This window comes from Pelophylax lessonae, assembly GCF_965119305.1.
Source record: "Pelophylax lessonae genome assembly, chromosome: 13".
NCBI classification, from domain to species: Eukaryota; Metazoa; Chordata; class Amphibia; order Anura; family Ranidae; genus Pelophylax; species Pelophylax lessonae.
The window spans coordinates 47,337,797-47,404,666 of record NC_138780.1 but is presented as its reverse complement, the minus strand read 5'-3'; the positions used below and the strand labels follow the sequence as shown (position 1 = coordinate 47,404,666).

Below are 66,870 nucleotides of genomic sequence, written 5' to 3'. Positions count from 1 at the left end.
GGGTACACCACTGATAACCTTAGACAATTCAGATAAGATAAAACATTTGGAGAGAAATCTCACTTAGACAATTTAGAGTAAGAATCATTAACCACTACTCTCTAAATTCCATCTTTTAGACAGTTTTCTATCCATTTACAAACTGATCTTTCTAAGCCCGTAGACTTTACCTTACACATTAGTCGTGTGTGGGGAACTGTGTCATATGTAAGTGTAATATGTCCAAAGCCACCCCTCTGTCTAAAGTTCTACTTAAAAAGAAATTAGGTTTGTTTGACAATTCTGTCTTTCAGGAATCCATGCTGTCTGTTGCTTAAAATATTTTTATTCCAGCAAGATCTCATTTATATGAATAAATTCTCCAGTATCTTCCCAACCATAGAAGGTAAATTAACAGCTCTAAAGTTTCTTGGTAAAGTCTTTGAACTCTTTTTAAATATAGGCACCACATTGGCCTTACGCCAATCCAGTGGCACTTTTCCAATCATTAAAGAGTCCCTTAAAATTGGAAACAATAGTTTTGAAATGGCAGAGCTCAATTCTTTTAGGATCCATGGGGGTATGCCATCTGCTCCAGGTGCTTTATTCACCTTTATCCTGTCTAAATCATTCTGGACCATATACATTTTGAGGTATTTTGGATCATTTGGGGCTTTTCTTCTAAAATGTTGTTTGCAGCATGCCACTGAATCATTTGAAAGAAAGAAAAAAAAATATGTACAAGAACTTAGTGCACTTGAATCCCCCTGATTATATTGCTCACATGCAATGTACCCCCCATTTGCATAAATAAAATAAAAGTTAGGTATAAATTGGTGAGGCCTATTAACCCTGATTAAAACTGTACTGCTGCTGGCCAAATTTGCACTGCTGTATCATCTAAGGATGCTACTATATTATTTGCAGTCGCTTAATTCTTTTAGAAAAACTCCTGCCTGTACTTTTTGTCTGTTAATTTTTGGCATATTCTCCCCACTCTACAGCTGCTGGTCAGTTATACACTGCTGTATCATCTAAGATAATAGTTTAGTAGAAATTGACCAGTGGCAGGACAGTTTTGCATTGAGAACAGTAGCAGTCTCAGTGAACTACTGGCCAATATCTATCTTCCAGTCAAAGAAGAGCTATTACAGCTTAATAATAATGATAAAAAACAACAACATATGTTGCTGCTAAAACTACCTGAAAATGCCTTTTGTTCAAACTGAAATTAATCAGACTGGAATGCTATTATGTATGTAAGATAATTGTAAAATAAATAAATGAATTTCACAGCTAAATATGCACTGCCTACATTTTTACAGCTCTTACTGTGAAGAAACCTTTTCGTATTTGTAGATGAAATCTGTTTTCCTCTAGACGTAATGAGTGCCCCCTTGTTCTCTGTGATGACCTTAAAGTGAATAGCTCAACACCAAGTTCGCTATATGGACCCCTTATGTATTTATACATGTTGATCATATCCCCCCTTAATCTCCTCTTCTCAAGAGAAAATAAATTCAGTTCCTCTAATCTTTTCTCATAGCTGAGCTCCTCCATGCCTCTTATCAGTTTGGCCCTTTTTCTATTGGAAATTTCCACATGATGTCTTTGGTTTTACTTGGGAGATAACTATTCTTAATTAAAAACTCTCTTTGTGGACATTTTGGCTATCTTTGAAAAATTTCACTTTGTTTGCTTTACATGTATTTGTGCACATTTTATATATCATAGTTTATGCCCATTTGCACTTTATATTTAACTGATTTTAAAATATTTGATTAAGTGCTGCACATTTTTTGTGTGTTATTTGCATCTTGAGGCTTGTCATCCTTTGTGCTAGCTGCTCTCAACTTTCCAGCACTCACTATTGTGCACAATCCTGATCCTAAGTGACTGGAGGAAAATAAAGGAATGCCAGTCCATGGTGGAAGTGGGTTTTTATTAGTTATGGTCCTGGTTAGTGCAGAGGTGGACGTGATCCGAAAGACACCTTGCAGATTGTGGAGAAGCTTTTATCCATCATCTAGATAGGTCAAAAGACCATAATATGACCAGCTCCAGCAGTATACATATGATCACAATTGACACTAAAGCATACTGAAGGATACTAACTATACAGAGCATCCCCTAACTATGTAGTCATTGTAGGTAGGGACAAAATGTTTAAAAGCAAACAAACAGGCGTGTTTAACATGATAGTATAGATTTGGCTATAAACATTTGAAGACAAGGGACAGTGCTTATTTTGTATATTGTCGTTTTAGTAGACAAACTTAGACTTATAAATTAGACCATAAAAAATCTCAAGATAATAAAATTTTTTAGCACAAAAATTCAGTAATAAATATTAAAAGGATAGTTTTAATAGGATGAAAAGTTAGGGCATGATATTAATGCAAAATATAACATTTATTATTAATGGTACATATGATATTAAATATATATGTACATATATATATATATATGTACATATATATATATATATATATATATATATATATATATATACAGTATATTCAAAATCAGGTGTGGCAAACACCACATCGGCCTTGTTTCAGTGCAAAGTCAATCAGGCCATCCTGCTGACCATATATAGAAAGAAGTCCAAAGGGGTGGCTGCACATAAAATGTATTTGGAAAAATCCATATGATACATGTATATGTATATCATAAGTATTCCAGAAGACAGTTTCGGGCTAACTTGATAACGCCCTTCTTCAGATAAGAAGGGTGTTATCATGTTAGCCCGAAACAGCCATCTCAAATGCTTCTGATTATAAATATATATATATATATATACACACACACAATATACATATATGGTTATTTTTTATCAAATAATAAAATGGAAAGTAAATGGCCAGATGAAAAATCCAAATCAAATCAGTATTTGTATACATCTTTCTAGGTACACTTGCACACAGCTTTTGAAGGAACTCAGCAGTTCCAAACATCTTGGAGAACTAACCACAGATCTTCTATGGATGTAGGCTGCCTCAAATCCTTATGTCTTTTTATGTAATTTCAGACAGACTCCATTATGTTGAGATCAGGGCTCTGTGGGAGCCAAGCCTACACTTCCAGGACTCCTTGTTCTTCTTTACGCTGAAGATAGTTCCTAATGACATTGGCTGTAGGTTTGGAGTGATTGTCCTGCAGCAGAATACATTTTGGGCCACTCACACGCCTCCCTGATAGTATGGCATGATGGATAAGTATCTCTCTGTATTTCTCAGCATATCTCCAACTCCATTTGCAGAAATACAGCCCCAAACTTGCAAGGAACCTCCACCATGCTTCACTGTTGCCTGCAGACACTCAATAATGTACTGCTTTCCAGTCTTCCCCAACCTGGCAAACAAACTGCTTATTGCTACAGCCAAATATTTCAAGTTTTGACTCATCAGTCCAGAGCACTTACTGCCATTTTTCTCCACCCCGGTTCCTGTGTTTTTGTGCATAGTTGAATTGCTTATCCTTGCTTCCATGTGGGAGGCATGGCTTATTGGCCCCTATTCTTCCATAAAGACCACTTCTGGGCAGACTTCTTCGGAGAGTAGATGAGTGTACCTGGATCCCGCTGGTTTCTGCCAGTTCTGTGCTGATGGGACAGCTGGATATCTTCTGATGTCGAAGGGAACTAAGCATAATGTGTCTCATATGCTGCATTAAGTTTCCTTACCTGACCACTGCGTCTACGATTCTGTATGTTGCTCAGTCAATGCTGGGAAAAACAGGCAGATACTTATCAATCATGCCATAGGCGTGTGATTGGCCCCAAATTTATTCTGCAGCAGGACAACATGCGGTCAATGTCATTAAGAACTATCTTTAGAATAAAGAAGAGCAAGGAGTCCTGGAAGTAATGGTTTTGCCCCCACAGAGCCCTAATCTCAACACCATGAAGTTTATCTGGGATTACATTTGATGGATTTGAGGCAGCCTACAACCACAGATGATCTGGGGTTAGTTCTTTAATATGTTTGGAACAATCTACCTGCCGAGTTCCTTAAAAAACTGTGTGCAAGTGTACCTAGAAGAATTAATGCTGGTTTGAAGCCAAAGGGTGGTCAAACTAAATATTGATTTGAATTTGATTTTTCTTCTGTTCACTCACTTTGCAATTGATAAAAAAATAAACAATTAAAATATATACTTCTGAAAGCATTCTTACTTAACAGCAGTTCTTAGCACCTGCCAAAAACGTTTGAACAGTATTGCACTTCTGCCTGTATTGCTGTTGGAGAGGGCCTGTCATGGAGACAACTTTTTACCAGATAGGAAGTCAAAGTGGAGTTCCCCCCAAAAGTGGAAGCTCCACTTATCTGTCTCCTTCTCCCCTCTGGTGCCACTTTGGGGGGAGGGTGGTGGAATTGGGAGAGGGGGTACCTGTTTTTGACAGGTACCCATCCCCACTTCCAGGAAACCTGGCCACGGCGAGATCACTCAGAAGTTCGGCCCCCTCCTCCTGCCCCCTCTGCCGAGCCATTCATAAAGCACAGAGCGCTTAGCACATGCGCAGCAGGGAGCTAGCTGTGAAGCCGCAAGGCTTCACTGCCAGTTACCCTTACATGCAAAGGCAGCAGCAGCACTCAAGCGCCAATAGAAACATTGGCTGGGGTGCTGACATTGCTGGATTCCAGGACAGGTAAGTGTCCTAATAATAAAAGTCAGCAGCTACAGTATGTGTAGCTGCTGACTTTTAATTTTTTTCATGGGGGGGCTCCTCTTTAAGGAATCTCTCTAGTGGAGTCTCTGACAGCAGGCAGTAAAACCTTAACCGCTTGCCGACTGCCGCAAGTACATATACTGCGGCGGTCAGCCCCGTGCAGGCAAAGCGACGTACCAGTACGTCACTCGCCTGTGAGCCAATAGCGGGCAAGCGCACGCCGCCGGGGGCACGCTCCTGCCCCCGCTCATTAAGGGACACCTCCGCGCGAGTGACCAGCGGACCCAATGTCCACCGGTCACTCGCAATCGTCAGTTACAGAGGGAGAAAGGCAGGCGGCAAATATAAACAAAGCCGCCTGTCATTCTAGCTTGTGTAACAGCAGAGATCATACGGTCCTGCTATGTAGGATCGTAGATCTCTGCTGTTACATGAAAAGCCACATCCCTGCACAGTTAGAAACACGCCCCAAGGGACACACTTAACCCCTCCTTCTCCAATAAAGTTAACCCCTTCCCTGCCAGTGTCATTTTTATAGTAACAGTGCACATGTATAGCACTGATTACTGTAGTAATGTCACTGGTACCCCCAAAAGTGTCAGTCAATGGTCCAATCTGTCCTCCGCAATGTCGCAGTCTCGCAAAAAAAATCGCAGGTCGCCGCCATTACTCATTATAAAAAAACAACAAAAATGAAATAAAATCTTTCCCATAGTTAGTAAACGCAATAACTTTTGCGCACACTAATCTAAATACGCTTATTGTGATTTTTTTTTTTACCAAACATATGTAGCAGAAAACAAATTGGCCAAAAATGTTAAAAAATTTAGATTTTTACATTTTTTGGGGGGGAATTTCATATAAAAAAATTTGAAAAATTGTTATTTTTTCAAAATTTACGCTCTTTTTTTGTTTATAGCGCATGATCAAAAATCTCACAGGTGATCAAATACCACCAAAAGAAAGCTCTGTTTGTGGGAAAAAAAGGATGTCAAATTCGTTTAGGTACAGCGTTGCACAACCGCGCAATTGTCCGTTAAATTCACGCAGTGCCGAATCGCAAAATAGGGCCTGGACGTAAGACAACAAAATCCTCCGGTGGTAAAGTGGTTAAGGATTCTCTCTAGTGGAGTCTCAGTAAAACCTTAACCGGTTGCCGACCGCCGCACGACTATATACTGCGGCGGTCAGCCCCGGCCAGGCAGAGTGACGTATCGGTACGTCACTCGCCTGTCACTGACTTGTGAGCCTATCGCGGGCGGGCGCGCGCCCGCCGAGGCGCGCGCCCGCCGCGGCTCGTTCACAGGCAAGTCAGTGCGTGTGACCGGCGGACTCGATGTCCGCCAGTCACACTGCGATCGCTCCTGTGAAGGGAGAAAGACAGAGCAGCTTGTGTAAACAAGCTGCCTGTCAGTTCTCCCTGTGTAAAAGTAAAGATCTGACCGTTCTACTATGTAGAACGGTTGATCTTTGCTTTTACACCAATAGGAATGTCCCTACACAGTAGAAAGCACGCCCCTAGGACACACTTAACCCCTCCCTGTCCAATAAAGTTAACCCCTTCCCTGCCAGTGTCATTTTTGCAGTAACAGTGCATATGTATAGCACTGATTACTGCAGTAATGTCACTGGTAACCCCAAAAGTGTCAAAAATGTCAGTCAAGGGTCCGATCTGTCCGCTGCAATGTCGCAGTACCGAAAAAAAATCGCAGATCGCCGCCATTACGCGTTAAAAAAAAAAACACCAAAAATGACAAAAATCTTTCTCTTTGTTAGTAAACGCGATAACTTTTGCGCAAACCAATCAAAATACGCTTTTTGCGATTTTTTTTACCAAACATAGGTAGCATAAAACAAATTGGCCGAAAAATGTTAAAAAATTTTGATTTTTACTTTTTTTTTTGGGGAATTTCATATAAAAAAATGTGAAAAATATTGTTATTTTTGCAAAATTTACGCTCTTTTTTTGTTTATAGCGCATGATCAAAAAATCGCATGGGTGATCAAATACCACCAAAAGAAAGCTCTGTTTGTGGGAAAAAAAGGACGTCAAATTCGTTTAGGTACAGCGTCGCACGACCGCGCAATTGTCCGTTAAAGTCACGCAGTAAAAAATCGCAAAAAAACCCCTGGTCCTTTAGCAGCCAAATCCTCCGGGGCTTAAGTGGTTAAAGGAGCTCTAATCCTTCACTACTCTATTCCCCCAAAAATTGTTACTGTTAAATGGTCAGTTATAGAACATACATTCATTTGTAGGTGCATCAGAATTTTAAACTTTTTGCAAATTTTTTCATCGCTTTCTTCATGTCTTTGTTTCTCAGGGTGTATATGATTGGGTTTAGCGCTGGGGTTATTACAGTAAAAAGAACAGCAGCAGCTCGATCTTGTTCCAAAGAATCTTGTGTCGAAGGTCGTATGTATGTAAATATAGCTGTTCCATACAGGAGGATTACGACAATAAGATGAGCACTGCAGGTGGAGAAGGCACGTTTTCTACCCTCTGTTGTTTTTATTTTTAGGAGGAATTTGCTTATGAAGAGATAAGATAGAAGAGTTAAAAGCAGAGTGATGGTGGCCAGTGTCCCGGTAACCCTTGTGAGAAGCTTCACGTTAAGAGATGTGTCAGCAGAAGCCAACTTCAACACGGGCTTAATGTCACAGAAAAAGTGATTCACAAGGTTTGGTCCACAAAATGGAAGCTTTGCAGTCATCACTGTATGCAGGAGTGAGTGGAAATACCCTGTCATCCAAGAACCCAGAGCCAGATGTCGACAAAGCTTAGCATTCATAATGTGGGAATATCTCAAAGGATTTCCTATAGCCACATATCGGTCATAGGACATTGCTGTAAGCAGTACAACTTCTGTACTACCAAGGAAATGGAAGAAATGGATCTGTGAGATGCAGCCAGCAAAAGAGATGACCTTATAATTTGAAAAGAAATCAACCAGCATCTTGGGAACTGTTACTGATGAATAGAAAATGTCAAGTAATGACAAGTTCCACAAAAAAGAGTACATAGGAGTGTGCAAGCTTGGTTCTTTAACAGTGACAGCCATGATAGATAGGTTTCCTATGATGTTTATCAAGTAAAAAAACAGGAAAAATGCAAACAAGATCTCTTGAAGCCTCGCTATGTCAGTCAAACCAAGGAACACAAAATACGTAATTGATGTACAATTTTCCCAACTCATTTGACTTTTGTTAGTTGCAGTAAATACTAAAGCTAACACATTCAGACATTAACATGAATATAATGATGGAATATCCTTGCAAGAATTTCCCTTTCTTCTGTTTGACTTTTAGTTTGGAAAACAAATAAAAAAGGTAAAATGCGGAAAAAACATGTTATAACCTTTTAGTTGTTGTAGAGATAGGATGGCTTGAGGGTTCATTCACACTAGGTGCAGTGGAACTGCACTGGGCGGCTATTCCAGCACAGTCCTACCACAAGTTATAAAGATACCTGTGAAATTTGTGGCCATCATCCACAATTTTATATGTGTAAAAAGAAAAAGAAATGTCGGACTGTATAGACCAAACAGAAGGATTTTCATAATTCAATAAAATCAATGTTTTAATTAGGGATGATCAAACTTTTGAAAAGTTTGGTTCGACCAGAACACCCGAACTTCCCGAAAGTTCGGCCCGGATTTCAGAACCCCATTGAAATCAATGGGACCCGAACTTTTGTAATCAAAAAACACCATTTTGAAGCCCTAAAACCCAATAAATGCCCATAAAAAGTGCCTAGGGTTCTGGGTCATGCCCCAGGGACTATTAATCACACAAAAAAAAAGTTCTTAAAAATTGTCATTTTTGATAGAGAGCCAATTATTGAATAAATTATTGAAAAAAAAATGAGATTTCTTTGGATTTAGTGTCTGGGGGGTCTAAAAAGTGTACCTGTGAAGTTTCAGCTCTGTAGCATAGCCAGAGCCAGAAAAAAAAGTTTGTTTGTATTAGAATTGCAGTAGAGCAGGATAGTGGCTTCGCTATTTTCACACCCGGCTTTTTGTTGCAGGCATTTATAGGGCTTTTTTGTGGGCGTGTTTGGAGGCAGGCATGACATCTGAACTTCTGTGTAGGGGTATATATACACACACACATGTATGTATATATACACATACACATATATAGGTGTGAAAGTAGCAGAACCCTATGGCTGCGCTAATGAAATTATTAACAGCCATAGGACTTCGCTCCTTTCACACCTATATGTGTGTATGTGTATAAATACATATAAGTGTGTGTGTATATATACCCCTATACACAAGTTCAGATGTTATGCCTGCCTCCAAAGACGCCCAAAAAATGCCCCAAAAAAACGCCTGCAACAACACACCTGGGCGTTTTTGTAGCAGGCGTTTTTTTGGGCATTTTTTGGGCGTCTTTGGAGGCAGGCACAACATCTGAACTTCTGTGTAGGGGTATATATACACACACACATGTATGTATATATACACATACACATATATAGGTGTGAAAGTAGCAGAACCCTATGACTGCGCTAATGAAATTATTAACAGGCATAGGACTTCGCTCCTATCACACCTATATGCGTGTATGTGTGTAAATACATATAAGTGTGTGTGTATATATACCCCTATACACAAGTTCAGATGTTATGCCTGCCTCCAAAGACACCCAAAAAATGCCCAAAAAAACGCCTGCTACAAAAATGCCCAGGTGTGTTGTTGCAGGCATTTTTTTTGGGCATTTTTTGGGCGTCTTTGGAGGCAGGCATAACATCTGAACTTGTGTATAGGGGTATATATACACACACACTTATATGTATTTATACACATACACACATTTAGGTGTGATAGGAGCGAAGTCCTATGGCTGTTAATAATTCCATTAGCGCAGCCATAGGGTTCTGCTACTTTCACACCTATATATGTGTATGTGTATATATACATATATGTGTGTGTGTATATATACCCCTACACGGAAGTTCAGATGTCATGCCTGCCTCCAAACACGTCCACAAAAAAGCCCAATAAAACACCTGCAACAAAACGGCCAGGTGTGAAAGGAGCGAAGCCACTATCCTGCTTGAATGCCATTCTAATAGAAACAATCTTTTTTCTATGGCGGTCACCCTGAAATGGAAGGGTTTGGTCACCCTGCCATAGCAGTCAGAGTCAGTTAACCCTACACTACATTACAGTCACCCTGACACTTTCCCTACAGAAACTAGATTATTAAATCTAACTATAGTGGAAAATAGTACCCTAACTACACTAGATATCCCTTTCCTCACACTAATAATTGCTAAATGACACTTTGAAGCAGGAGTAACAGAACTGCTTCAGCTCTCTTCCACAGCGTATTCACTACTGATTGGCCTCTGGACCCCCTAGTCACTCCAATCACATTCCTAGCATCCTCCTGCCCCCTCTATTGGCTTTTACTGATGGTTCTGGTCCAATCACAGGCTTTTAAAGCCCAGTTCCTGTCCCATTGCATTTTGGTCGGTTCTGGTTGCCGAATTCTGATTTTTTTAGCAAAAAGTTCTAAATTCGGCCGAATTTCGAACAGTCAATGTTCGGGTTGAACCGATGGTCGACCCGAACCGTTCGATCATCCCTAGTTTTAATTATATTAAAATGCCTTGTCTCTGCTGTGACTGGTTCTCACCACTACATTGTGGTGTTGTGCTGATGCTGTGCAGTAAAAAAAAAAGTATTCTATGCAGTAATTTTTTCCATCACAGTGCGGGTCACCGCCTACCATCCGCATCCGATAGAACTGTCACTGAGTAAAATTTCAATAAAAAAATTCCAATAAGTGTATATTGATTTGTTTGAGCAAATGTTATAGCGTCCAAAAAGTATGGGATATACGTATGGAATTTTCATTCATTTATTTCTTTATTTATTTTACTAGTAATGGTGGCTATCAGAGACTCATAGCAGGACTGCGATATTGTGGTGGACAAATCGGACACTAACTGACGTTTTTTTGGGGGTTAACATCTAGGATAATAAAATGTGTGGCCAACATGTTTTACTGTGTATTGTGTGAGGTGCTTTTACTGAGCAATGTGCTTTGCAGGAAGAAAGGAAACAGCACATTTCTGCTCTCAGAAGAGAGACCAGTGTTTGTTTACCTACACAAAGCTCTCTTCTGTTATTTCCACAGCTGATTGTTTGCACCTGCTGATTGGTTCGTGCTTCAGCCAATCGCAGCACAGCCGGAGTGGCGGGGGTGTGTGGGGGGAGCTAAGTACTTGGTACATGATCCTGCGCAGGAGAGCTGCCTTGATGCTGCTGTATATGCCAGCAAGCAGTTAAAGCGGTTGTAAACCTGAAAAAACCTGCAAGACAAAGGCATAATGAGCTAGTATGCATCGCATACTAGCTCATTATGTATTACTTACCTTAGAACGAAGCCCCGACACGGACCCCTGGACACCGCTGTGAGAGCTGACATGATCCCTCTGCGTCTCTTCCAGGTTCGGCGGCTCCGGCGCTGTGATTGGCCGGAGCCGCGATGACTTCACTCCCGTGCATGTGCGCGGGAGTCATTTTCTGGCAAGCTCCCGGCATGGAAAGCTGAAGGTCCACCTTCAGAGCGCATGCGCCGCTCGCGTGAGCGGCTGCATGCAGTGCAAATATCTCCTAAACCATGCCGGTTTTGGAGATATTAATTGTACCTACAGGTAAGCCTTATTATAGGCTTACCTGTAGTTAAAAGTGGAAAAAAGCGGTATACTACCGCTTTAAGTCAAACACAGCCATTCAAATCAATAGGAACGTGCTGCAATTGTGAACAAAAACTCTTGGTTTGCAGTTGCGGCACATTATTCCCATTATAAAATGCTGTACTCTAAAAAGCAACCCACCGTGGATTGCTTTTCAGAGCATTGGTTAGTTTGAACCTAGCCTAATAACAGTCATTGTAAAGCCTCTCCTATTGCTGTCTTTTTAACATGGTGACACAGTAAGCTTACACCTACAGTATGCTGCACAGGTCTAAGGTTACTTTAACCCTGTTAAAACCAAAGTAATATAGGTGGCATTACAATGACTTTTATTAAAAGGGGGGGACCACCAGCTTCTAATTTACTACTTCCTAGCCACCCACCACAGTTTTACTGCGGCAGGCAGCCCCTCCTGCGCAAACCGACGTCGGTATACGTCGGTCGCGTACCTGCAGCTAGGGGGCGAGCGCGCCCCCCCAGACAGCGGACTCCCGTCCCAACTCGGCAGCGGGGACTCCGATGCACGGGGCAGGTGGCCCCAATTGCCACCTGCCACCTGGGATCGCTGCCAACTGAGAGAGAAGGACGTTCAGCTGTAAACACAGCTGACTGTTCTTCTTCCTGGAATGATCACAAAGTGTCTGTGATCCTTCTATATAGGAGCACAGGTCTCTGAGATCATTTCAAAAGCCCAACCCCCCACAGTTAGGATCACTCCCCTAGGCTCACATTTAACCCCTTGATCACCCACTGTGTTAACCACTTCCCTGCCAGTGTCATTATTACAGTAACAGTGTATATTTAGTAATGTCACTGGTTCCCCCCCCCCCCTAAAGTGTCAAAAATGTCAGTTAGGGGTCCGATCTGTCCGCCGCAATGTCGCAGTCCCGCTAAAAATCACAGATTGCCACCATTACTAGTAAAAAACAAATATTAAAAATGACATAAATCTTTACTTGTAGTTAGTAGATGCAATACCTTTTGCGCAAACCAATCAAAATACGCTTATTGCAATTGTTTTACCAAAAATATGTAGCAGAAAACAAATTGGCCTAAAATGTTAAGAAATTTTGATTTTTAATTTCTTTTTTTTTGGGAAATGTTATATAGCAGAATGTGAAAAATATTGTTTTTTTTTTTCAGAATTGTCGCTCAATTTTTGTTTATAGCGCAAAAAAATAAAAATCGCACAGGTGATCAAATATCAAGAAAAGAAAGCTCTTTTTGTGGAAAAAAAAGGACATCAATTTTATTTATGTACAGCGTGACACGAGCGCGCAATTGTCCGTTAAAAAAACGCAGTGCCGAATCGCAAAATAGGGCCTGGTCATTGAGGGGGCAAATCCTTCCAGACTTAAAGTGGTTAACATGGTGAAACAGTAAGCTTACACTTGCAGTATGCTGCACAAGTCTAAGGTTACTTTAACCTGGTTGAACCAGATGGCAGTGGTGTATTTAGGTTTTGTGCTGCCCTAGGCCGGACTAAACTTGGGCACCCCCTAATTTAAATATGACCCATCCCTTCCGGCAAAGGCCACACCCCTTCATGTTTATGATCCGCCCTGTTATCTGTAAACCACAGACTACAACCAGTTTTTCAGTGCCCATAAGTGCAGCCTCATCAGTTTCCATAAGTTCAGCTTTATCTGTGCAGCCTCATTACTGGCCATCAGTGCAGCCTATAAGTGTGGCCTCATCAGTGGCCATCAGTACAGCCCCATCAGTGGCCATTAGTGCAGCCTATCAGTGCATCATATCAGTGCTGCCTAATCAGTGGCCATCAGTGCAGCCTCATCAGTGGCAGTCATTGCAGCCTCATCAGTGGCCATCAGTGCAGCCCATTAGTGCAGAATATTAATGCAGCCCCATCAGTGAAGCTTATCAGTGCCCACTTTTTTGCTGCCCCCCTGCAAAGTGCCGGCCTAGGCCTGGGCCTTGTTGGCCTAGGCCAAGATACAGCACTGCCAGATGGACTTGTGTCTTTTTTTAACCTGACTAACTATGTAATTACGTAACCCTGTTAAAACGACAGTAATATAGGTGGCATTACAATGACTTTTATTTAAAGGGGGGGGGGGACAACCAGCTTCAAATTAATTACTGTTTGGGCAAAACACTCTTTCGCCTGCTTCTCCTTTACCTCAATCACTGCTGCAGTTTGCAGAGCTGATCCATCTCACACCAACACAGAAAGTCCTCGGCATAACTTGTGCACAGTGATGGACAGCGCATCCTGTGTACCTATTGGTTGAGAAGATAATGGGAGGCGGTGCAGCCCACCTCCTGCTGCCTCCTCAGCCAATGGGTAGCTGAAGCCCTCTTCTCTCTGAAGTCCTTTCCTCTTGACATCACCTGGGATCTCCCGAGGCTCAGCCCAGCGGGCTAGCTTAATTTGAAGACAGGCAGGGATGACACCTATTATAAAATATTATATTTATATATATATATATATATAATCTCATATTAAAAAAGGGTAGTGGCAACCCTTATGTACAGCCCCCCTGCAGCTCCCTCCTGCAGACCTTATGGGACACGGGCTCAGGCAGGAGGGAGGGAGCTGATGGCTTTAAGGGGGGGGGCGAACCTGAAATTTGGGGGGGGGGAGGCAGTCCACCCCTGCACTCCCCTAGATCTGACCATGGGTGGTTTTTGGGGTGCAGTGCAGTTTATTAAATTTTTGAGGTTAATGCTTCCTGCTTTCAACTATCCCAATTATCCAGTCCTTTGATTAGCCTTATTAGGTTAGGGTTTTTCACAGAAAGAAAACACACCAGCAGAAAAAAAAGGTAGGAATTATAAGAGCCCATTCAGACTAGCGCGACTTGTCAGGCGACATGTCAGCCTGACAAGTCGCGGTCGGTCGCGGTCCATTGAGTAGAACAGGACCCGTTCTAATAGGAGCGACACAAGTCGCTCCGACTTAGAAAAAGGGTCCTGTACTACTTTGGGGCAACCTAGGAGCGACTTGCATAGACTTCCATTATGTGAAGTCCATGCAAGTCGCGCCGAAGTCGCAGTGCACAGCGGTGCACGCGACTTCACAGGTTGCCCCCCAAAGTCGGATCGCCTCAATGTGAACCGGCTCTAAAGCGACTAACTAACACACAAATGAAAAAAAAAACAAATACAAAAACATAAAATAAAATACATTACACCAAATGCACTTCTAAAAATGTAATGTTTAAATAAAACAGCTTAATAGGCTAAATTAGGAGTTGCTGTTTTGCCACAATTTCTTCAATGACATTTTTGCAAAATCAATTTCTAAAAAAACAATTTGCTCCAATCATCCCTTTTCTTGACAAAAATTAAGAGTCTTAAAAAAAAAAATACACGGAGACACCGTAACTGCATTTCAATATGTCCCTTTAAATGTATTTACCTTGTATGAAGCCTCATAATAATAATTTTACATCAATATTATCTGTATTTTGCAGTTGAAAATTTGTTCATACCTTGCAATGTCAAACACTTCCACTGATTGCTTCACATCACAAACCCTTTTTTGTAATCTTTTTCGAATATAATTAAATAAACTCAGTGTGTTTTCAATTTTTTTTGCAGTTTTGTATTTTTGAAGGATACCCTGGAACACATTCATACAGGGTAGACCAATGAATATTATCTACAGGTCTTTTACCTGTTTAAATAATATCACTTTTCTCGTAGGAATGATACAACTTCCTCATAGGAATGGTACACATGATACCTACCATAAATGTAATTATACACCTAGGCAATTACTGGGGCTGAGACTGTTTAAATGTTTTAGTTTCAATAACATGTTATTATTAACCGCTTTTTATTTAGCTCCTGACCACTGCCAGTTGGTGGCCTATTTTTTACATGAATATCAACATGTCCCATAGCAAACCAAGCTATTTTTAGAGCAACAAGCACTTTTTGACATAAAGTCAAAACTTCCCTTTTTTTCTTGTAGTTTAATAAAACATATATAACTACTGACAGTCAGGGTTTTTTTTCAGCTGGAACTTGGTGGAATTCAGTTCCACCACCTCTGGCTCAGGCCCTCTGCTCCCTGCTCACCACTATCACTTGTAAACACTGAGATCTGGCTTCCTGTGTTTTCCAAGTGCAGTATGGGGGACAAAGGAGATGCCGGTGCCTGGGGTGCAGTGTGAATGCTGACACCTCCACTGGATGATCTCCCTGCAAGTGAGAGAGGCAAAGCCATCTACAGTGTGAGGGGAGGTACTAGAGAAGAAGAAGAGTAAAAGTGAGATGTGGATGCGGAGCTAAGCAGCTATGGAAGAAGGCTTAACCCTGCACTCTGTGTGTAGCGCACCCCTGTACCCTGCACTGTATACTTAGCACACTCCTGAACCCTGCACATAGCACACCCCTGAACTCTGCACTCTGTGTGTATCCCAACTGAACTCTGCACTCTGTACATATTGCATTCCTGGTATTTTATGCTCCTTTAAGACCCTCTCACTGTTGGTTAAATTTTGACCAGTTGGGGGAAGGGGTTTTGGGGGGTCGTGGTTGAGTTCCTGCACCTTTTTTTCTGAGAAAAAAAGCCCTGCTGACAGTTCGATAGGGTTACAACTTTAAGGGTTTTTGTGGTTAAAATGTTAAAGAGGACCTTAAGCCAATTGTTTATGGACAAAGAAGAGAAAAAACCAATGTCAGGTTTTTACTGCCATCTGTATTCTTATTGGGGAGATTTGCCTCACTGTGACCATTGTTACTAGGACAGGAAGTAAGAGGAAATTCAACATTTTACAGCTGTCACCAGAGCTGGAGGTGTAGTGCAGTCTTAGTGATGACTGTCAAAGAAGAGATTTCCCCTCACTTTGGGAAAGTTTTCAAAGTGTTCCAGGGACACTTTTCTGTCCCTGGAAAAGAAGGCGAGTGGCAAACAGCCCAGTGGTGGCACATGCAATAACATGACTCTGACATAGGCTCTACCCTATGTTCACTCTCTCCCAAAGTAGAAAAGAATAAATAAATATATATATATACAGGGCCGTCTTTATTCTTGATTGGACCCCGGGCAAAAATTTTCATGGGCCCTCTTGAATCCACTTATCAACTATTTGGGGGCTCAAGGGGCAGCTTCTTTGGGCCCCACAACAATGACTAGACCCGGGGCAGCTGCCCCTTTTGCCCTGTGTTAAAGACAGCCCTGTATATATATATATATATATATATATATATATATATATAGAGTGTCTTACAAAAGTGAGTACACCCCTCCCATTTTTGTAAATATTTTATTATACCTTTTCATGTGACAACACTAAAGAAATGACACTTTGCTACAATGTAAAGTAGTGAGTGTACAGCTTGTATAACAGTGTAAATTTGCTGTCCCCTCAAAATAACTTAACACACAGCCATTAATGTCTAAACTGCTGACAACAAAAGTGAGTACACCCTTAAGTGAAAATGTCCAAATTGGGCCCAATTAGCCATTTTACCTCCCCGGGGGCATGTGACTCATTAGTGTTACAAGGTCTTAGGTGTGAATGGGGAGCAGGTGAGTTAAATTTGGTGTTATCGCTCTCACTCTCTCAATACTGGTCACCAGTACTTTCAATTACTCCCAAGGACTTCAACAACTCTATGATAAAGACGATATCTCTCATGCCCCCCCCCCCCCCCTGCCTCGGACCCAGGGTCGGTGTTCCTAATTATACTCGATTAGTCAATTCTGCTAACTCATCCTCTTCCTGGCTTCATGTATCATGCCTGAATAACTAGGTGAATGACTCTTTTACTCTTATGTTATTGATTATTTACTATTTGTCTTCGTTTGTAGGGTTATGATTATTATTGTCATTATCTTATTCCCTTATTCCACCATGATACTACCCTTCATAGTGTGTTCAAGCCAACTGTCCTTAATGCCATTCCTTTACTATTGACCTCCCCTTCCCCTTTTCCTCTACCCCCCCCCTCCTCTTTCTCCCTTCCCCTTTCTCTTTCTTTCTTCTACCTTTTCCCAAATCACCACTTAGATCCATCGAGTTCTTACCTTATTTTTTGCTCCCCCTATATAAAATGAGATGTATGACAAACTGCAATACATCAATCCCATTTCCTGTTTACAGAATAGTATTACTTTGCAAATGTATTTCATGGCATGACAAATCTTTTTGTTACTCCTTTTTTACCTCTGTATCATGTTTGTCAACTAATTATACTTATAAAATATCACTACTAGCAAGCTCCCAATAAATAGTAAGGTTGGCATGAAAAAAAAACAAAAATATAAGAAAACAAACATCTCTGTAAAAATGTAAACTTAGCCTACCATAAAATTTAGTTTCAGTAGGAAACTTAGCATTAGGTCATTAGAGCAGTGGACAGTGTCTTAGTAGAGCATTGGACAGTGTCAGTAGGGCAGTGGGTAGTGTGTGGACAGTGTCAGGGCAAGGGACGTTGTGTGGACAGTGTCTCAGTGGACACTGTTTCAGTAAGGCAGCAGACGGTATTAGTAGGACAGTGGATGGTGTGTGGACAATGTCAATAGGGCAGTGGATTGTGTGTTGACAGTGTCAGTAGGGCAGTGGAAATTGTCAGTAGAGCAGTGGATGGTCATTAGGGCAGTGGACTGTATGTTGACAGTATGAGTAGAGCAGTAGACTGTGTCAGTAGGGCAGTGGATAGTGTATATAGGGCAGTGAATGGTCAGCAAGCAGTAGGACAGTGGATGGTCAGTAAGCAGTAGGGCAGTGGATGGTTCATAAGCAGTAAGGCAGTGAATGGTCAGTAAGCAGTAGGGCAGTGGATGGTCTCTTAACAGTGGGGCAGTGGATGGTCAGTAAGCAGTTGGGCAGTGGATGGTCTCTTAACAGTGGGGCAGTGGATGGTCAGTAAACAGTGAAAGATCAATAAGCAGTGGGGCAGTGGATGGTCAGTAGGCAGTGGATGGACAACAAGCAGTAGGTGGTAAGTAAGCAGTGGGACAGTGGAGAATCAGTAAGCAGTGGGGCAGTGGATGGTCAATAAGCAGTAGGGCAGTGGATGATCAGTAAGCAGTGGATGGTCAGTAAGCAATGGGGCAGTGGATTGTCAGTAAGCAGTGGATGGTCATTAAGCATGGGGCAGTGGATGGTCAGTAAGCCATAGATAGTCAGTAAGTAGTGGATGGTTAGTAAGCATGGGGCAGTGGACACTCAGTAGGCAGTGGGGCAGTGGATGGACTCAGCACGGCAGGAATTTGCATGTACAGTGGTCACAGCAGGGCAGATACTTCCCACACATGTAGAACAGTGAAGCGCCAGCTGCACTCTGCTATACGCTCTTCTGGCGTGGTAATTCCAGCCTCCCCTCCTCATTTGTTCATCCCCTGTGATATCACACACAGGTGCCTGTAATGGAGTGGGCAGCGATCAGAGCTACATGCTAGGTATGTTCCTTCCTTGTGCTTCTCAGCCTTGGTGAGAGAAGCAGTTTACACTCGGGGTGGGCAAGCCAGGGTTTCCAACCCCTGCTTTATAGGTATTGATAAAATGTTAAATGATAAATGTTTGATTTATATAAAATAAGCAAATCCTGACATAAAATCTATCTATCTATCTATCTATCTATCTATCTATCTATCTATCTATCTATCTATCTATCTATCTATCTATCTATCTATCTATCTATCTATCTATCTATCTATCTATCTATCTATCTATCTATCTATCTATCTATCTATCTATCTATCTATCTATCTATCTATGATATAGTGAACCACTAGGCTCTACATTGTGTAATATACATACCTATATCATGTATATATGGATCCATTTTTATCAGGATTTGTATATTTTATACACTAAAAAAGATTTTGTAACATTTTATATATTTATTTTTTTGTGTATTGTATGACACACCAAACATCTCCCTACTCCAGGCTCCTTGATTGGGGGCTTAGGGTTCTCTTTTTCCCTTTTGGCTATTATGAAATTATGGGGATGGTGTCAGGATTTTTTTTTTTTTTTTATTTCATTGTGATACGGTCTCTCTCCCCACATAATAGTTTACAAAAAGGAAAAAGCTATGAAACTGCAGGTCCCAGCAGGGAGCCAGGTCTTTATTTCTGAACTCTAGGCAGAAAAAACTAGATTGCCTATACCTGAGCAGGGATTTTTATACCAGAAGGGACTGCCCATAGGCGGAGCTAAGTTCTTTTTATGCCTAGTATCCCACTTCTGTAGCTGGCAATATAAACCTATGGCCAAGATTTAGAAGAGCTGTGTCCATCAATGAATGTAAGAGAAACAGCATTTAAATCGGCTTCTATATCTTTGATGTTTACTAAATTCCTTAGGCAGGTACAAACACAATATGACCATGGTATGGGAACTTAACCACTTGCCGTCTGCTCACTAGAGCTGTACTGCGGCAAAGTGGCTCTTGTAGGTCTGACGACGTAGACTTACATCGGCAGACACTCCCCCTTCTCGGCGGCGCGCGCTGTATTTAGTCACAGTGGGAGTCGGGCCAGGGGAGGAGCGGCGGCGATCGCCGCTGCTCTTCTCCCGATCGTCGGGGATCTAGTGTGGAGATCCGCCTGCTTGTGTAAACACAAGCGGGCGGATCTCCTAAGTGAAAGGCAGTGACAGATTGCAGGGTTCAGCATAGCTGAACATGCGATCTGTCCCTGTGTCACTCAGTCACCTCCCCCCACACATGTCAGTAAGCACCAGGCATACATTAACCCCTACCTCTCCAATAAAATTAACCCCTTACCTGCCAGTGTCATTTTTACAGTAACAGTGCATATGTATAGCACTGATTACTGTAGTAATGTCACTGGTAACCCCAAAAGTGTTAAAAATGTCAGTCAAGGGTCCGATCTGTCCGCCGCAATGTTGCAGTCCCACAAAAAAAATTGCAGATCGCCGCCATTACTCGTTAAAAAAAAAAAACACCAAAAATGACAGAAATCTTTCCCTTAGTTAGTAAACGCAATAACTTTTGCGCAAACCAATCAAAATACGCTTATTGCAATTTTTTTTACCAAAAATATGTAGTAGAAAACAAATTGGCCTAAAATGATAAAAAATTTTGATTTTGACATTTTTTGGGGGGGAATTTCATATAAAAAATGTGAAAAATATTGTTATTTTTTCAAAATTGTCGCTCTTTTTTTGTTTATAGCGCAAAAAGTAAAAATCGCATAGGTGATCAAATACCACCAAAAGAAAGCTCTGTTTGTGGGAAAAAAAGGACATAAATTTCGTTTGGGTACGGTGTTGCATAACCGTGCAATTGTCAGTTAAAGTTGCACAGTGCCGAATCGCAAAAAGTGGCCCAGATGTAAGACAGCAAAATCCTCCGGTGGTAAAGTGGTTAAAGTGAGGTTAACCAATACATATAGAGCTATGATTGAACATGAAGTGGTTCTAAAGTCAAATGTTTTTTGAACCCTAATGCAATACCTAGGTGAATGGGAGTGGGAGGCAGGGCCTAGCTGCACTGTGTGTGCCTATGATGCACACAGCCTGGCTCAGAAGCGGGCCCACAAGTGTGTCCTCATAGCACACAGCTTACTATGGGGGCATACACAGAAGAGGTGGAGTGGAGTGGGTCGGCAAGGGAAACCAGAAGAGGAAGTAAGGGTTGTTCTGTGCACAACCATTGCACAAAGCAAATAAGTAAAAAAAATATTTTTTATTTTAAAGGAAAAAAGGGAGCCTATACAATAATTTAAAGGCAAGAAAAAACATTGTGAGGTTGAGCAAAAGGGCTATGGGGCCCAAAAATGTAAAATAAACTATTATGTAATTGAAATACAACAATTTAACTGGAATTCGCATTAAAACTAGTACAGTGAGTGGGGTGGAAAGAGCGGAAAGCAGTTACTACCTTGTAAGCAAAAACATCTGCAAGCGCTAGTAAAAAACAAATAACAAAGACGCATGTAATCAGTGTGAATATACAAAAAACCCCCCCAAATAGCATAAAATGTAAAAAATGCAGCACTAAAACAAAAATAAACCATTAATAAGGTGATTCTAGGAAAGCTTGGGACAATCCTTTACCAGAATGATCTACCATGTGTCACCTCCGCCTTAGGTTGAAATGCGAACTCACCAGACACTGTTGCTGTCTGAAAATGAAAATAGAACAGCCAAATGCGCTCATTAAAGAAGAAAAACAGCTCATAGAAATCCAGAGTGCCAAAAAATCGGACAGTAGCAAGGAATTTGGCAGCTCCAAATAAGCCAAATCACTGTAGGGCTAATATCCTACTGTTAGACCATGTAGACAGGAACAGTCCCCAATCTCCTCACATTTCTTTTTCCAGCAGCTCTACACACCTGTTCAGTGTCCACCTTACATACATAGTTACATAGTAGGTGAGGTTGAATAAAGACAATAGTCCATCCAGTTCAGCCTGTGTAGGTGTGTGTGGCCGTAATCATCTCACATACCTCTGAATGTTCTGATCCTTGTGATGTACGTCTAAGAGTCTTTTGAAAGCCACCATACTTCCCCCAGAAACCACCTCTTGTGGTAGAGAATTTCACAATCTTGTAGCCCTAACAGTAAAGAACTCCCCACGTTGCCTGAGGTTAAAACGCTTCTCCTCTAATTGCATTGTATGCCCTCGAGTCCTCATGCAATCCCTTCAACTGAATAGCTGTTTTTCTATGCCGAGATCACCATTGAGATATTTGTAAATTGCTATCATGTCCCCTCTCAGGCGTCTTCTCCAGGGAGAATAAATCAAGCGATTGCAGACGCTCTTCATAATTAAGGTCCTCCAATCCCCTAATTAGATTAGTTGCCCGTCTCTGGACTCTTTCCAGCTCCAACCCATCCCTCCTGAGGACTGGTGACCAGGACTGGACAGAATACTCCAGATGTGGTCGGACCAGAGTTTTATAAAGTGGAAGAATTATAGTCTTATCTCTGGAATACATCCCTTTCTTTATACCTTCTGCTCCACTTTCTCATAGGAACAAGTGAGTAGAAGGTATGATAAATCCGACAACATTTCTGTTAATGTTAGAGGTGCAACTTTAATGTGTTAGATGATTTACAGTAGTATCTCATATTATATCATTGTGTGGTGTGACTGTTCAGAAGGCATGAGGCATATGGCCTGAGCAAATGATAGGTCAGAGGCTACCGTTAGTGGTTATTGACATTGGTACAGGATCTAGGTACTTATCTGTCCTGAAGCATAAAGGGTCACTGGCAGGTGACTATCATTTTGTTAATGATAGTCATCAGGGTGTGTGGAAGATGGTGGCAATAATCAATTCTCCTGTAAAGAACCTGGACTGTCTCCTAGACCATTATCTGCGAGGGCTTGGTCAACTACTTGGTTCAGATCTTCCAGGAATTGTTGAGCCTCCTCTGGTTGGGTAAATGTACAGTATGTTGCACCATCCAAGGTCTGAAAATGAAGATTGGCGGGGTACACCAGAGTGAAACTTATTTTCTTCTGGTGTAGTGCAGTGCAAATCTTTTGAAAGCATTTCCCTTTGCCAGTCAACTCAACTGAGTAGTCGGCAATAAGTAACAAATTGTGACCGTCTATGGAGTGTCCCTGCTTGGTAAGCCTACAATATTGCTATTTGATCAGTATCTCTTTCAGTGGCGGCTGGTGCTCAAAAATTTTGGGGGGGCGCAAAAAGAAAAATGTAAAAAGAAAAATGTAATAGGTATTGCTTCGCGGCACAAAACGCGGTAAAAAAATTGCATGACTTTGAGGTCATGGTACAGGCATGGCACAGGTGATGGTATAGGCATGGCACATGTGATTGTATAGGCATGGCACAGGTAATGGCATAGGCATGGCACAGGTGATGGCATAGGCATGGCACAGGTGATGGCATAGGTATGGCACAGGTGATGGCACAGGTGATGGCATAGACATGGCACAGGTGATGGCATAGGCATGGCACAGGTGATGGCACAGGTGATGGCATAGGCATGGCACAGGTGATGGCATAGGCATGGCACAGGTGATGGCACAGGTGATGGCATAGGCATGGCACAGGTGATGGCACAGGTAATGTCATAGGCATGGCACAGGTGATGGCATAGGCATGGCACAGGTGATGGCATAGGCATGGCACAGGTGATGGCACAGGTGATGGCATAGGCATGGCACAGGTGATGGCACAGGTGATGGCATAGGCATGGCACAGGTGATGGCATAGGCATGGCACAGGTGATGGCACAGGTGATGGCATAGGCATGGCACAGGTGATGGCAAGGTGATGGCATAGGCATGGCACAGGTGATGGCATAGGCATGGCACAGGTGATGGCATAGGTGATGGTACAGGCATGGCACAGGTGAGGGCACAGGTCGGCTTCAATCACTTACCTTCTGATGGCGGCGGGATGGCGGGATTCCGGGAACCGAGACGAGCAGCGCTGTGGACGTCCTCCTCTTCAGTCTTCTGTCTTCCGGTCCGGGGGGCGGGAAGAAGATCGGGTGGTGACGGTGCGTGACTGACGCACGCACCGGCACCGCCCCCATTGCGAGTCAGCGATGTCCTGGATGATGATTGGTCCAGGCTGGAGACTGGACCAATCACAGCCAGGATATCACGAAGGTGGGGGTGGCTCAGCACTTTTTCCTGCGCCCAGGTTACACCCCCAGAAGGCAGCCAATCGGCACCTATTCTGGGTCGTAAACCCCACCCCCCCCCCATAGCCACCAGCCCGAGCGCATAGGCCTGCGAACACGATTTTTTTTTTCAAAACTTTATTTGTTTTTTTTGTCATTTTTTTTCTATTTTTTTTTTATTTTATTTTTTAGGGGGGGGCGGCGCTCTGGCGCCCCCTATGCACGGGCCACCACTGATCTCTTTGCATACTATCACAGGGTAAAAGACTTGCGTTCTGAGGTGTTTGGCTCCACCCTGTGTGCCCGCTGCACTTTGCATTGCGAGAGAAGTCCCAGCAGATCAGGTATATTATGTGAGCAGAGCAAATGGACTGTAGGGGCTCAGTTTATAAGACTCCTATTATACACAGGTTGTTTTTTCTGGATCTGTTTTCTAGGTCCTCAGCCCTGTCTGTATCTGTACTTGATTCACTGTCATGTGCATGACTGCAGATGATTTTTTAGCTCCATCTTCCAGGGTGGATATACGGTCCCTTATCTCAGTTAATTTCTGGGCCTGTGCCAGTAAATCATGGAAAATGGATTGTATACCTTCATATACAGTCTTCAGAGGATGGTGACTCTGTGTCAAATTGATGTAGTGGTTGCTAGTTGTTGGCCATCTTAGGCTGATAAAGCTGCCTTACTGGCACATATTTGTCTGGTGCTGGCATGGAACACTGTATGGTTTCTCCAGGAATTTATCCATCTTCCATGACACTCACAATGGGCTCAGGAGTTTTGTTGGACAGGGCAGCTGTGTCTGCAGATTTTATATCAGCCATATCTTTGTTACAGTGTTACCAACTTACCAGATTGAAATTTACTGGCACGACACCCAAACTTTACTGGCACAGCCAAGTTTTTACTGGCATTCCAAACGTTACAAAATTACTGTTTTAAGTGCAAATCTCAGTATTTAGGCTACAAAGAACTACACTATGCAATTAGCAATGGGATTTAAGGTAGATATGAAGGCAAAAAAACATATTTATTATTTTATTTTTCGATATAGTAAGTAGCTCAGGGACAGAAGTCAGGAGGGCAAGAAATTAGAATGGGCAGGCACACACACATGAAAATGACTCTCACACGGGCAGCATTGTGCAGCAGCAAGGATGAGGATGATGACACCTCACTGACATTACACATCCCCTCTGGAGACATCGGAGTCTCCGCCCAACCCCTGGCGCTGCCTGAATACACTGTAGCAAGCACTCGAATGGTCTCAGGTGGATCCGGATCGGAACTGCATCATATTTTTTACTGCCAACCTTTTGCTGTCATGGGCATTTACTGGCAGGAAAAAAGTGCCTGTTTTTTACTGGCTGCCAGCAAAAATACTTATGGTTGGCAACACTGCCATGTTAGTGCAGGAACTCCTCCCCCTGTGTCCATTACATCAGGTGCTATAATGGAGGTACATCAATATTAGTTTCTTAATTTCCCTAATGATGAAGGTAAAACAAACCTTCAAGCCTGAACCCAGTTTTGCAACTTTGGCATGTGTTAGTAAAACTGTACATATATTTCCAACTACTGAATATATCCAGGTGAATGATACCTTGTTTTTCTCATGGCAAAGTGAGCCTTTGTTTGGTGGCAAAGGTTTATTGATATTAACTAATGTTTTTTTAATTATCATAAAAAAACCTTTCCCAACTTAGAAAAAAAAAAAAAATGTCATACATTTAGCTATATATTGCATTACCATGACCCACTGCTAATAAAAAAAAACAGACTAAATTTTCCTATTGCTGACGTGCATAGGGACTGCATAGGGACTGCCACATAGGTGTGCATTATTATTGTTTGTACCTGTAGTAGGGACCCAAAAACATTGTTGCCAGTACTGTTCACAGTGGGGAATGGCCATTTCCCACCTTTAAAAAATTTGGCCACACTTTTGTCTTTTATTATTTGATAAGACTTGTTTTCCACAGTGCACTCTGCAATGTTCCTTGATAAAAGCACTACTGTAATTTAGATACAATAGCATACATTACTATATATATACATATATATATATATATATATATATATATATATATATATATATATATATATATATATATATATATATATACATATTTTTTTTTATCTAAAGCTAAATTTTTCATCATTTTTGGCCAATTTGTATTTTGCCACAAATTTTTGGTAAAAAAAAAAAAAAAAAATCCCAATAAGTGTATTTTGATTGGTTTGCGCAAAAGTTATCACATCTACAAACTAGGGGAAAGTTTGAAGTAATTTTTATTTATTTATTTTTACTAGTAATGCTGGCGATCTGCGATTTTTAGCGGGACTGCGACATTGCGGCGGACAGATCGGACCCCTAACTGACAACGGCCACTGGACCCGTTGCTTAGCTGCAGGGCAAGAAAGAGGGTGCGCAATTGCGCCGCTGATGGCGCGCGTGCCTGAGACCCGCTCCCACGAGGCGGTTTGCACAGGAGAGCCAGCCTGCCGCAGTATATCTGCGGCGGCTGATCTTTAAGCGGTTAAATATCCCCTATGATAGCAATAGGTAGTGACAGGTACTCTTTTTTAAAAAAATTGGGGTCTATTAGACTCTAGATATCTCCTCTGCCCTTAAAGCATCTGACCACACCAAAATTGGTGTGATCAGATGCTTTCCCAATTTCCCAATGGCGTTGTTTATATCTGGCATAATCCCTGATACACCCTGACCAGGTAGGTTTTGTACCTGGCCGCCAAGCACCTGATGCCACTAGAAGATTACTCTCCCTCATACATAGCCTAGAATCTAAATAAACACCTTCCCTGCTTCTAACTCTAGATGCAGAGAAGGGGTTTGACCTTGTGCACAGGGGGTTTCTACAAGTGGGTTTACAAATGTTTGGTATTATGAACTGGCTCCAAAAGGCCATTCTTTCCCTCTACTCCTCTCATTCAGCAAAGGTCCTATCAGATGGTGCAATGTCAAAACCTTTCGACATCACCAACAGTACATGACAAGGATGCCCACGCTCCCCCATCATTTTTGCCCTCCTTATAGAACAAAATATAGAGAAAATCCCTTAATTGTGGGCATCCCCTTTGGGGACACTGAACAGAAAATCTGCCTGTTCACAGATGACTGATTATATTAATAATTACCAACCCAATATCTCCCCACCATATGGCCAATCTTAACCCAATATGCTGAGGTCTCCTACTACAAACTAAAGGAAACTAAATTGCTGATCCTAAACCTCCACACACCTCTTCAGACCCAAAGGGACCTCACTTAGACCTTCCCCTTTACATGGGCCAATCACTCAATTCCGTATTTAGGAAACAACCTATCCTCTACCACTACCCAGAAGGACTTCCTAAGGACGCATTCACTGCAAAATGCATTGTTGTCAAAGCCTTACCCGGACATCGTGAAACCAACAACGTCACTTCGTTTGCAGTCAGTGGAACGCACGCCGACCGCTGCCACGCTACAAGGTTACTATTCTGGGATCGTTTTACACCCACATAGCAATGAGCGTTCTATCTTGTGCCAGGGGGGCACAGTACAATGTAAGCACCCATTTTCTTTTTTGTACATTAATTTAATAAAATTAGCAGTATTACACTATTTTGGGCTTCCTGTCTCTACTCTATATGCATATGAGAATTACATCCCGGGGGACCCCAAATGAAGTATATAAAGTGAAAAAGTGGATTTCTGGTGGCATCCCATGGGCATATAAGATATCCAGGGGTTACTCATAAGAAGGAGTGAGGAGAAGAAGTGTGACCACCCAAAGGATTGGGGTTGTTATACACAAGCGCTGTGGGGTCTTTGAGACCTGCCTCTGTTTGGTGAGCATTTAATATCAATAGCCCACAAGATCACAAAGGGGGATCACCGGAATTGGATTTGCTTTTGGATGCACCGCACAGAATTTGCCCTATGATATCTCTCTGGAGAGCAAGAGCACGGACTTTATCATCCACATATATTTATAAATTAGTAGCACCATTGCACTTTATATATCCACTAATTTATTGCAATAATTTATGAATTATTAGCACCATTGCACTTTACACTCACTTATTTATTGCAAGGTACAATCACATGATTGGTATACCTCACTATTGAAATAGATTTATTGGCACTTTTGCACTTTTATAAGGTATACATACCATTATTTGCACATTATTTACAATTGTTATTTAGGTTCACTTTTGAGCACTATAATTATTTATTTTAGTTGCTTGCTTTATTGAGCTTGTGCACATTACCTTGATTTGAGCACTACCGCACCTTAAAGGTCTGTGATTTACTGTTGTTAAAACATTTTTTTGAGGATTGTATTTAATATCTAGAGACAATAGGACCAGCGCGTACTTTACATTTTCCAAAACAGTTGTGAGCTTGTTGGTTTATTTGAATTGTTTTGCTTAAAACCTCAATAAAAACGATTGAAAAAAATATATATATTTATGGCGAAGCATAGGGGAGATCCACCCTCTGTGTCCACCCAATATCCTATGCTTCACTATATATGCTCTTTTTTTTAACTGCGGTAGTGAAATCACCTCCTACAGCACTGTAATCCTTGATTTACGTATATGCTGACAGCAAACGCTGTTGCTGTCATAATAAACGAATCAGTGCTGCAGCTGATGGGCATACCTGCAAAGCAAACAATGGTTAACAATAAAATCAAGTAACAATAAAACATTACAATATAATAGTATACAGTGCAGAAAAAAAGTAGAATAGTGGTATCTGCAAAGAAACCTATGATTAAAGCGGTAGTATACCGCTTTTTTCCACTTTTAACTACAGGTAAGCCTATAATAAGGCTTACATGTAGGTACAATTAATATCTCCTAAACTGGCATGGTTTAGGAGATATTTGCACTGCATGCAGCTGCTCACGCAAGCGACGCATGCGCTCTGGGGTCCGGCGGACCTTCAGCTTTCCTTGCCGGGAGCTTGCCGGAAAATGACTCCTGCGCGCATGCGCCAATCACAGCGCCGGAGCCGCCGAACCCGGAAGAGATGCCGAGGGATCATGTCCGCTCCCACAGCGGTGTCCGGGGGTCCGTGTCGGGGCTTCGTTCTAAGGTAAGTAATTCATAATGAGCTAGTATGCGATGCATACTAGCTCATTATGCCTTTGTCTTGCAGGTTTTTTTTTTTTTTTTTTTAGGTTTACAACCGCTTTAACAATGAAAAACACAGTAACAATAAAACATCACATTATAATAGCATACAGTACAGTAGAATGGTGGTATCTGCAAAGCAAACTATAGTTACCAATTAAAAAAAAACAGTAACGATAAAACATTACAGTATGACGGTAAATTATAAAGTACAGTAAAACAGTAAGAACAGAAAATTAACTCAATAATACGACAACTATTTTTGGCTTTTTGTTTAAAAACATTTCAAATTTTTTAATTTTTCTTTTTTTTTGTAACTTATTTTACACTTTTTTTGTAACTGTAAAAAAAACTTTAAACGTTCTGGGCTAGGGTCCCTCAAAATGCGATAGCCATCTAACATCTTTCGAGACCCTGTGTGAAAGTGTGCCTTAGACTGTGCCGTGCTGTACCCTATATTAATATTCTACTAGTGTGTGGTAGCGGTGGAAACAGTCCCTGATGCAGAGACCAGGTTGGCCAGGATAGGAGGGACAAAAAAAGCGGGTGTCACGCCTAATGGCCGCATTTTCTACAGACACGACATCTTCTTTGGGGTACTCTTTGGGTAGAGGTAGGAGATAGGATATCTGAAAAATGCCTCTAATGCAGCCGACTCACTGCATCTGGAGTGTGAAATTGGGCCACAGCACCTCCTAGATACAGAAGGGCTGTGATGATCTCTTCCTGGAATTGTAGGAAGGATTCACTTCTTCCTGATACTTTGTATAGCACATAAGCGTTCAGCAAAGCCAATTGGAATAAGTATACAGACACTTTCTTGTACCAGCGTCTGGCCTTATGGGCAATTAGGTATGGCGCCATCATCTGGTCGTTGAAGTCCACCCCTTCCATGTTAAGGTTGTATTCGTGGACACAGAGGGGCTTCTCAAAAACACCAGTCGCCGTTGCAATTTTAACTGTCATATCTGTTTGAATGGAGGACACAATGAAAACATTCCGTGTGACCCTCCAATTCACTGCAAACAATTTATTACACCTCAAGCAGGCTCTCTAACAGAATCTACAAGCCGTTGGGGGAAGCCCCGACGATTAGGTCGCACAGTGCCACATGCGCCAATTCCCAAATCAAAAAGGTGAGTAAGAAGTGGCACACTTGTGTAATAATTGTCCATGTATAAATGGTACCCCTTTCCGAATAAGGGTGACACCAAGTCCCAAACAATCTTGCCGCTGCTCCCCATGTAGTCCGCTCCCACAGCGGTGTCCGGGGGTCCGTGTCGGGGCTTCGTTCTAAGGTAAGTAATTCATAATGAGCTAGTATGCGATGCATACTAGCTCATTATGCCTTTGTCTTGCAGGTTTTTTTTTTTTTTTTTTTTAGGTTTACAACCGCTTTAACAATGAAAAACACAGTAACAATAAAACATCACATTATAATAGCATACAGTACAGTAGAATGGTGGTATCTGCAAAGCAAACTATAGTTACCAATTAAAAAAAAACAGTAACGATAAAACATTACAGTATGACGGTAAATTATAAAGTACAGTAAAACAGTAAGAACAGAAAATTAACTCAATAATACGACAACTATTTTTGGCTTTTTGTTTAAAAACATTTCAAATTTTTTAATTTTTCTTTTTTTTTGTAACTTATTTTACACTTTTTTTGTAACTGTAAAAAAAACTTTAAACGTTCTGGGCTAGGGTCCCTCAAAATGCGATAGCCATCTAACATCTTTCGAGACCCTGTGTGAAAGTGTGCCTTAGACTGTGCCGTGCTGTACCCTATATTAATATTCTACTAGTGTGTGGTAGCGGTGGAAACAGTCCCTGATGCAGAGACCAGGTTGGCCAGGATAGGAGGGACAAAAAAAGCGGGTGTCACGCCTAATGGCCGCATTTTCTACAGACACGACATCTTCTTTGGGGTACTCTTTGGGTAGAGGTAGGAGATAGGATATCTGAAAAATGCCTCTAATGCAGCCGACTCACTGCATCTGGAGTGTGAAATTGGGCCACAGCACCTCCTAGATACAGAAGGGCTGTGATGATCTCTTCCTGGAATTGTAGGAAGGATTCACTTCTTCCTGATACTTTGTATAGCACATAAGCGTTCAGCAAAGCCAATTGGAATAAGTATACAGACACTTTCTTGTACCAGCGTCTGGCCTTATGGGCAATTAGGTATGGCGCCATCATCTGGTCGTTGAAGTCCACCCCTTCCATGTTAAGGTTGTATTCGTGGACACAGAGGGGCTTCTCAAAAACACCAGTCGCCGTTGCAATTTTAACTGTCATATCTGTTTGAATGGAGGACACAATGAAAACATTCCGTGTGACCCTCCAATTCACTGCAAACAATTTATTACACCTCAAGCAGGCTCTCTAACAGAATCTACAAGCCGTTGGGGGAAGCCCCGACGATTAGGTCGCACAGTGCCACATGCGCCAATTCCCAAATCAAAAAGGTGAGTAAGAAGTGGCACACTTGTGTAATAATTGTCCATGTATAAATGGTACCCCTTTCCGAATAAGGGTGACACCAAGTCCCAAACAATCTTGCCGCTGCTCCCCATGTAGTCTGGGCAGTTGGGGGGCTCCACATTGCTATCTTTTCCCTCGTAAATCCGTACACTACATGTATAGCCTGTTGCCCTGTCACAGACCTTATACGTCTTGACTCCAAATCTGGCATGCTTGATAGGGTGAAACTGTTTGAAAGCAAAGCGGGCAGAAAATGTAATCAGGGACTCATCAATGCAGACAGCATGTTGGGGCGTATACAAGGCTGCAAACATTTGGTTGAAGTGATTTACGAGGGGCCGAATTTTGTGGAGCTGGTCATATCAAGGGTCACCGCGAGGACGACAGAGTTCATTGTCACTGAAGTGCATGAACCACAAGATTTGCTCGTATCTAGTCCTGGTCAAGGCAGCTGAGAACACGGGCATATGATGAATTGGGTCAGTGGACCAATATGACCGCAACTCACTCTTTTTAGTAATGCCCATGATGAGGGATAGACCCAGAAAGGTTTTAAATTCAGAGACTGTATTACATATCCATGCAAATTCTCTGGCAAGGGTTTAAATTTGGTTTTGCGGCTATAAATTGATCGGCATATAAATTGGTTTGGTCCACAATAGATCTGTACAGATCTTCTGTGAAAAACAGCTCATAAAAATGAAGGGGAGTAAATTCGGGTTGTTTCCACCTGAATTCCGGGTTGGCCCTGTGAATGGGGGAAGTATGGGTGCTGCAGAAGTGGTGGGCTCCAAATCAGAATTTGCAAGCACATCAGGAAGCATGCTATGGGCTTTAGAGGCCTGTCTTTGAATTCTTGTTGATTGTGGGATATTACTTGTGCTAGCCACTGCATCAGCTTGAACTGCACTTATGGGACTCACCACATCACCAAGTGTTACTGCAGTGCTGATTTGACTACAACCAGGATGTACTAGGCTGCTGATGCTTGCCATTTCACCAGAAGGTTGAGCAGCACTAGTACCAACACTCTGCTGCATATGGGAACCCTGCGATTGTGGTACCTCAGCAACAGAAGAACGGGGTCAGGTACGCCTGACCTTAGCAGGGACCACTACTCTGTCGTCTGGGATATCTGTCAGGGAGCCACTGCTCTCTACAGGTTTGAATACTGAGCCTGATTCTGACAGTGAGGCTTCCCCATCACTCTCATCTGTCATGCTCAGCAATGTGTAGGCCTCTTCACTAGTGTACCTCTGTTTGGACAATTTGGCCAATAAATTTATAGGTACCTAGTGTGACTCCCAAGTAAAAAAGCATCTGGTTGTCAAGGACTTTTTGAACCGCTATAAAAAAATGTAACTGCTAGTGCTAGCAGTGATCAGGCCTGACTCTGCTAACACTGCAGTTTAGTGTGCTGTGTATTGGAAATGACAGTAATATGCTGATACTGCACTTATTGGGGGATGGGCGGAGGGGCTAAATGCAGGTGCTGGTAGGTGTCAGGGCTGATCCTGCTAACGCTGCATTTTGGGAACACTATACTAAACTATTGGGGACGCTATTATAGTTCTGATCTGTTCAAAGATATGGATCCGTTCAGACACTATACTGTAAAGGAGGTGTTTAGTGTGTGTGTGTGTGTCACTGGCAATCAAATGGTTTAAATGTGTTGCTAAATATGCGGTGGGCAATCTGACGCTGTCCTGTATTGACACTAACTAACGTTAACGCTAACTGACGTCACCTGTGACACTTATACAGTGATCAGAAAAAGATCTGTACACTATAATAGTGACACTGTGGCAGGGCAATGAAGGGGTAACTGGGGGTGATCAGGGGGTTAAATCTTTATTGGGGAGTATATAGCGGGTACCCTAAATCTTTCTGGGACTGCCGTTAAACTACCACTCACATTAACTGAAGTCACAAGTGACACTAATACAGTGATCAGTAAATTATCTGTATACTGTAAATAGTGACACTGTGACAGGGAGTGAAAGGGTTAACTGGGGGTGATTAGGGGGTTAAATATGTGCCTATGTGTACTAGTGTCAGTGTAGTGCTTGTGTATACTCACAGTTGATGTTCTCTTCCCTCAAGCTGGAACCGAAAAGGGCTCCAGGAGAGAAGATTGCATAATTTCCTGTGCCTGTATTTACATTATACAGGCACAGGATGCTCTGCAATTGGTTGGAACTGATCACCAGGTCCAGGCCAAAAATCATTGGCCTAGACCTGATGACTGATCAGTTCAGAACTGAATCAGCACATCACGGGGACAGCACACGCGCCCCCTACTCCTGCGCATGACCAACGTTGGCTTGTGCGCCTCCATTATAAAAATGTGCTTCCTTGAACCAAAAGTCTCCCAACCATCTAGAGAAAACACTTCAATTAGATCCCTTTTCCTATTGAAAGGATATAGTGTTTAATTAGGCAATGTATCTCTGATTCTCCTCAGCTCCCTTTGATTGTAATATGAGCAAGTAAACTATATAGTGTCCTCACACCACGCTATCACATCGATGGAATATTCTTGTTCACCTTATGGATCTTTTTTCATTTTTTTGTTTGAACTATTTTAATAATTGTGAGTTTAAACAACATGTTTATATTTTATTATGATATAGATTTTATTGTAATGCTGCAGTTTCTAATTCTTGAAAACAGCATTAAATTATAGCTAAAGGTAAAACTTTTTTTAGTTTTGAATAGAGTGGAGAGGGATTAGAGCACCTGTCATGGTTTTATTGTTGTCTGTGCCACTGTTAGGGAGATTCACCCTCTCTATCTGTCTTTTTTTTACCATTATTATCAAAAGTGAAAGAAAATCCCAAATTGTAGGTTGTCCCTAAAAAAGAAATAGAGGAGAAATCTTCCAATGGGGAAACTAGTTCTAGTGACCTGGGGGACTCCAAGGGATTCCCTTAATTTGCAGGGATTTCCTCTCACTTACTGTTTTTGCTATGGGACAGGAAGTGAAGGCAAATCTCCCCGATGAGATCCAGCTGGCAGAGGTTATAATCCTTCCCTACGTTATCCAAAATAAAATTAAAAAAAAAAAATATATATATATTGCCTTTAATTCTACTTTAATATTTGAACAATTTTATTGTCCAAACTAAACAAAAAATAAACAAAATCAAGAATATTTTTTACACAGTGACTATTTTAATATCTCGATAGTAGCTGCATGTGCAGTGTTTCTTTTTCTTTTACATTTATTTGGAGATATGTTGAACATTTTTGCAATTGCTGTGTTCATGTCTTTGTTTCTCACAGAATATATAATTGGATTTAAAGTGGGGGTAATGGCAGTAAATAGAACTGCAACTGCCCTATCTTGGGCTAAAGATTTGTCTGTATATGGCCTTATATAAGTAAAAATGGCTGTACCATACTGAAGGAAAACTACAAGGAGGTGACCACTACAAGTGGCAAGTGCTCGTTTTCTTCCATGTGATGTCCGTATATTAAGAATAACTTTGCCAATGAAAATATAAGAAAGAAAAGTTAATAGAAAAGTGCTTGTGGTCAACGTCCCAGTGACCCCTGAAAGAAGTTTCAGATTTAGAGAAATGTCTTCACAAGCCAGTTTAAGCACAGGTTTAATGTCACAGAAGAAGTGTTCAACAAGATTATTTTCACAAAATCAAACTTTTGCAGTCATCACTGTATGCAATAAGGCATGAAAAAAGCCAATAATCCAGGAACTAAGGGCTAAAAGTACACAGACCTTTGGATTCATAATCGTTGAGTATCTCAAAGGATGCCCAATAGCCACATATCTATCGTAAGACATAGCTGAGAAAAGTGTTATTTCTGTACTGCCCAAAAAATGGAAGAAATGGATTTGGGACATGCATCCACTAAATGATATGGTTCTGTTATAAGATAAAAAGTCAACCAGCATCTTGGGTACAACTACAGAGGAATAAAAGATGTCCAGAAAGGATAAGTTTCCCAGGAAGAAATACATAGGAGTATGCAGATTGGTATCTAAAATGATGATCATCATAGCAAAGGCATTTACTGATAAAGTTATTATGTACAGCAGGAAGAACAGTAAGAACAGAAATTCATTGTGTCCTCCTTGGTTTGTCAAACCAAACAATACAAAGTTGGTCACAGATATGTTTTCTTGTGAAACTGCTGAATATTGGACCATGGTTATCCTTACTAAAATAGTGTAGAATAACTCAAGAGCAAAAAAATGATGGAAAAAGATTAAGATATACCTACTATTAACTATAGATTAAGTAGTAGCATCTATCAATAATTAGGCACTATCATTATTACCAGTAGTTATTACCTACAGAAAATTTGAATAAGGCCCCTTTCACACATTCAGTTCAGTTCATCAGTTCAGTCATGTTAAAATGTATCAGTTTTCCATCCATTTTTCATCCATTTTTCATCAGTTTTTTATCCATTTTTCATCCATTTTTCATCCATTTTTCATCTGTTTTTTTATCCGTTTTTCATCCATTTTTCATCCGTTTTTTTTACATCCACTACCAATGCAAAAACCATTTGTCTGTTTACATCCGTTTTTCGTCCGATCCGTTTTTTTGATGGATGAAATATAGGGCATTCATCCCTTCCAAAAAACGGACATTGACGGAAGCGGATGAAAATGGATGGTAACGGATGATCATCCGTTGTCATCCGTTTTTACATAGAGATGCATTGATGTCTGTTTTTCTTCCGTCAACGGATGGATGAAAAACGGACAAATGGACCGTATGTGTGAAAGGGGACTAAGACTGCAATAAATCACAGTGAGAACAACAAAGGCAGAAACCAATTACAAAGAATGTATAGACATTAAAAAGTAGATATTAACCTAATATCAAAAATCTTATACACAGTAGTCTTTAAAACTGTAATTTAATTTTATATAAACATATAATTAAATATACATATACATGTAATTTTATATTTTATACAAAGTCTTTTTACATCTTTTTAAATCAGCCTGGAGATCCTGCTATAAAGGTTCTTTGAAGGTCCAGACAAACCATTTACCAAGTGTGATGTTCTCTTAGTGGAAGTGGCGTATCATCCATGTGTGCAGGGTGTTCACTGCACACGGCCCCCTGAGGGGGGGGGGGCACTGTGGCCCACCCTGCACCCTGCACCCATGGATAATCTCCTGGTTGACAGTTAGGGATGATCTGTGCGACAGTTGCAAGAATCGACTTATGACTTAAGCCTCGTACACACGCAACGAATTTCCGCCGACCGGCCGGCCGTCTTTTGTCCAGAGTGGTGTCTGTTGGTTGGAATGTGCTCTAGACTGCACACAAATTTTCCCGTACGACAGAATTCTACTTCAGAAGTGATGTCATGTGTTGGATTGCTTTCTATGTGTTCTTTCATCTCTGAGCATGCCTAGTCTTGCTCATAAGATTTTTCCCCATCTAATTCTGTACTAATGAGACGAAAATCGGACGTGTTTTGACGGTCGACAAAAATTATATAGCCTGCACACCAGGATTTTTTCAGCCAAAAAGTCGGAGTCGGTTGTGGGAAGCACCATACTAACAATCCGAAAATCGGCAGATCGGTCGTCGGACGAAATTTCCCAGCCGAATTTCTACTCGTGTGTACGGGGCTTTATTAGCTGACAGCTGCTTCTCCTCTTCTCCCTCCTGTGGCTATCAGCTGAAAAGTCATACAGGGAGATCGGTGCTAGCAACTGTCCCCACCACCGCACCAATCATCCCTAACTGTCCTCTGTGTCCTCCTCCTCTGGCAGCCCTCTGTGTCCTCCACCAGTCCCCTTGTCCTCCTCCTTTTCTGCCCGCCGTGTTCTCTTCTTCCTCTGGCCCCCTTTGTGTCCTCTTCTTCCTCCGGTCCCTCTCCACGTCCTCCCCCTCCACCCCCCCTTGTCCCCCCACAGCCGGCTTCCCTCCTCTACTGTGGGGGGACAGGAAGGGGCCTGTAAATATGTAATTTACCATCCCCTTCTTTCTGATTTGGACACAGTCAGTGATCACTATCAATTGCTCCTGTGTCCTTTGATAACTGAACATGGTAAACTGTGTTTACTATGCCTAAGTTTATGAATGAACAGGAGCCTCTGTCTCCTGTTCATTCATTTTTAATACTGAGGCTGCTAAGAAAGGGACTTGGGAATCTCTGTCCTCAGTCCCTTTTTCTGTCTCAAAGTGGAGATGTTAGGGGTCTGTTTTTAGACCCCTGATATCTCATCAAAGCCCACCAACAGGGATGATAAAAAAAAATCAATAAATATAAAAAAAAAATAAAATTGTAAAAAATTGTAAAAAAAAACTATAAAATATTAAATTGTAAAAAAATGTAAAATAAAAAAACTACTGACACCATACCCCCCCACCCTACCGACACTGTCCATGGCCCCAACCCCCCCCCCCCCCCAAAAAAAAAAAAAAGCATTGTGAAAAAAAAATGAAAAACAAATGAAATTGTAAAAATAAATACATTAAACATTAAAAACTACTGACACCATCCACTGCTCTACTGACACTGTCCACTGCCCTGCTGGCACTGTCCACTGCCCCATACCCCCACCCCCTTCCCCCAAAAATCATTTTGGAGAAAATGCAAAAAAGATGCAAAAAAAATTATTTGTAAAAAGAAAATACTGACACCATCCTGCCCATACTATCCACTGCAGTACACTCCACACTCTTCACCGCAGCATTCTACTCACCTCCATACACTCTGCATTTCTTACCTGCACATACTACCCACTTCCATACACTCCGCACTCCCCTCCTGCACATATTACCCATCATCATACACTCCATACTCCTCTCCTGTACATACTGCCCACAACCATACACTCCACACTCCTCTCCTGCATATACTACCCACCTACTTACACTCCACACTCCTCTCCTGTACATACTGGCCACAACCATACACTCCTCTCCTGCATATACTACCCACCTCCATACACTCCACACTCCTCTGCTGCATATACTACCCACCTCCATACACTCCACACTCCTCTCATGCACATACTACCCACCGCCATATACTCCATACTCCTCTCCTGCACATACTACCCACCTCCACACTCCGCACTCCTCACCTGCACATACTACCCACCTCCATACATTGCGCACTCCTCTCCTGCACATACTACCCACCTCCATACATTCTGCACTCCTCTCCTGCACATATTACCCACCACCATACACTCCATACTCCTCTCCTGCATATACTACCCACCTCCATACACTCCACACCCCTCTCCTCCTGCACATACTACCCATCTCCATACACTCCACACCCCTATTCTGCACATACTACCCACCTCCACACTCCTCTCCTGTACATACTACCCACCTCCATACACTCCACACCCCTTTCCTGCACATATTACCCACCTCAATACACTCCACACCAATCTCCTCCTGCACATACTACCAACCTTCATACACTCCCCACCCCTCTCCTGCACATACTTCCCACCGCTGTACACTCTGCATTGTACATTCCCTATTTAACATTACTGCATTCTGCACTATGTAAGGCACCTTAGACTCTATTAAACCACACCCCCTTTAGACCACACACAATATTTAGCACCATTTAAACCATGCCCACATTTCAGCACTTTATTTTTTGCCTAGGGCCCACTTTTTATCTTCTACACTGGCCCTGTGATTTCATGATATGCCCATGCTCAGTGGTGAATGACCTATATGATCCACTAAGGTATAGCATTTCTATCTCAACACAAGGCAAATTTTTGCTATCAGAGACTACTAAATACTGTGACTATCAGCTTACAAAGAATGAATTTGGGGCATAGATGGTAACAAAATATTGAATCTGAGGTGGCCAAGCAAAAAGTAATTGATGGGCAGTGAAGCTGTTAAAATCCAGCTACAGAACTAGTATACTGGAGTGCGGCGAAAGCTACATAAGCCAATTCAGGACTGTTTTGCTAACAATGGCTGCACATGGGTTTTCATCCCTCATCCCTCCCATATTGGTGGATTGTGGGAGAAAATATTAGGCATCACACATAAAATACTGGGCTCCATGTTGATGGATTTGAATTCCACAAGACTTACTCATGAGACCTTAAAATTATAACTAAAGGCAAAACTTCAGATGGACTGGAGAGAGATTAGAAAACTTGTCAGTTTTTATTACGGTCTCTGCCTCCCCCTTTCTACTTGTCCTGTTTACCATTATCATTGAAAATTAAAGTAAAGAAAATCCCAAGTCTTGGGTTGTCACCAGAAAAGTAATATAGGGGAAATCTTGCAATGGGGTCCCTAAGGAATTCCCTTAATTTACAGGGATTTCCTCTTGTTTCCTGTTTGGCTATGGGACAGAAAGTGAAGAGAAATCTCCCCAATCAGACACAGACGGCAAAGAAAAATCTGACAGGGGTTATACCCCTCCCTTACTCTATCCAAAATAAAAATAAAAGTTTTCTTCCTACAGTTCTACTTTAACTACCTTTCTGGCAGAAGTGTCTGCCATAATCAAATCTAAAACATCTTGTTCCATTGTCTACAGATCCAAAGCTCCTGGCTATCCTTACTCCTGTGACACTTCTTATCCAGAAGCTTGGGAAAATTCTTGTTCTACTATGAGACATCAGGGAATTTATATTACAGGCAATGGAAGAGTGTACAACACCTGGCCATTTGCTTCTGGAAATAAATTAAGAAGGAATATCTTACTCTTCTACAAAGATCCAATGTCCCACTCTCAACCCTAATCTACAAGTTGGAGACCTACCCTAATCTACAAGTTGGAGACCTTGATCTACTTGTAGCACCCTACAAGGTAGGTGCTAGGTAAAGTATAGTGGGCCTTGTCTGCTTATCAGCAGGGCCATGATTTTCAGCTGGGCTGTCATGGTTCCCAGGTGTGGCTGTTGAGACTGGGGAGTCTCCCCATTCTGTTCAATGAGAGGGCTCTCATTGGGCAGTGGAGGAAACCCAGCCAATGGCTCACCCAGGCTTGTATCTACCTCAGAAAGGCAGATTCTGCCGCACAGAATTCTGGGAGTGGGTATAAGTTTGAAGGGAGCACATGACACAGCGTCTTTGGCGGGAAGCAGAGTCCCAGGAGGGAGAGTACGGCTGTCTCTCCTCCTGTCAAGAGGAATCGGGTGTCCCAGACAGCTTGCCTGAGGTGACAGAGGGCTATGCTGAGCTGCAGAGAGGATCCGGTGCAGAGGACCAGCGGAGCTGAGAGCGGTCGTGTTTCAGGAAAGCATTTCCAGTCGCGAGTACTGCAAACTGCCCCTGGGGGTCTGCCTAGTGAGAGGGGACCACTCCGGAGAAGGTCAGAGGGATCCAAGAGCTAGCTAGCTGGTGCAGGAGCAAAGTAAAGGGGTGCCAGTGTTGACACTGAAGAGTAAAGGAGGTGCCAGTGAGTGGGCCCTGAAGTATTCAGGGTACAGTGGAAGTGTACAGCGTGCAGTGTACAGTGCTGAGAGTTGCAGCAGTGTTAAAAGGGGCTACCTCAGTCAGGAAGGACTGGAGGGAGCAGTGTGTGAGACTTTTGAGCTAACCACAGCGTCAGAAGTCAGTCTTCAGTACAGCCAAGGACTTTTGAGCTAACTAGAGTGTCAGAAGTCAAGTTTCAATACAGTGCAGCAAGTCAGTGATTGCAAGCGCCAGCAAGCATTGGTCGGCATCCAGTCAGCGTCAAAAGGCATTTTTCTCAAGTTGTCCCAATTTGTACCTGTTAAGCCAGAGGATTATTCCACTCCTTCCCTTTTTCCATCCACCAATATAAAATAAACAAAACAAACTAAAGATGCCGGACTGTTCTTCAACTCAGATCTCACACTTGGGTAATCAGCCTAAATGGGCTGAAGGTGTTACCAGTGACCATGGCAAACCCACATCAGGCCCAATGCCTGGAAATATTGCTACATACTGAAGGACCAACAAGCTGAAAGAATTGACACATGGGACTCATCAATAAACATTACTGGTGCAGATTGCTAAGCACAAAAGATAGAGTGGAAGGTTGCAAGGCAAGGTACTGTAAAAACTTTCATCAGGCCCATCACTGAACTTGTATTGCTCTTTGGAACCTGAAATATTTATCTGCACTTGAAGAGATTTAAATGACACCCCAAGAGAAGAATATGCCACTCATCTCAACTTATAATTGTAACTATGTACCACTCCTTTGCCTTAAAGTTACGGAATCTTGCATTATATGGCTGTTTTTTTTTTTTTTTGTCTTTCAAGGTTTAAAAGATATCTACAGCAAATTGCACTGGTGTTTATTTGCTTGCACTTACCCGTTGATGTGTTATAGTTAATATAGTGGTATCTGACAATATCAGCTGGGTAGTATGCTGCCTCCAGCAATTATATGGGCAATGCAATTGCAATAGTACATGCTTCCAATGCGTTCTATTGAATTGTTTATCTTATACTGCTGCCCTATGATAATTGTTTTTAGTGCACTCATTTTTCCTGTGTCACCCTCTCTGTATGGTAAAGAGTGATAAATGTTTTGTACAAAAATCCAAAGTAGCAATTTAGAATTGATAAAGTAAGATAAGGACAAGATGAATTCTTATTGGTTGCTAGGGTCTACTGTAGTCCGGAAAAACATTGTTGATTGATTAGGGATTTATATATTTCATTTGCATCTCTGATCCAGAGGCCTCCTTGTGGTAACTCAAAGCCCAACTACAGGCAACTAAAAAAATATCGCTTGCAGTGGGGCTTCATATGGCAAGGGTTAATTGCTTGTTTAGGTCTAGGGGAACAGTAAAAGATTTACTTAACCTGATCCTCCAATCCTACAAAGAACTAGAGTCATCAAGACTAAAGTAGGGTCCAAAGCCCTGCATTGGATGTGATGAGACTAAAGCCTCATACACAGGCGTCGAAAATCGGCAGGGAATTTTCGTCCAACGACCGATCTGCCGATTTTCGGCTTGTTAGTATGATGCTTCCGACAACCGACTCCGACTTTTCGGCCGAAAAAAATCTGGTGTGCAGGCTATAAAATTTTTGTCCACCGTCAAAACACGCCAGATTTTCGTGCAGTCAGTACAGATTTCGACAGGGAAAAATCTAATGAGCAGGTCTGGGCATGCTCAGAGAAGAAAGAACACAAAGAAAGCAATCCAACACATGACATCACTTCTGAAGTAGAATTTTGTCGGGCGAGAAAATTTGTGTGCAGTCTAGGCACATTCCAACCAACAAAACACCACTCTGGACAAAAGACGGACGATCGATCGGCCGATAATCGTTGCGTGTGTACTAGGCTTTAGGGAAAGTCCATCGCCAGAGCGTGGGGGAGTGCCACCTGCTTGGGGAGCAAAGGATCAGGTAAGTTAGGCCCCTTTCACAGATACGGTCCGTTTGCCCATTTTTCATCCATCCTTTGATGGATGAAAAACGGACATCAATGCATCTCTATGTAAAAACGGATGACAACGGATGATCATCAGTTAACATCCGTTTTCATCTGCTTCCGTCAATGTCCATTTTTTGGAATGGATGAATGCCCTATTTTTCATCCGTCGAAAAAAAGGATCGGACGAGAAACAGATGTACAAACGGTCTGTTTTTCATCCGTTTCTGCATTGGTAGTGGATGTAAAAAAAAAAAAAAAAAATGGATGAAAAACGGGTGAAAACGGACAGAAAACGGACGAAAAACGGATGAAAAACGGGTGGAAAACTGATACATTTTGATGTGACTGAACTGATGAACTGAACGGACCGTATGTGTTAAAGGGGCCTTAATGTGTTTCTCCTCTGCCGTAGACAAAATGAGAATTTAACCACTGCAGTGTGGGCATAGTCCCATTCCATGAAATAATTCTCAATTTTCCATATTTGGCCTTTAAAACCATGTTGCAGAATTGCAGCTTCCTTGCAAGCTTCTGCTGTTGCCTCACAAGACTTTTCACCTGTTCTTAATTCAATTAGCTATACACCCAGCCCAGCCAGATCAACTCCCTACTATTTAAACTGGCTCATTCCCTCTGGCTTAACATTTTAGGCCAATTTATTTTCTGCTACATATTTTTGGTAAAAAAAAGTTGCAATAAGCGTATTTTGATTGGTTTGCGCAAATGTTATCACTTCTACAAACTACGGGAAAGATTTATGTCATTTTTATTGTTTTTTTTACTAGTAATGACGGCAATCTGCGATTTTTAGCGGGACTGCGACATTGCGGCAGACAGATCGGACCCCTGACTGACATTTTTGACACTTTTGGGGGACCAGTGACATTACTACAGTAATTAGTGCTAAAAATATGCACTGTTACTGTAATAATGACACTGGCAGGGGAGATGTTAACAGTGTGGGTGATCAAGGGGTTAAATGTGAGCCTAGGGGCGTGATTCTAACTGTAAGGGGCGGGGCTTGTGAAATGATCACAGGCGCTATGTGATCATTTCAGAGAGAAGAACGGTCAGCTGTGTATACAAGAGCTCACCATCCTTCTCTCTTAGCGGAGAGGGATCGTGGGTGCCAGGCGGCAATCAGAGCCACCTGCCCGTGCATTTGAGTCCCCGCTGCCAAGCGGGGGTGGGCACGTGCTCGCCCCTTAGCTGCAGGCACGCGACCGATGTACACCTACGTCGGTTCGCGCAGGAGGGGCTACCTGCCGCAGTGTAACTGTGGCGGGCAGTCTTTAACCGGTTAAAATATGCCTGGAATCATCCTAATGTGCATGGACACATAGAATTACATTGAGCTGCTTCTATAGGCAAAATACAAAACTCCTGTATGAGCAGCGATTTTAAGCCAGTGTGCATGGACCCTTAGTGTGTTCTTGCTTTCAACCTGTATCCTTGCCCCTGTTGTGTCCTTTGCATATTCAAATGTCCTGGTGCACCTTTGCTAGCTTTCAACCTTCCTGCACCTCTTTTATCCCCTGCAAGTTTCAGCCTGTCTTTTGCTAGCATCACCTGTGTCTGCAGCCTGCTTGAATGTATTCCAGAGTATTTCTACTCTGTTTTTTTGCTTGATGTCCCTGTGCCCCTCTACCTTTTTCCTAGACATACCTATTTGTCTATTCACATTATTATTTGCTCCTCATTGTCCTTTGTGTCTCTGTGCACCTGTTCCCAGTGTCTGGGTTTCCATGCACACCGGCCAGCTTGGGTTGTACTCCGTATTGTCCAGTGATCCCTATGCATCAGTGCTGCATGGTATTATTACCTGTTGTAGTCTTAAGCAGTCCTGGGACAAGGTCATCTAGTGCCCAGGGCAAAGATGGTAAACCCCCAACCCCACCCAGGATCGGACTAATAGTGGTGTAAGGTCTGCTCTACAATGTTTGTGACATGCACTGAAATAGTACTTAGTTTTACACGGCAGCAACCTGGTGGGTTTGGTGCCCAAATATAAGGTAGTGGTCGGTGGTGTCACTGGAGGGAAAAATTTCCCAGCAGTGGTGGTGTCCTTGGGAAATTGTCCCTGCGCCTGTAGTGTCACCAGAAGGAAAATATGTTCTTGTGTTGACGGTGTCACTGGGAGGAAATGATGCTGCTACAGTATGTTGTTGGTTTCAATCTGAGGAGGACTGATTGGCCGCTATGTCAGTGGGATGACAGAGGGGAGCTGGACTCTGAGTGGTGCATGGACCTCAAGGGATCTAGGGGGGCTCTGAGGGAGAAAGGGAGGTGAAAGGTCTCTAAGGGCTCATTCAAACATGCGGCTATCATTGCTGGTGTTTGACAGATGGGGAGGAGGCCATAAGTTGCTACCACCTGTTTTATCCCTAAAAATGTTGACCTACTGTGCCTCTATTGTGTGAAGTACATGCCATTTCAATTTTACCATGTGCAGAGCCCTGACAGGCAGCATCTCCTTGTTCAGGTGGGCAATTGGGGCACTAAAAATACAGCTTAACTGCCTATTTCTACCTCCCTGTCACCTGTGTGCACAAGCCCTATGGCCTTTCTTACAGTTCTGCTGGTGTGGGGAGGGTCATAAAATAAGGTGGGTGAGCTGCAGTTTTACTGTCTCCACCCCTTTAAGCTTCAAAGGCAGCCGTATTGGGGAATGCACGTGATGCAGCTATGATGCTGTGCATCCCAAAATGTTTTGCTTGATAGACTGCTCTACAGACGAGCAATGCGGAAAATAAATCCATAACCCTTTTCTAAAAATGTGCCACACCACACAGTGCTGCGGCACCATGTGGTTTGGTGTGTGTGAAAATGTGTGCTTTAGCAGATGGGGGGGGGGGGGGGTGCTCTTAACCCCCAATTTCACTGCTGCACGTCTACTAAAGGACAGTGAGCTTAAGTGTTTGTCAGGAAAGCCACAATTTTGTGCACAATCCTGAATTGCAAGCAGGTTCACACTGGTGCACTGTGGTTTGGCCGCAGTGAGATTGTATGTGCAGTTTACCTGCAGTTTTAGGTGCGCTCCCAATGAATTCTCATGGACTGTGCATTTTCTGAACTTCCATCAAAGATGCAGCATGCAAGGCTGTGATTTGCTTTCATGAAAACCTGCTGTCTAATAGAATTTAATGGAAGCGCCCCTACAATTGCGGGTAAACTGCACATACAATGGTGCTGCACCTAAACCACTGCGCACCTGTGTGGACCCACTACTAGGGATAAGAAAATTGTGAATTGGTAAGGAGGTTGGGGTGGTAAGAGTGTGTGCTAATAAGGAGCAAAGTGACAGAGAATGTGCTAGGTTGCGTGGGGACAGGACAGAGGAGCTAAAAGCAAATTGGGATGCAGTGGCGGCCCATCCATTGGAGGCCCCCCCTATCCATGTGTCTGGCCCCTTAATCTACATGCAGGGCGCCGGACACATGGATTCCAATAGGGGATTTTTTTTTTGAAGCACGTGATTAGAGCCAGAGGTAATTAAACTCACTTAGTGCCTTATGTGCATTATATTAGCCTCAGAAACCTGTGTAATTAATATTTGTCCTGGTTTAAAGGGATGAGGTGGTCCTATCTGGAGAAGACCAGGCAGTTCCTTAGAGTCTGTGTCCTGGCCCTTCTAAGGACCCTCACTGTTGTTGTATATGCAGGCAGGCAGGGTTCTCTCCAGCCAGTACCGATAGGTATCCTTTCTGTCCTAAACTCCTGTGGTACCTCAACTGTATCCTGTGTACCTACATGCCCTAGGACCTCTGTGCACTAGTACGTATCCCATACACATTGTTACCTCTATGTTCATGTGAGCTCAGCATCACACAACTGCAAAGATACTCCTGTCTGCCTGTAAACCCTGAGCCCAAGTGCAGTAAGTGTTTCTCTTAATTATTCTGTGCCCTGCCTGTAAGACCAGAACCCCAGTGCTGCACTAAATAACTGCCATTCCACTTAGCCCTGTATTCCATGCTTTCCGAGACCCTTGTCTCTGAGCTTCCCCATTACCAAGTCAGCTGTAGTCTGAACAGGTTTGCTCACAGAGCACACCACCATCCAGCATGCAGGCCGCATGGAAGGTCTACAATCCCAACCGAACCAAGCCCCATTCATGCCACACAGCAACAAATACCATTATGAGCAACACAATATGGTTCATGCAGACCTTACGTGTCTGTAATCAAATATATTGATAATTGATCAAAGCTTTAGAACAAGATTTTTAAAGTAGATCTAATTCCTCACTGAAATACCTTTAGTTTGCTGAAGCACTGTGTATCATATAACATTCCCATTTATATACATATATATATATATATATATATATATATATATATATATATATATATATATATATATATATATAGGAAATCGAGTTTTATCTTTTTTTTTTTTTTTTTTTTTTTATCAATTTACCCTGCTGATTTCTTTTCATGTTTTAATGCATGCACTTCAATGATAACCATCTGTCCTTGCTCACATTTTTAAATTACATTAGCATGTTATTAAAACATTTACTAGGATTTACACAAACTAACTAAAACTTTAACTAAAATTTAAATCTTTATTTATATATATATATATTCTGTAAAAAAAAAAAAAAAACACGTTTTTGAAGTTTCCTTACTTGTAAATGATGAATGTGATGTTACAATGCCATTCTTATTCCTGATTAAAATGTGCTGTTAGCTTATTTCCACTATATATAATGTTGATTTTCCCAGTGGTAGAGGTCCAGAAGGATATATTCCATTATAGGTAATGGGGCTCTTTCACTGTTTTTAATTGAAATTGGATGAAATGATAGTAACATGGGGGAAATATTTGGCTCAGAAAGCATTCATCCCCAAGATTTATTATTGTAGTTTCTATTTTACATATTACACGGAGATGTATTACTTTGTTCAATTTTTTTTAAAGTGCTTTTAAACCCTAGTTATGAGTACCGACCTGCTCCTCTCCCCTCCTACAATGGCTGTTTCAACAGCAGCTTTAAAGGAGACAGGTGATTATTAGCTGCAGCTTATATTGGCTGGGGGCACTTTTCCAAGACAAGCCACGGCAAGAGGAATGCTGAGGGAGGGGGGCATGTCAGCATTACTCATGCCATTGCTTATCTTGGGCGGAGCCCAGGAAATAGGGCAGTTGGGTGCACTAATAGGGATGTGAAGAAGCAGCTGGGCATGTTTATTAAAGCCCCCCCCCCCCCCCACCTCGCTAAAGTTGGCACATGCATCACATACATCGATGGCAGCAAAAAAGGTTAAAAAAAGGGAAGGCACTATGGGGAAAGTAATATTGGGCGTATGCTATAGGCCCCCCAACCAGAGAGAGGAGGGGGAGGTGGACCTCCTTTCACAGATTGGATTGGCAGCAAGGATGGGAAATATCATTATAATGGGGGACTTTAATTATCCAGATATAGACTGGGCAGAAGGAACTGTGCATTCATCCAAGGCTCGGCAGTTCCTAAATGTTTTGCAGGACAATTTTATGGGTCAGATGGTGAACGCACCGACAACCTGCTCACGGATATAGAAATACAGGGCAACTTAGGAAACAGTGACCATAGGTCAATTAGTTTCAGTATTAATCATAGTAATAGGAAACACAAGGGTAATATAAGGACACTGAATTTCAAAAGAGCCAATTTCCCACAACTGCCCTCTTTGCTAGAAAATATCAAACTGGATAGAACCCTAGGAACAAAGAACACGGAGGAAAAATGGGAGTGCTTCAAGAGCATACTAAACAAAGGGATTGGCCAGTGTTTCTAAAGGGAAATACATTTAAAAGAGCAAAACTAAACCCTGGGTGGCTAAACTCCAACATAAAAATGCATATTAATACTAAAGAAAAGGCCTTCAAAAAATACAAAGCTGAGGGGTCATTGGCAGCATTCAAGCATTACAAAGAGTGTAATAAGAAATGTGAAGGCAAAATCAAGGCGGCTAAAATAGAACACAAGAGAAATATAGCGGAAGAGAGTAAAAAAAACAAGAAATTCTTTAAGTATATAAATAGTAAGAAAGAGAGGCCAGAACACATTGGCCCCATAAAAGACTACAAATCTGGCCACAGAGGACAGAGAGAAGGCGAAAGTGTTAAATAATTTCTTCTCTTCAGTCTTCAAAAAAGAATTGGGGGCTACACTAAACCAGCCTGTAATGCTTAACTAAATAATACACCCCACGAAGTACCTCCATGGCTAACAGAGGATAGACTTAGAACTAAACTAGAGAAACTTAACATAAATAAATCACCGGGACCGGATGGCTTGCACCCAAGGGTTCTTAAAGAGCTCAGCCAGGTGATAGCCAGACCATTATTCTTGATTAGTGTTGAGTGAACCCGGACTGTATTGTTTGGGTTCGTACCGGACTTTTGGGTATTTGGTACCCGGACCCGAACCCGAACCAGAACATTTCACTGTATGTTCGGGTACTGTCCGTTGTTTGGTAATGTTATTTGATTTTTTAGTGCGGTTTTAATGGCGCGGTTTCAACAGGTGCAAGGCAGCCAATCAGCAAGCATTTAACTAGTGTGCCCTAGAAGCCATCACAGCTATGCCTACTAATGGCATGGCTGTATTTGGCAAGTGCAGCATGTGACCCAGAATCTATATAAGCTGGAGTCCCACAGAGCCGCGCGTCACTCTGCTATAACTATACTAGGGAGAGGTTCCTGATATTTCTGCTGAGGGAGAGATAGGAGATTACTGTAGGGTCAGGCTGGAGATTGCTTTAAAGGAAAGCATAGGAACAATCTTCAATAATCATACAGCGATTTACATTGATTTGATTGTGTGGGGGTGCAGTGCACGATCTTTATGCCCGGAGGGAGAGATAGGAGATTACTGTAGGGTCAGGCTGGAGATTGCTTTGAGGGAAAGCATAGATAGGAACAATCTTCTTTAATCAGACAGTGATCTACATTGATTGTATAGTGTGGGGATGCAGTACACGATCTTTATGCCCTGACCTGAGCCCAATGAGGAGGAGGAGGGAGAAAAAAAAACTTTTATCAGTCTGTTAGGTGGGCAGCGTGTGGTGCTGCACATTTAATGCAAGCTCAGTGCATACTGTTGTATTGCGCTTTGCAATAAAAAAAAACCATTTAGGGGCAAAAAAAGTTGATTGCGGCCCTGTCTGCATATGTTACAGTGAGATACACCCATTGCATACTGTTGTATTGCGCTTTGCAATAAAAAAACCCATTTAGGGGAAAAAAAGTTGATTGTGGCCCTGTCTGCATATGTTACAGTGAGATACACCCATTGCATACTGTTGTATTGTGCATTGCAATAAAAAAAAAAAAAACATTTAGGGGCAAAAAAAGTTGATAGTTGCCCTGTCTGCATATGTTACAGTGAGATACACCCATTGCATATTGTTGTATCACACATTGCAATAAAAAACCCATTTAGGGGCAGAAAAAGTTGATTGTGGCCCTGTCTGCATATGTTACAGTGCGATACACCCATTGCATACTGTTGTATTGCGCATTGCAATATAAACCCATTTAGGGGGAAAAAAAAAAATTGTGGGCTAGTCTGCATATTTTACTGTGAGATACACCCTTTCTATACTGTTGTTCTATTCCGCTATTTAATAAACACCCATGTAGGGGAAAAAAAGATATTAAATTGTAGCCTAGTCTGTCTCTGTACGTGTGAGATACACCCTTTGGATACTGTTTTTGTATTCTGCTATTCAATAAACACCCATTTAGGGGACAGAAAGATATTAAATTGCGGCTTAGTCTGTATCTGTACGTGTGAGATACACCCTTTGGATACTGTTGTTGTATTCTGCTATTCAATAAACACCCATTTAGGGGACAGAAAGATATTAAATTGTGGCCTAGTCTGTATCTGTACGTGTGAGATAGACCCTTTGGATACTGTTGTTTCTATTCTGCTATTCAATAAACACCCATTTAGGGGAACATTAATAATTTTGCAGCGTTTGCTGATTATGTTACTGTAAGATACATCCTTTAAATTTGTTTGGTGTATCTCCTTCCACCGAGGATTGCAGGGCGCTACAGCTTGCCTCCTGTTGCTAACTCCTCCTACTCCGCTTCCTCATCCTCTACCGCCTCCGCATCCGGAGCAGTGATCATTTCCAAGGCTTTCAGGGCAGTCATTCACAAGTGGCTCTGAGGGTGGGTTCCTGCACCCACAAACGCCAGGTACACAATTGTCAAGCAAGGGCACAGTTCTGGAGGATGACGAGGTGGAGGATGAGGAGGAGATGGAGGAGGAGGAACCATGTGCACAGCAGGCTGGCACACAGATAACTGATAACAACAGATACTACACTTGATCTCCGAGGGTGGGTTCCTGCACTCACAAACGCCAGGTACAGAATTGTCAAGCAAGGGCACAGTTCTGGAGGATGACGAGGTGGTGGATGAGGAGGAGGAGATGGAGGAGGAGGAGGAACCATGTTCACAGCAGGGTGGCACCCAGATAACTGATAACTGATAACAACCGATACTACACTTGATCTTAGGCAAAAGGTCGAGACTCGAGAAGCGATGCTGGTGGCACTCCCACCTGACAGCGGGGGCACAGTGGAAGCACAAGGCAAAGGCAGAGGAGGAGGAGGTCGCCAACGCAGGAGGAGGTCGCCAACAGCATCCTGTTTGCTCCTCATATGACGCTGCTTCCTGTTTATCCCGGAAGTGATGCTGTGCCTCTGGTTTATCTGAACATGAGGCTTAGAATGTGGTTACTTCCGCATATGATGCACTTCCTGTTTACCCCGCAAGTGATGTTGCGCTCCATAGCCACATTGAAAATGAGGCTTTGAGCACACGCCGACTCCATTTTGGGCTCGGCTTGTCTGCACAATAGGCATCCATAGCCACATTTAAAACGAGGCTTGGAGTGCAAGCCGACGCCATTTTGGGCTCTGTTTGTCTGCACAGTAGGCATCTTCTCATTGGTTGACTTATTACTACTTAGATTATAAATAAGTGGCTTTTGTGGGTGTTCGGCTGGCACTACCTTTTGAAAAAAGCATTTATGCTGAAACGAGTCAAGGCCACGCTGCTGACAGCCTACCTTTGCATCTGTATACGCTCTTTACCACGAGATGTTTGTAAGTGCAATTTGGTGTATTTTTATTTAATAAAAATTTTAGCAGTGTTACACTATTTTGTGCTCCCTTGTTTTTTGGTTAATTTCTGGCCATTTGACGGAGTGAGAGCCTCTCTGGTGTGACAGTTCATATCTGCTATCACCTCTTCACCCCAACATCAGTGACCTCGGTCATCCCTTCGGATTATCCATCCATTGTACAACAAGCTGATTTGACTCACATGCTATATGGCATTTTGAGTCCTATCGTTCTGATGAGCACATTATATCTCTATATCTTGTTGGCGTTGTGATCCAGTGAGCACTTCAATTATCACCGTTGTGGACTGTTTTTTTCCCTTCACATATGGGACTGTTGATTTGATGTTCACTTTTATTTATTTTGCAATTTATTTGTATTCACCTTTCTTTGGTTTATATATATATATATACACGTTTATATTGCTAGTATTTATTAGCGCTGCGCTTTTTTCCACATTTTGTTATTCACAATTTTCTTGTCAGTTGTTTGGTGTAGCAGCTTTTTTATGGTTAGCGCAATATTTCTGTTTTTCACTTTTTGGTCGCCAACGCAGCCAGGGCACCGCCAGCACCTCAGAAGGCAGGGTTAGCATGTATGAAATGTGGAAAAGCTTTGTCGGCACGCCACAACAACCAGGACCACCAGCTGTTTTTTCTGTGAACACACTCAGGGGGTGCATAAAAAAGTGCACACAAAAAAAGTGAAACACAAAAAGTGCACAGGGTGTACACATGGTCCTTGACCCTTATCCCCCGGGGCGCAAGGCCCCTGACAGGGACTGGGGTACTTAAATTGGCTTTCTGCTGAAACAGACCACCCCAAGTACTAGGTGGGGCTCTCCCGAAGAGAGACCCCATGAGAGAGGACGAACCAAGCCAGAAGGCCATATCCACCCCCTGGAAACCTTACAAGTGGACCTGAATAAAATAATGGGGTGGGCAACTACATGGCAGATGAGGTTTAATGTTGAAAAATGTAAAGCAATGCACTTGGGCATCAGAAACACGAAAGCAAGCTACTCACTGGGGGTGAAACCTCTGGGTGAATCTAAGATGGAAAAGGACCTGGGGGTGCTAGTGGACAGCAGCCTTGGCAGTGGCATGCAATGCCAAGCCGCTGCAAGCAAAGCCAACAGAATACTGGCATGTATAAAAAAGGGGATTCACTTCAGAAATAAAGAAATTATTCTCCCACTCTACAAGACTCTGGTCCGGCCACATCTGGAGAATGCTGTCCAGTTCTGGGCACCGGTCCTCAGGAAGGATGTGCTGGAACTGGAAAAAGTCCAGAGAAGGGCAACAAAAATAATAAGGGGAATGGAGGACATCAGCTATGAGGAAAGACTACAAGCACTGAACTTATTCTCTCTGGAGAAGAGGCGATTGAGGGGGGATATGATATCAATGTACAAATACTGTACTGGCAACCCTAGCATAAGAAACAAACTTTTCAGAGAAAGGGAATACAATGAGACACGTGGCCACTCACTAAAACTAGAGGGAAAACGGTTTAACCTTAAAATACGTAAGGGGTTCTTTACTGTCAGAGCAGTAAGGATGTGGAATTCCCTTCCACAAACATTAGTATCAGCAGGGAGCATTGATAGTTTCAAAAAACTATTAGATGAGCACCTTAAAGACCACAACATACAGGGGTATACAATGTATGATTAACAGCAAACACACACATCATAGGTTGAACTGGATGGACTGGTGTCTTTTTTCAACCTTACAAACTATGTAACTATTTAATTGTCAAAGCTGCTCAACCTTAACCCTGACTGTGACTTTTGACTCATCCTTAACCTTGGTTCTGACACTCATCTAGATCAAGTCCTGATCTATCCATTTTATCTCTATTTTTAAAAAAACTTTTTTACACTTTTTTTTTTATTTACACGCTACTTCTCTGAATGGAGAAAAATATACTATGTATATTTTTCTCTATTCATAGGAGAACAGTGATCATATGATCATATGATCAAGAGCTGGTCCTCTCTGGCTCCTGTTTGTAAGTACAAAACCAGGAGCTGTCAATGACAGCTCGGCCTCTGTGCTGGAAAAATCACTATGAAACTCCGCTTTCAGCACAAGTGCAGAACCCTTATATGCAGTAGTTCAGAATAAGAACCGCGTTCACAATGCTGCATATACGGTATCTCACAAAAGTGAGTACACCCCTCACATTTTATTCTATCTTTTCATGTGACAACACTGAAGAAATGACCCTTTGCTACAATGTAAAGTAGTGAGTGTACAGCTTGTATAACAGTGTAAATTTGCTGTCCCCTCAAAATAACTCAACACACAGCCATTAATGTCTAAACTGCTGGCAACAAAAGTGAGAGATTACAAAAATGGGAGGGGTGTACACACTTTTGTGAGATACTGTATGTGTGAGCTCTGGGTAAATGGGTTGATAGTTTGTTTAACTATTTGCTGACCTCCCGCCACATATTTACTGCGGCAGGCTGGCTCGGCTGCGCGAGCTGACGTGGTCCTGGGGGCGTGCGCGCACCCCCCCCCCCACTAGGCAGGGGGGATGCCATTGCACGGGACCGGGGGGCACCTGCGATCGCTCCCCACTGAGGGAGAACATTAATCAGATTTTGTAAACACAGCTGAGCATTAATCTCTCTGAAATGATCACAGAGCGCCTGTGATCCTTCTATATAGGAACACAGGTCTCTATGATCATTTCACAAGACCCTCCCCCCACAGTGAGAAAACACTCCCCTAGGCTCACATTTAAACCTTTGATCACCCCTAGGTTAACCCCTTCCCTGCATTTAACACTGATTACTGTAGTAATGTCACTGGTCCCCCCAAAAGTGTCAAAAATGTCAGTTAGGGGTCCGATCTATCCGCCGCAATGTCGCAGTCCCGCTAAAAATCGCAGATCGCCACCATTACTAGTAAAAATAAATTTAAAAAATGACAAATCTTTCCCTTAGTTTGTAGATGCGATAACTTTTGCGCAAACAAATCAAAATACGCTTATTGTGATTTTTTTTTTTTTTTTACTAAAAATATGTAGCAGAAAACAAATTGGACTTAAAGATAAAAAACATTTGAATTTTTACATTTTTTTTGGGGAATGTTTTATACCAGAATAAAAATCGCACAGGTGATAAAATACCACCAAAAGAAAGCTCTATTTGTGGGGAAAAAAAGGACATCAATTTTATTTGGGTACAGCGTCGCATGACCGTGCAATTATCTGTTAAAATAGCGTTCCAGAGTTTATTGGAATTTGGTCTAGTAGTGTGGCCAGATAATAAAAGGGAAGTCTAGGTAGGGAAAGATCTCTAATTGATTTATCTTTAATTAGCATCTTATACTGTATATGCATCTAGGCTTTTCCCCTTTACAAATATATGCATTTACTATAGTACAAAGATTAGTAAAAAAAAAAAGCTGTTTGGTATGACTATGGGGGTTGTCCTGAAAAAGAAGAACATTTATTTTAGGGATTAGCAGCATTTGGTAGATTATTCAAATTTTGATAAACTGTCTAACTCTCGGGGGAAGGGAATCAAGAGGTTTTTAAGTTAGAAATCCACATACCGCATGCTATTAACAAAGTGTTTGATATAAATGGATTTCCAAGAGTATAAGAAAGTAGATTTATAAAGACAGTTTAAGGGGGTGTGGAGATATGAAGACCTAAGATCTGCAATTTTGCTTACTTTATGTCCGTGACTATCAATATGACATTGCTTGCAAATAACACTATTTTATTATGTGTTGGACCTACAGTACTGTATCTGTTTGGCTTTTTTCTCTGGTGAAGCTTGAATCAAGTGTGCTTAAATGATTGTCTATAGAGGACATCCTTGCCCGGTTCCATTAGTAATAGGAATTTCAGGGGACAATATCCCAGAAGTGTAAACTTTTGCTGTTGAATGAGTATTAAGTGACCTAATGGCTGTAAAGCCTCGTACACACGAGTCGAAAATCGGCAGGGAATTTTCGTCCGACGACCGATCTGCTGATTTTCGGCTTGTTAGTATGATGCTTCCGACAACCGACTCCGACTTTTCGGCCGAAAAAAATCTGGTGTGCAGGCTATAAAATTTTTGTCCGCCATCAAAACACGGCCGATTTTTGTGCAGTCAGTACAGATTTCGACAGGGAAAAATCTTATGAGCAAGACTGGGCATGCTCAGAGAAGAAAGAACACAAAGAATGCAAACCAACACATGACATCACTTCTGAAGTAGAATTTTGTCGGGCGAGAAAATTCGTGTGCAGTCTAGGCACATTCCAACCAACAAAACACCACTCTGGACAAAAGACGGACGACCGGTCGGCCGATAATCGTTGCGTGTCTACTAGGCTTTAGAGTTGGACCTGAAATACCAAATTTATGTATTAATGCTTTAGGGAATCCCAGATGCATAAATAGGGATTAACAGGACGATATCCCAGAAGTGTATACTTTTGCTGTTGAATGAGTAAAAAGTGATGTGATGCCTGTAAGAGTTTGGACCTGAAATACCAAATTTATGTATTAATGCTTTAGGGAACCCCAGTCGGGGTGTCCGGAGTCCGTGACAGTGGAGATCTTGGTAATGGTAAAGGGGGCGGAAAGTGACTCAAGCTGAGCTACATTTACTTGTGGTAGTAAAAAGGGGGTGGAGGAATTGCTGAATTAGTTCAGATGGGTTATGGGGTACAACCGTCTGATTGCAGATTATAAAGTGAAGAGTAGTTTTGTTTAAAAATGTCAGCAATACATTTGGGATCAGTGGCTGTAGTGTTGGTAATGGCATCTGTTTAGTGATACATTTTGCTGAGAGCTCTCAAGCTTTGGATCTTCGCACCAAATAAGCTCCAGCTTTGTTATTAAGGGCATACGAGGTAAACCCTGTGCACATGGGTTGAATATTGGCTGAAATCAGCCTGTACAGTAGATACCGGCCAACATTCAGCCCAGGTGTACAGGTCCTTGTTTGACAGAAGCCGATCTCACGGCTTCTGTCAAACGAGCATGCTGGTAAACCAGCAGCCAATCGGCATCCGATCAGTGTGCTCAGCCAATGGCTGCAAGCGTTGACTGGTGTGTTCTGATGGATGATGGTCCCCCTGTCAGAACACAATAGCTCAGTGGGTAGATCGCTGTATTAACATTGCATCATTAGTACAGGACTTCCTTGCAAGCTCCTCAGTTTTTTTTTTTCAATCAGTCTGCTGAGCTGAACAAAAATAAAAAAAATGTGTACCAGGTTTATGTCTTAAAGTGGAGTTCCACCCTAAATTTAAACTTACCTCCATCTTCTCGCTCCGGGTCACCTGAAAAACAAATGGATAATCGCATTTTTTTATTTTTTTACTTACCTCGTATAGAAGAAAATATACTTACCTTACTTCCTTCTTCCTCCCCTCGGCGGCCATGGCCCGTCGTCACTTCCTGGCTTTGCAATGATTCCTGGGAGCTGAACGTCATCGCTCCCAGGAATCATTGCGCCTGCACCGGCCCCGACGTCAGTTCCAGGGCGCGCGCGTCTTTCCCTTCTAAACAGCTTCTGGGCATGCCCAGAAGCTGTGGAGGAATGACGCGCGCGCACTGGAAGTGACGGCGGGGCCGGTGCAGTGCATCGTGGGACCGAAGAAGATGGAAGAGCACACAGAAGAGGATCGCGCTGGCTTCAAGCTGCCCACACCTGAGATGGCAGCGCTGGAGAATACTTTTTCAAGGTAAATATTTCTCCTAAAAGGTAAGTGCAACCCGGGACAGATCAGAGGCTAGCCATTGAGGAATGTACTAGCCCTGACTGTCCCGGGGGTATTTTTATTAAAAAATGTGGAGGGCGTGGCCGGAAGCGGAACGGTACGGACGGCTGAGAAAGGAGCTCCGCTACTCAGCCTTCTAATCCTTTGCAATCCACCCAAATAACACATCCCCGAGACCCATCAGCACCGGCATCAGCCTGCACGGACCTCTGGGGACCTGCTAAGCCCGGTATTTTGACGATCGAGCCAGCGGGAGAGGAATTGCATTCGAGGCCTAGTCAGACCATACAGAGCCAAAGTAACCCCATCTAGCCTCTCAAAAGGGACAGATCACCCCAAAAGTCGTCTCCCCTGCCTCAGCGGAGGACAAGGTATCGGCCGATACCCCCGGTTTATCCCCGGAGCTCCGCGGATCGGAGTGGCGGGATCGCGGCCTACTACAGGTCCCGGCTCCATTGCGGCCTAGTAACAATCCGGCATAATCGAACTGCAGGATAACATCCGGAGCCCTGACACTCGCCCCAGGTATACTAAAAGAGCTTAGGCATCAGTGGATGCCTATATTTTGTGGGACTAAATAAAAACTACAGAGTACAGAGCTCCGCCGGCTTCTATCACGTATCCGCTGCCATCCTCATTCTATTTACCCCATAGAGGGAAATACTTCACCCCCATCTGCCACCCGACGTCCAGAGGTCCCGGGAGGCACAAAATTTCCAGGAAAAAGGCACCCATTCACAGACATATGGCCGCGGCCTAGTCGCGAGTGAAGCCGCGACCTTTCCTAAAGTGGCATCCGGCCGCATCCGCCTCGGATCCCCACACCAGGAGACGAAACACCAGTGACTATCACCATCCTATCAGTGGGGAAGCCGAACCAGCCAGGATTTTAAGGAAAAAAGGTATAAAGGACCAGATGACTACCTAGGGACCGTGCACTGCCGCCCTGCTCTCCCAACAGCACACTCCAGGCCACAATGACCACATCACTCAAGGGGAAAGCGGACCGAACATCATCCACCAGCCGATCTCGTTCACCCAGAGACCCAGACGCACACAAGGAGAAACAGTTTGCGGAGATCTTCAGAGTACACCAGAAAGAGACTCCATCTTCATCACAAACCTCAGGTAACAAAATGTCTGCCTCCACCTGCATTCTAAGCCAATCTGACTCTCCCCATACCTCATCCACCGCCAGCAACCCATCTGATGCCATCCTTCCTCCTATTGTCACCCATCCATCCGCTTCCAACTATACACCTGCCGCCATTAGTACACCCACTATCACCCATCCATCCGCCATCGTCCATCCACCTAATGACTCTCATTCCCCCGCTGCCATCTACCCTCCCAATGCCAACAACTCATCCAGGGCTCTATGTTTAGATGACCTGAGAATACTTGCGGATGACATCAAATCCTCCTTTAATTCTGCCATAGCGGAGCTCCGCAGAGATATGCAGAATGTTACCAGCAGATTGGATGAGGTGGAAGACCTTACGGACCGCCACGAATCTGAAATAGATGATGCACAAAAAGCCCTTACTTCCCACTCAGTTCAGCTAAGAGAAATGAATAGACACTTGGAAGATTTGGAAAACAGGGGCAGAAGGCATAACATAAGAATAAGAGGCCTTCCAGAATCCATTGAAACCCCTAATCTCATGAGATCTGTCTTATTCATTTTTAACGATCTGTTAGAAAGACCACATGATTCAGAAATCGAGATGGAAAGACTGCACAGGGCCCTCAGACCCAGAGGTAGAGAAGGAGACCCACCTAGAGACATAATAGGTTGTGTGGTGAATTTCCAATTAAAAGAAGAAATCCTGAACAAAGCCAGGCTTCGGGGCAGGATCACCTTTCAGGGAGCTGAGATTAAATTGTTCCAAGATCTGTCGCAGATCACTTTGCAAAAGCGAAAATCCCTACGCCCCCTCCTTGATATTCTGAGAGACAAAGACATACCCTATAAATGGAAATTCCCATTCTGCCTTTCGGCAGGTACCAGGGGGGGGCACACAGCACAGCTTCGCTTCCCTGAAGATATACCAGCCTTTTGCGATTCGCTACGCATTCCTCTAGTTCACATCCCGGATTGGAACTTCTCTTCCCCTCCGCAGAGACCCCGTCATGAAGAAGCCATGGATACTCTCCCTCAAGATTTTGCAAGAGCCTCCAGACGCAGGAAAAATGCACCTCATAGATCACCCTCCCTGATGAATCACAGTTCCCCAGGGAGAAGCGGCGCTCCTTCTTCACCGGTCCATAGGAAGCCAAGAACAGAATAATCACCACAGCAAAACACTTTTCTTTAACCTAATCTTACTGAATTCTGATAGAGCGGGTGTCTGTTTTCGACTCTAGTTGCTTCTCAGAAATCTAAATCTCCTTTAACGTCTTAATTATTAGAAATACCCAATACAGACCTCTGTTGTCCATTTCAAAAGTGATACACTCTATTGCTGGGCTTCTACCCACGATTCTTATAAATATGCCTACCAGATGTATTACTCTAGGCATTTAGACAACATTACCTAACTCACAGCTCATGCTGATAGAAAAAAAAAAAATATATATATATATATATATATATATATATATATATATATATGTATCAGTAAATAAGGAGCGAATTTCTCATGTTTAGACAGTTTGGGTCTCAGGCGGACACCTGGCTCTCTTCAATACAAGTTTTTGTTCCCGTAAGGTTTATAGTTATCGGGTCATTGTATTGTCTGTTTCATTCATGCTCTTTCTAACTATAATATGTATGGTTGGACTAACAATATTTTCTAGGAACTGCTCTGGAATTTATCCACTAGATGGCGATGTGGAATTACGAGTAACCCACTTTCATATATGCTTGACTGTTACACTTTGTCCAGTTCATTCTACTTGAAGGTATGTTTCTGCTTTTCATGTTACACATGCCTGTTCTGCAGGCCGTGATCCTAACATTGCGGCTTTGGAGAACAGATATTGACATATACTTTGTTGTTCTCCTTCCAGTTTGCATTTAAAGTTACAATCATACTAGTCCTACCACTCTATACTTACAAATACTCGTCCTCACGTTCTTACAATGTAGGTGTATACCACTCTTACACATTCAACTCGATAATCCTTTGTATCCGGTCCAGTTATCCTCACTCTAACTCAAACACAATGATTTATTCAACCCTGGCAGTCAAACTGCATAATAATATTGGCTATAATTACGGGAGTTGCAGGGCGGACACTGCCTTAAACTCTCTTAGGCCTTATTGACATCAAAACTATAGTGTCACCTTCCTAATCCTTCCACACACCTAACCAGTTCAAGACATTCTTGAACTACACTAACTGACCTTTATTAGTGCTGTAGCTGGTCTACGAACACTGTCAGACTACTTCTCCTAATTCCTATATTTCCCGCCTACCTCCCCCCTCTCTGATCCTCCTCTCCTTCTCCGTACGTCTAAATCTCATGCTCAACGAATAATTAAAGAGTAGTGAATCATAAATTTCCCAACAAATAGATATAAATTAACCTAATCAGATGGCTCCTACATGTAAATCTAACTCACAAGGTGACACAATATTCAGACCCGCCACCTTGAAATGTGTCTCACTCAATACCAAGGGTCTCAACATTCCTGAGAAAAGATCCCAACTCTTGCTGTCCATGAAAAAACTTAAAGCGGACGTGATTCTACTACAAGAAACGCACTTCCGATCTGACAAGATCCCCAAAATTCATTCAACAGATTTTCCTACTATGATACATGCAACAAATCCCTTGGCCAAAACCAAGGGGGTGTCTATCCTCGTGTCCAAATCATTGCCCCTTAAAATCTCCGACACTTTAATTGATCCAGAGGGTAGATACCTTTTTATTAAAGGACATGTCTGGCAAACCCCAATAACAATCGCTAACATTTACAGCCCAAATAAAGCGCAAGTTTCCTTTTTTAGGGATACGTCTGCTTCCCTTGTGGCCTTCCAAGAGGGAGTGGTGATCTTGGGAGGTGACTTCAATGTGGCCCTTAACCCGCTTGAGGACACCTCCACGGGAACAGCTTCTTTGCCATTTGCGGCTTTGCGTAGAATCAAGCTGCAGTTGCAGGAACTCACTCTACATGACACATGGCGAATCACACACCCCAACACCAAAGATTTTACATTTTTTTCAGCCCCTCACAATAGATACTCCAGAATAGATTATTTCTTCATCTCCCAAAAAGATATCCCTTTTATTGACAGTACCTCCATCGAACCCATGTTTATATCAGACCATCACCCAATCACACTGAAAATAACTCTTCCAAACACTAATCAATTCTCCAAAACTTGGAGACTAGACCCCACATTACTAGCCGATTCCAAAAATACAGATAAAATTTCTACCCAAATCTCAGAATTCTTCCATCTCAATGATACCCCTGACTCCTCTCCTTTATCACAATGGCAAGCTCATAAATGCAATCTCAGAGGACTATTCCTCAAGCTTTCAGCACAACGTAAGAGGACACATCAAAACTATATCAACTCTTTATTACAAAAAATAAGCTCTCTAGAAGCATCACACAAGAAATCAAAAGCCCAATCCACTCTTTCTGAACTAGAAGAAATAAGACAATTACTGAGAAACGAATTTAACAAAAAATTCAGAAAAAGATTCACCCTATCCCAGAAATTATTCTATGAATTCGGTAACAAAAGTAGCAAATACCTAGCCAGAGCCTTGGCCTCCAAAAAAAGCTCACATATAGTCCATTCCCTAAATTCTACACAAGGTGGGAAGCTCAATACAAATGAAGATATAGCTAAAGAATTCGCAAAGTACTACACCAAGTTGTACAACCTGAATGATCCTTCCACTCACAACTCACATCCCCCAGACAAAACACAATTGTTTAAGGATTTCCTGTGTAAAAACGGCTTACTTGCTCTCTCCCCGGAGCAAGCTGGAGACATTGACGGACCTCTTACGCCTGATGAATTCAACACTGTGATCAAACAGATGAAGCTGGGTAAAAGTCCAGGACCCGATGGACTACCATTAGTGTACTACAAAACCTTTGCAAACACTTTGGTAGACCCTTTTCTCCGAGCCTTCAATTCCCTTGCCTCATCTAAATATGATAACCCATCACTTTTAGAAGCACACGTCACAGTAATCCCCAAACCAGGAAAAGATAACTCCCAACCATCTAACTTTAGACCCATTTCTCTACTTAACGTAGACCTAAAGATTTATGCGAAGATCTTAGCAAATAGGCTACTTCCCTTCATCCCTTCCCGCTGTTCTCCCGACCAAGTTGGCTTTATCCCGGGAAGAGAAGCAAGGGATAACACTATAAAAGCGATAAATATTCACCACTATCTGACCTCCCATAAAAAACAGGGCTTTTTCTTGTCCTTAGATGCGGAGAAGGCGTTTGACAGGCTGGCGTGGGACTACCTAGGAGCGGTACTGAATAATCTGGGATTGGGTCCCAGACTCCTAAACTTTATACTAGCTCTTTACCATAATCCCTCTGCCAGAGTAAGAGTAAATGGCCTCCTGTCAGACGCCTTCCCCATCACAAATGGAACGAGACAGGGCTGCCCTCTTTCACCCTTGCTATTTATTCTAACATTAGAACCTTTATTGAATTCCATACGTACTAATGATAATATAAGAGGAATCGAGATAGAGGGCAAACATTATAAAGTTGCAGCTTTCGCTGATGACATTCTTCTCTTCCTTTCCAACCCTCACATTTCTATCCCACACTTACTACAATCCCTCAAAACATACCGTGACCTTTCAAACCTTAAAATTAATTATTCAAAATCCCAAGCCCTTAACATTACTCTCTCTAATAGCCTAGTCAAGAAATGTGAAAGAAACTTTCGTTTCAAATGGACTTCTGACTGCATCACATATCTTGGAATACAGCTTCCCAAACGACTCTCAACATTATTTGAACTAAACTATGTCACCCTTATGAAAAATATTAAACAAGACCTATCCTCCTGGCAAAAAGCACATTTCTCATGGTTTGGGAGAGCTGCAATTTTCAAGATGAATATTCTTCCTAGATTTCTTTATCTTTTCCAAACCCTCCCAATACATATACCGATACAATTCTTTAAACAAATACGCTCCCAATGCAGAACCTTTATATGGGACCGCAGGCCTCCCAGAATCAATTTCACACAACTCACAAAACCTAAACTAAAAGGAGGCTTGGGTATCCCTGATTTGCAAAAATACGCATATGCTTGCCATTTACAGCGTATTGTGGAATGGAACACCCGAGGCAGAGAGAAAGATTGGGTGCCATTAGAAAACTTCTTCTCTCACTCTCCCTTGGCGACCCTTCCTTGGTGTCCTTTTGAATCTATACCCTCAAACACGCTTAAACACCCCCTGATAGGTCCTACCTTAAAATGTTTCCATAACATCTACAGAACTCAAAATATCACCTCCGTCCCGGGTCCCCTTTCACCCATTTTACACAACCCACAATTCCCGCCAGGTCATACAAACTTGCGCTTCGCCCACAACTCTTTCAATGACCACACTAGGATTATACATTTTCTTAACCAAGGGAAGATTCGCTCATACGAGGAGTTGACTTCCCTCCCACATTTTTCAGGGATCCCATTCTGGAATTATGTCCAAATCAGAAACTTTGTGCTTCATAGCCTAAAAAACATCATTAAACCCATTAAATTATCATCTTTTGAAGAATTATGTTTTGATCCGAACCATAAACCTCATCTAATATCGAAATTATACTCCATCCTCTGGGAAAACACAATCCCAGGAGATAGCCTTTTTTGCGAAGCATGGTCAACCGATCTACAAACCACTGTATCAGATGCCCAGTGGACGAGGATTTTCTATGCTGTCCACAAGGGGTCCGTCAATGTCTCCACACAGGAGAATAACTTTAAGCTCCTATCACGATGGTATCGCACACCCTCTCTCCTTCACCGTTGGAACAAGGACATGGATAGCAAATGTTGGCGTTGTCATGAAAATGAAGGGAGTTTGCTTCACATTTGGTGGAACTGCCCCGTTATCCAAGCATTTTGGAAACAAACACATAACATTATTCATGAAATAACGCTCACTTCACTACCATACTCACCTCTCTCATACCTATTCCATTTACAACCTCACGCCAATAGAAAATACTGCAAATCCTTAAGTATGTTCCTAGTCAATGCAGCTAAGTTATGTATACCAAGACACTGGGGCTCCCCTCAGGTCCCCTCCCTTAAAGATTGGATCATGCAAATTAACAAACTGGCAGAGATGGAAGAGCTCATTGCCATCTCCCATGACTCACTATTCAAATATGCCTCCACCTGGAATCCTTGGAACAAATTCCGAGAATCAAACACGTACATCTCAATTATGAAATGATGACCCCTTTTCCACCTAAAATACAGCAACTTGTAACCCTTTAATCTATTTACTCAAACTTAATAACAACTCCTTACCTTCTTATATTGAATCACTACTCCCATTATTTCAATCCCCCTCCCCCCCTCCCCTCATTCCTCACCTATACCCCTTCTCTACCCTTATCCTTCTCATTACATGGGAGAGGTTGGTGCTGGGAACCAACCTTTCCCCTCTATCGCCTACAACTAACTTCTGCATAATTCAATTATATCATTCAAATAATTGAATTTTTCTCTGAATATGCAACTCTATTATACTTTTCACCTAGCAACTTGATGAAACAAAAAATGCTTCCTCACCCGCACCTTCTGTTAGGTTATGCATACTCATACAAAAATTTTCTAAATTCTGTTATTTGGAAGTGAAATTCTGTTATATGCGTTCCTGTTTTTCTTCACTTACACCCTGAACACCGAGAATGTTGATCGGATTGTTCAACTGTTTGTATGATTTACTACCATGTTCTTTGTTTCAATAAATCGTTTTGGAAAAAAAAAAAAAAATGTATTCCCAGGGTGGAACTCCGCTTTAAGTATTTTTATGCAGTTTTCGTTTTGGTACATTAGAAGGTTTTTCAGATCCTGTCTAGAAATACCAAGTTCAGCTGATAATTGGTGTGTGGGTGCTTTTATATTGCAATCTTCTTTTATTTTATCAGTTGGTCAAACTGCTGAGTTTTATTTTATTTTTTTTAGAATTTTTCAAAAATACTCTCCTCATAAAAGTGTTGTGGGTGTTCCAAAGCCTCTGTGTCTGAATTATCATTCATTGAAAATAATTGACTATAAGCCTCAGATATTTGGTAAGAATAATTTGACAAGTGAGTATTAATGTGTCATTAATCCCAAACGATGAAAACTCTAATTACATGCTATATAACAGAGGTGTTCATACTCACAAAGCCTCTAAAGCATTTGTTTTGTGTAGAGTGAAGTGTATCTGCTTGATCCTGTCTTCAGCTGCCCCTCCCATCTTTCCTATATCCCCACTGCAGGTTGAGATTGTATAGACCAGCTGGTGTCCTCTACTGAGCATGCACTGTTTAAAATTCTTTCTAAGCTCTTCATTTACTCTCTTTTTTTATCTGTGCAGCCCACATGACTATAGAGTCACATGTGGGCCTATACATAGTGGTAAATGACACTCCCCTCCTTCCCTTCTCCTCCATGTCCTCCTATTGCTAAACACTATGGGGCAAAACATACAGGTGCATCTCATAAAATTAGAATGTAATCAAAAAGTTAATTTATTTTAGTAATTTAATTCATTCAAAAAGTGAAAATATATTTTATATAGATGTGTGACACACAGAGTGATATATATTCAATCATTTCTTTCTTTTAATGTTGATGATTATAGCTTACAGCTAGTGAAACCCCACAATTCAGTATCTCAGAAAATTAAAATATTACATAAGACTAAAAAAAAAAAAAAAAAAAAAAAAAGGATTTTTAATACAGAAATGTGGCTTACTGAAAAGTATGTCCATATACAGTATAGGATGCACTCAATACTTGGTTGGGGCTCCTTTTGCATGAAATACTGCATCAATGCAGCGTAGCATGAAGGCGATCAGCCTGTGGCACTGCTGAGGTGTTATGGAAGCCCAGGCTGCTTTGATAGCGGCCTTCAGCTCATCTGCATTGTTGGGTC

At 42.3% G+C, this 66,870-nt stretch overlaps 1 protein-coding gene across 1 annotated transcript; it reads right to left on the bottom strand.

Annotated features, from left to right (window-relative positions):
• Nucleotides 1–6,912: 6,912 nt before the first annotated feature.
• Nucleotides 6,913–35,720, bottom strand: LOC309569170 (olfactory receptor 12D1-like; the record flags this gene model as incomplete). Its single annotated transcript, XM_082274930.1, has 2 exons — nt 6,913–7,545; nt 35,406–35,720. The coding sequence occupies 2 exons, from the start codon at nt 35,718–35,720 to the stop codon at nt 6,913–6,915; spliced, it is 948 nt and encodes a 315-aa protein (XP_082131056.1).
• Nucleotides 35,721–66,870: the final 31,150 nt, after the last annotated feature.